Source organism: Bidens hawaiensis, unplaced genomic scaffold (genome assembly GCF_021521415.1).
Source record: "Bidens hawaiensis isolate Kalapana, Puna unplaced genomic scaffold, B.hawaiensis_p1.1 tig00010744_1, whole genome shotgun sequence".
NCBI classification, from domain to species: domain Eukaryota; kingdom Viridiplantae; phylum Streptophyta; class Magnoliopsida; order Asterales; family Asteraceae; genus Bidens; species Bidens hawaiensis.
In genome coordinates, this window is record NW_027491824.1 from 575,935 (window position 1) to 648,023 (window position 72,089).

The 72,089-nt window shown below is 36.5% G+C and overlaps 5 protein-coding genes, 1 long non-coding RNA gene and 1 pseudogene across 6 annotated transcripts; 3 read left to right on the plus strand and 4 right to left on the minus strand.

Annotated features, from left to right (window-relative positions):
- Positions 1–15,091: 15,091 nt before the first annotated feature.
- LOC143536194 (uncharacterized) lies at positions 15,092–18,801 on the plus strand. The gene is made up of 5 exons (XM_077030239.1): positions 15,092–15,896; positions 15,981–16,060; positions 16,143–16,254; positions 17,525–17,577; positions 18,527–18,801. The coding sequence occupies exons 1-5, from the start codon at positions 15,125–15,127 to the stop codon at positions 18,668–18,670; spliced, it is 1,161 nt and encodes a 386-aa protein (XP_076886354.1). The 5' UTR covers positions 15,092–15,124; the 3' UTR covers positions 18,671–18,801.
- Positions 18,802–23,360: 4,559 nt separating this feature from the next.
- LOC143536195 (F-box protein SKIP2-like) lies at positions 23,361–25,382 on the minus strand. The gene has a single exon (XM_077030241.1). It carries the CDS (start codon positions 25,295–25,297, stop codon positions 23,540–23,542), a length of 1,758 nt encoding a protein of 585 aa, XP_076886356.1. The 5' UTR covers positions 25,298–25,382; the 3' UTR covers positions 23,361–23,539.
- A 939-nt stretch (positions 25,383–26,321) lies between these two features.
- LOC143536177 (uncharacterized) lies at positions 26,322–27,740 on the minus strand. The gene has a single exon (XM_077030226.1). It carries the CDS (start codon positions 27,485–27,487, stop codon positions 26,672–26,674), a length of 816 nt encoding a protein of 271 aa, XP_076886341.1. The 5' UTR covers positions 27,488–27,740; the 3' UTR covers positions 26,322–26,671.
- Positions 27,741–29,337: 1,597 nt separating this feature from the next.
- LOC143536196 (uncharacterized) lies at positions 29,338–35,717 on the plus strand. Its single transcript, XM_077030242.1, has 3 exons — positions 29,338–29,631; positions 32,794–32,905; positions 33,388–35,717. The coding sequence occupies exons 1-3, from the start codon at positions 29,391–29,393 to the stop codon at positions 33,569–33,571; spliced, it is 537 nt and encodes a 178-aa protein (XP_076886357.1). The 5' UTR covers positions 29,338–29,390; the 3' UTR covers positions 33,572–35,717.
- LOC143536197 (ATPase 9, plasma membrane-type-like) lies at positions 34,107–39,312 on the minus strand (annotated as a pseudogene).
- LOC143536198 (uncharacterized) lies at positions 35,760–37,756 on the plus strand. The gene is made up of 2 exons (XR_013135850.1): positions 35,760–37,128; positions 37,160–37,756. It is a non-coding gene; the product is annotated as an uncharacterized LOC143536198 (long non-coding RNA).
- A 9,331-nt stretch (positions 39,313–48,643) lies between the features above and the next one.
- On the minus strand, positions 48,644–49,742 carry LOC143536178 (ethylene-responsive transcription factor ERF003-like). The gene is made up of 2 exons (XM_077030227.1): positions 49,618–49,742; positions 48,644–49,010 (listed from the first exon to the last, which is right to left on the minus strand). The coding sequence occupies exons 1-2, from the start codon at positions 49,698–49,700 to the stop codon at positions 48,644–48,646; spliced, it is 450 nt and encodes a 149-aa protein (XP_076886342.1). The 5' UTR covers positions 49,701–49,742.
- Between the last annotated feature and the right edge of the window lie 22,347 nt (positions 49,743–72,089).

Below are 72,089 nucleotides of genomic sequence, written 5' to 3' on the forward strand. Positions count from 1 at the left end.
GCCGCATTCTCTTCGTACGATCCGCGAGAGTTTAAAGAGTATTACTTCCAATCTATCAAAATCACAATCTAATGTTAATCGTAGCTCGCGGCTTAGTAATGGTGGATTTAATTTGAATTTGTAGTTGAGACCAAAGGGTTAGAATGAAACAGATTTGGATGTGAAGAGTAGTAAGGCGGACAACTCGAAAACCGAGTTTGTTAGGACTTTTACCGCGAATGAATTGGGGGAGATATTGAGAAAACTAATGTTTTGATAATGACGATCGGGGTACATCTAAGAAAATAGAAATATATCAAGTGCGAAAAGTCAAGAGTTTTAAAGAATCTCCAAAGTATTACATTAACACCAAAATATCAAAGAAATTTATTTAAAATCAAGGCGGGACTTTCCAATTCAATTTCAATCGAACATAGAGTTAAGAAGCTTCTTCTATTCTTTTCAATATCACAACTGACCAACGGAGACCACTAGTCGCCGAAGCTAGTGATTAAACTCTCAGTGGAAAGAGACCATACACTGGCTAGTTCAAAACATCTCAAAGAAACACAATGGTTGAATAATTTAGATTATGGGTTTCAAAAGGAATGTTTACATGCTTCAATAAAAGCATGCAAAAAAATACGTGTTGGGGTGTAGATCATGGTTTAGTAATAGTGGATTCAATTTGAATTTGAAGTTGAGACTCAAGGGTTTGAATGAAACGGATTTCGATGTGAAGAGTAGTAAGGCGAACAAGTCGAAAACCGAGTTTGCTAGGACATTTACCGGGAATGAATTGGGGGAGATGTTGAGGAAACTAATGTATTGATAATGAGGATTGGAAACATATAAGAAATATATCAAGTGCGAAAATGAAGTCGGGAGCTTAAAAGACTCTCCAAAGTTTTACATTAACACCAAAATATCAAAGAAATTTATTTAAAATCAGAGCGAGACTTTCCAATTCAATTTCAATCGAAAATTGAGTTAAGACGCTTATTCTATTCTTTTTTATATCACAACTGACCAACAGAAACCATTAGTTGATGAAAGCTAGTGACTAAACTCTCAGTGGAAAGAGACCATACGCTGGCTAGTTCAAAACGTCTCAAAGAAGCACAATGGTTGAATAATTTAGATTATGGGTTTCAAAATGAATGTTTACATGCAGTGACGGAACCAGAACTTTTCAACCGGGGGGTCGCAATGTAATTTTTCCCCACCCGAACCGGAACCATGGTTGTGGAAAGAAAATATAAAGAATGTAAAAGATCTCAAATCAAATAATATATAAAAGTTTATAGCATATAAGTATATAACAAACTTTTCATTCAGTATATATTCTTTTACATTGAAATAAAAGGCAAACGACGAAAAAGTTGCGCCACTAGCGTTTCTAGATTTCAAAACCAAGTCTTTTATAAACTACGTTATTGATCTTTAAGTCAAAACTTTACTATGCATAATATGTTGAACTCGGTTAAGTATATATGTTCCTAATTTAAAAAAAAATAACCTAATAAAAAGTAGACAAAAAGATCTAGATCTTATATTACAGTAACAATATGATTAACAATGTGAAATTAAACATTTGAACATAGTTTCGTTCTAATTGTTAACTAAAAATAAATATAACTAATAAACCAAACCTAAAAATGAAGATGACAATAAAACAATGGTAATTTTGGGCAATGGACTTTTGAGCAGAGTCCACATAACACTTTTCTTGAAGAATTAAATACAATAAATAGAAAACATAGATTTTCAATTGGGCCAAGCTCGTTTTTCCTAAAAGGCCACACTAACAATTTCATTATTTAACTCAAAAATAATAATAGATGTACTTCTCTTCTCCTTTATTCTCTTATTATACACAGTTCCCGAAACATTGTTGTCGCCGGCCGGAAAAAAATTGAGCAACCTTTATTCTTATTTGTTTCAACTTTAGTGCTTTACAAGACCCAATCTAGAGTGTCAACTATAAAAAAGACGCTCTTAGAACTTTTAGCCGAGTACTCCGGTATACTAAAACTTTGGCCGGCTGGAGGGTCAGCGGACCCTCCTGACCCTCCCGTAAATCCGTCCCTGTTTACATGCTTATAATGGAGATGTGAGTCAATGAATTCCAAAGGATTTTAAAGTTTGGGTTGGGTATTTGACTTAGATAAAAGCATGCAAAAAATACGTGTTTGGGTGTATCATGATGTATTTTATGGTACCATATAACAGGAATGAAAATGTCGTAAAAATATTGGATGGGCTAGAAAATTTAACCGTCAATAGGAAATACACAAATCGGGTTTTTTAGAAACCGGTTTCGGACGTTTTTGGGTATTTGACCTGGTTTGCCAGGATTTTATCGGGTTTCGTGCTGGTAGAGGTTGAATCAGTTCCCTCGCATCCGGATCCGGGTATGATTTATCTGAGGAACCGAAACCCGGTTCGCATACATGGTTTCGAATCAGATACCCCGGATCGGGTTGGGTCGGGACCCGGGTTTTTTCCCCACCTCTACACAACTACACCTAATCTAAAAACCCCAATTAACTAATCAGGCTTCCAAAAAGACTTCTTTAAATTTCGTGACAAGCCCATTTACTTTGATAGTAGAAAGCACAAAAAAAAGTCTCACTCTGAAAACACCCAATACACACTGCAAGTCACCACCGGCGATACAAGGTTCAGCTAGGGCTTCAAACAACCATGGCCACACCAATCTACCTACATTTCCGGCCACACTGACACCGCCAATTCATCCTCCACAACGCCACGTTATCTCTCTGATCCTACTCATCCTTCAATTCCGATAACAACAACAACAATAACAATAACAAACCACAATCCCATTTCAGTGACGTTAAATCCAGCTTCAAAAACCCAAGCCGGCCGTCAGATCCGACTAAAAACGTAGCTTCAATTGAAGGCATCCGTAACAACTTCTCCAAATTCAGCCGTGAACCGTCCGTAAAACCGTCGTCATCCTCCGCCAAGGAGAATTCGTTCTAGGAGCTCTATCAACGAAACCTCATCCTGAAATCCGAACCCGGATCAGATTTGAAAACCGGGCCGCATTCGCTTCGTACGATCCGCGAGAGGTTAAAGAGTATTGTTTCCAATCTATCACATTCGCAATCTAATGTTAATATTAATCGTAGCTCGCGGCTTAGTAATAGTGGATTTAATTTGAATGAAGTTGAGACTCAAGGGTTTGAATGAAACGGATTTGGATGTGAAGAGTAGTAAGGCGAACAAGTCGAAAACCGAGTTTGCTAGGACTTTTACCGATAATGAATTTGGGGAAATGTTGAGGAAACTAATGTTTTGATAATGAGGATTGGGTACATCTAAGAAATATATCAAGTGTGAAAATGAAGTCAAGAGTTTAAAAGAATCTCCAAAGTTTTACATTAAGACCAAAATATCATAGAAATTTATTTAAAATCAAGGCGTAACTTTCGAATTCAATTTCAATCGAAAATAGAGTTAAGACGCTTCTTGTATTCTTTTCAATATCACAACTGACCAACAGAGACCATTAGTCGCTGAAAGCTAGTGATTAAACTCTCAGTGGAAAGAGACCATACACTAGCTATTTCCAAACGTCTCAAAGAAACACAATGGTTATATAATTTAGATTATGGGTTTCAAAAGGAATGTTTACATGCTTATAGTGGAAATGTGAGTCAATGAATTCCAAAGGATTTTAAAGTTTGGGTTGGGTAATTGACTTAGATAAAAGCATGCAAAAAATACGTGTTTGGGTGTATCATGAAGTATTTTATGGTACCATATAACGGGAATGAAAATGTTGTAAAAATACGGGATGGGCCAGAAAATTTAATCGTCAATAAAAAATACACATATCAGGTTTTATTAGAAACCGGTTTCAGGCGTGTTTGGGTATTTGACCTGGTTTGCTAGGATTTTATCGGGTTTCGTGCAGGTCAGGGATGGAACTGGTTCCCTCGCGTCCGAATCTAAGTATGATTATCTAAGGAACCGAAACCCTGTTTGCACACATGGGTTTCGAATCAGATACCCCGGGTCCGGTCGGGACCGGGATTATTTCCCCTCCTCTACACGACTACACCTAATATAAAAGCCCAATTAACTTATCAAGTTTCCAAAAAGACTTCTATAAATTTCATGACAAGCCCATTAACTTTGAAAGTAAAAGCCCAATTAAAGTCTCACTCTCAAAACACCCAATACACACTGCAAGTCACTACTGGCGATAGAGGGTTTAGCTAGGGTTTCAAACCACATTGGCCACCGCAATCTACCTCCATTTCCTGGCCACACAGACACCTCTCATTCATCCTCCATAACGCCACGTCATCTCTATAATCCTACTCATCCTCCAATTCCGATAACAACAACAATAATAAACCACAATCCCATTTCAATGACGCTAAATGTAGCCTCAAAAACCCTAGCCGGCCGTCAGACCCAACTAAAAAGGTAGCTTCAATTGAAGACATCCGTAACAACCTCTTCAAATTCAGCCATGAACCGTCCGTAAAACCACCGTTATCCGGCACTAAGGCGATTTCATTTCAGGAGCTCTATCACCAAAACCTCACCCAGAAAGGATCCGATTTGAAAACAGGGCCGCATTCGCTTCGTACGATCCGCGAGAGTTTAAAGAGTATTACTTCCAATCTATCACAATCGCAATCTAATGTTAATGTTAATCGTAGCTCGTGGCTTAGTAATAGTGGATTTAATTAGAATTTGAAGTTGAGATCCAAAGTTTGAATGAAACGGATTTGGATGTGAAGTGTAGTAAGGCGAACAAGTCGAAAACCGAGATTGGTAGGAGCTTTAACGAGAATGAATTGGGGGAGATGTTGAGGAAACTAATGTCACACCCCCATCTTAGGCCTAGGGGCGTGACCCAACAGTTGGTACCACATTTGTAAATAAATCAGAGTTACGGATTATCAGCGGAAGTCTTTATGAAATATGTGGATTTAAAGTTAAAATATTTACATTACAAAAGACGAGACGAAAGTCTCGTTTAGATTTACTTGTTTATAAGTTTAACAAAATCATCATATTTTAATATTTAAACAAAAATTATCCGAGCCATCGGATTCTTGAGCCCTTCGTCCTTCAAGCTCTATTCTTGGTTACCTGCAAAATGTTATAAAAATACGTCAGCAATGATTTCTGGTGAATATGCTGACGCTAAAATAATTTCTTTTACTTTGTCACCTCTCGAGGGTTACGCAAGCCTCGGCCCATCTTGGCTTAGGAATAACAAAGTTAAAACAATATCATTATAAATTCGAGTCTCTACACTAGGTCACCTCAGCAAAACACCGCAGCGTTTCGACGTACTTAGGTACCATAAATATACACAAGGTCAGTCTCACTAGAACGTACTTAGGTTCGGCCCATCGTGGCTGGAGGTCGTGACCAGGCGTGGTGCGATGTGCCCACCGCATTTAACCACATATGTAAGGATCCAGACAAACGTATACTACAGCCTGAGGGCTAGGCTTATACTCTTATTTACAATGTTTTTAGAGATACTTGATCTCATGTAAAGTTTTACACATAATACATTTATTTGTTTGAAAACAAGTTTGTAAAAGTGGGACGTATTCACCTTTTCGCTTTGGGATCAGCTTCAACACCGTCCGAGGGTCTTTCCCTTGCTATCTCGTACCTATAGTACGAGTATAACCATTCCTTAGTCGGATATACAATCCGGCTTAAGACCTTTAGTCTTATTTATCTCGATGAACCTTTAGTTCAATTCTCGTTTACTTAAAAACCTTTAATTTAAAAGTATTGTTTATAAACCTTTAGTTTATTATAAAAACCCTACTTTTCTTCTTCTTTAAGAAACGTATTATTTTCTTTATTATTTAAGAATACTCATTATTACTTAAATAATAATTTCATAACAAAGAATATGTATTACACACATTTATAGCATTCATATTCTATCTTTATTCTTTTCTTTGTTATGTTTTCTTTTCTTTTCTTTTATCGAGGTATCGAGTATAACCTCGACTTAAGGTTTAAGCCTTTAATATAATATTATATTATATTCACTTGACATTACGCCTAACCTTATTGGCGTTTTTGAAACCCTAAGAACTTGAGCAGCACTTCGACGCCGCTTGAATACTTCACTTTGTCACGCACAACGAGACACTCCAATATTCCTCCACGTCGGCACGCTTTACGAGGTAACTTGTCGGGACGTCACTCCACGAACATCATCATGCTTATCATCGTTGGGAAGTGGCACGATTTTTGAGGTATGGCACGGAAAACGAGGAATCGAGCACGGTTATCGAGGTGGATCGAGGGCACGAACTTCGAGGTGTAGAGAGATGTTAGAGAGAGATTAGAACACTAAATTTTGGTGTGAAAATGTGAAAGCCCGGACCTGCTATTTATAGACATAATTTTGGATCCTATCGCAATACGCGATGGGTCCCTAGGGTAGCCTATCGCGTAGCGCGAAATAGGCCTGATGATTCACCAACTAGACCAGCCACGTGGTGACACATGGCAGGCGTTGTGCCGCGTGGCGACACGTAGCGGACGTGTTGCCACGTGGCGGCTGACGGTGCCACCGTGTGCCACGTGGCACACGTGTCACAACCTGTCAGACCACGTCATCGTGATACGCGATGACGTAGGTACTACATTTATAGCGTATCGCCATTGACTTCTTCTAGAAGCTTTGACCAAGTCCCATCGCGATACGCGATGGGCTTGTCTTTTTTCCCGTCGCGTATCGCGAGAGGACAAGAAATCAGAATTTCCGTTTTTAACCTTGGAGTTTGGAATTTTGGCAGAATTAATCCCTAGACTTTGAAAAGTTGACATTTTTGGCTCGAAATTTCCGTGATGTTACATGTATTGATAATGAGGATTGGGAACATCTAAGAAATATATCAAGTGCGAAAATGAAGTCAGGAGTTTAAAAGAATTTCCAAAGTTTTACATTAACACCAAAATATCATAGAAATTTATTTAGAATCAAGGCGTGACTTTCCAATTCAATTTCAATCGAAATTAGAGTTAAGACGCTTCTTGTATTCTTTTCAATATCACAACTGACCAACAGAGACCATTAGTCGCTGATAGCTAGTGATTAAACTCTCAGTGGAAAGAGACCATACACTGGCTAGTTCAAACGTCTCAATGAAACACAATGGTTGAATAATTTAGATTATGGGTTTCAAAAGGAATGTTTACATGCTTATAGTGGAGATTTGATTCAATGAATTCCAAAGGATTTTAAAGTTTGGGTTGGGTATTTGACTTAGATAAAAGCATGCAAAAAATACGTGTTTGGGTGTCTCATGATGTATTTTATGTTACCATATAACAGGAATGAAAATGTAAAAATATTGGATGGGCTAGAAAATTTAACCATCAATAGGAAATACACAAATCGGGTTTTTTAGAAACCGGTTTCGGACGTGTTTGGGTATTTGACCTAGTTCGCCAGGATTTTATCGGGTTTCGTGCTGGTAGAGGTGGAATCGGTTCCCTCGCGTCCGGATCCGTGTATGATTTATCTGAGGAACCGAAACCCGGTTCGCACACATGGTTTCGAATCAGATACCCCGGATTGGGTCGGATCGGGACCCGGGTTTTTTACCCACCTCTACACGACTACACCTAATCTAAAAGCCCAATTAACTAATCAGGCTTCTAAAAAGACTTCTTTAAATTTCGTAACAAGCCCATTTACTTTGATAGTAGAAAGCCCAAAAAATGTCTCACTCTGAAAACACCCAATACACACTGCAAGTCACCACCGGCGTTACAAGGTTCAGCAAGGGCTTCAAACCACCATGGCCACCGCAATCTACCTCCATTTCTGGCCACACAGACACCGCCAATTCATCCTCCACAACGCCACATTATCACTCCGATCCTACTCATCCTCCAATTCCGATAACAACAACAACAAGAATAACAATAATAAACCACAATCCCATTTCAATGACGTTAAATCCAGCTTCAAAAACCCAAGCCGACCGTGAGATCCGACTAAAAACGTAGCTTCAATTGAAGATATTCGTAATAACTTCTCCAAATTCAGCCGTGAACCGTCCGTACAACCGTCGTCATCCACCGCCAAGGCGATTTCGTTCCAGGAGCTCTATCAACGAAACCTCACCCCGAAATCCGAACCCGGATCCGATTTGAAAACCGGGCCGCATTCGCTTCGTACAATCCGCGAGAGTTTAAAGAATATTGTTTCCAATCTATCACAATCGCAATCTAATGTTAATGTTAATCGTAGCTCGCGGCTTAGTAATATTGGATTTAATTTGAATTTGAAGTTGAGATCCAAGGGTTTGAATTAGGGATGGCAAAAGAGCCCAAACCCGACGGGTATACCCGAAACCCGATGGGTATGGGTCGGGAATAGGATTAGGTTTTAATAATTTCGCGGGTACGGGCCAGGTTTGGGATTAGATGATACCCGGCCCGATTACCCGGAAACACATACCCGTTTACGCGTATTATGTACCCGAATTGTATACCCGAAAAATTCTTTATATTTCATAGGTTGTGAAGCGCGCTCGCACACACACACACACACATATATATATAAAAGTTATAATGATATTAATTATTTATTGCCACACTTTTATATATGGAATGCATTATATTTAAATTTGTAATAATTTTTGTATGAATAAAAGGTATGAAATAATTATAACGATTAAAAAAAAGTACTTGAAAGTCTCAACGGGTATACCCGATACCCGCGGGTATGCCCAAAACCCGACGGGTAATTACCCGACAAATACCCGACGGGTAATGGGCCGGGTATGGGACACGGTTTTACAAACGGGTATGGGCATGAGATTACCAATACCCGGCCCGTTGCCATCCCTAGTTTGAATGAAACGGATTTGGATGTGAAGAGTAGTAAGGCGGACAAGTCAAACCGAGTTTGTTAGGACTTTTACCGAGAATGAATTGGGGGAGACGTTGAGGAAACTAAGGCCGGGTAGTAAGAAGCAGGGACAGATTTACAGGGGTTAGGAGGGTCTGTTGACCCTCCAACCGGCTAACTTAGCCACATACCTGATACTCAAACGGAAAAGAAAAGTTATAGTTTGACCCTCTCCGGTTATGCAATTTAGGCGAGTAGTTAAAGTTAAACGACCCGGATATAAAGTTAGTATATTTGAAAGTTTTCATGCCGGTGGTGGTTTGACAATCCGATACATCGGACTATCGGAGAAGGAAGAAAGGTGTTTTGAGACTCATACACTATTTGGTCTTGTCTAAATAATTAAATGGTTCAACCACCATCGTAAAAAAACTTCTACTTTTATTATTACTTTATTTTTCCTTTTTAATCAAGGCTACGTATACTTACGTTGTTGGCTATCAATATTACTCAAAACTTATTAGTTTAAATTTTTATTTTCTTTATTATTTACTATATATTTTCTTATTTAGACTTACTATTTATTTGTCAAAAACATTTTATTTTTAATATTGTTCTTAACTTCTTATATGTATACACATGTTTTCAAAATGAATTTAGTAAAATAAACCGAACATCTAAACTTCATCAAATTCATTAAATACTAAAGAAATATTAGATTGTTGGTAACCTGACCTTACATAAACAAGTTATACCTTACATAAACAAGTTATTAATTATTCAGTTAGTATGCAAGAGGAAGGAGACGATACGAAAGACCCCTGCCAGCCGAATTGTCGATGCTTTCCTAAAACATAAATATGTTATTGTTTCTGCAAGTGTAGAAATAAAAACATTTATACAATGTTTTCAAGATACGAGACCTTGAAGGTTTTGGTAACAAATTCTGGTAACAAAAAAGGTAACTGATGTACACTCATGGATTACGAATCCAAAACATCACTATTACGACCCAGGCTAAAAGTTTCTGGTTCCGTCACTAGACTAAGAAGGTTAAGTTCTCGTTATCCGAGCTGAACGAGCGCTTGCAGAAGGTCAGAAAATTAAGGAAAAGGAGGTCTCGAATAACACGTCCGGGTTCAGGCTGATAAGGGCGAGCCTCATGAAGTTGAACGACAACGGGCTGATAAGGGAGAGCCTCATATATCCACGTTATTGTTTAAAAAGAAACTCGAACTCGTTCAACCAAGGTAAGACCATTTGTTGGCTTGCTCGTTAGCCGGCTAGTTTGGTCTGTAAACGAACCAAGCCAAAGCCATCAATGAATAAGTTTTTGTCAGCTCAATAAAATTTGTTTAATTATTTCATATTAAAATTTGTTTTCCTTGGTTTCTTCATATGGTGTTATACCCACAAGACATCTGATGTAGTCTAAAATAAATGTATGGAATCAGTACATTCATAATACCGTTTTAGAATATAATCTTAATGCGGATAGGTTTTAACCCAAAATTTCGCTTTTAGTATAAGTCATTTTATAACGGACATTATTTATTGACATAAAATGCATAAAAACGGAGAAGTCTGGGAACAAATTAATTCGGGTTATGGTTCAGGTTTTTGTTCAGCTGAGAGCGTTTTTTTTTTTTTTGGTTTTTCATACAATGTTTATTTGGCGTAAGTCTAAACAGAATATTCTTTTAAGTTCTGTTAGATAAATTCTAAGTTAAGGTTGGCTATGTTTTGGTGTCGCTCCAGAAGTCATCATAATGTATAAGACAAAGACCATAATTATGAATTATTATATGAAAAGTAAAAGAATGGACCAGGTTTTAATAATTTTTGGTTAAAAAATCCATTACTTTTGTATAATTGATGAGACTGGAATTCTAAAAGCGGGCATGCTTGGGATATTTTTGGTCAACATCTAGAATTTGGCGTTTACGTTATATATTAACGCAAAAATATATGGTGTTCATTGGAGCCGACACCATATATGTAAATCCGTCAATGGTCTCTGTCTTTTGGTCTAGGACATGGGTTGTATCAAACGTTATTGAAACTCAAATTCTAAATACGGGCCTGGTTGGGATGTTTTTGCTCATATTGACACAGGAAGGTCAAACAGGCTCGATTGTTTGTCAAAATCATTTATGAGCAAAAGTGAGGCATAATTGTATTGTATATTACATAATGTTGACTCAGGAAGGTCAGACGAGCCTGTTCTTTAGTCAACGTCTACAATTTGGCCCTTTACGTTCCGTTAATGGTCGGTCTATGGACTTTTGGTATAGTATACGGGCTGTATCAGACGTTAATCTTACCAAAATATATGTGTAACTTAGAGTTCTTCAGAAAACTGGAAACCAAATTGACTCAACTATGTTAAGTACATGTTAGGAAATCTTTATTGTCGGTGCGGGTATCCAGCAGCTTGTGTGGTAGGAAGTTAAAGTGATATACAGGTATGTTGTCGTTCTGTATTGGGACTGCTTGTGTGTAGATTGCTAGCCTGATGGAAGCTTTGTGATTGGCAATTCATGTGATATATCGCTTCGAGGTCCAAATATATTTTTGGATTGTAGCACCTGTTAATGTGAAGTGAGTTGATTAAGTGCTGCATGTTTTTCGCAGTGGCCACAGCCTTAATTGCATCTCACTGAGATCATTTTCATAGTTATTGGTCTAAAGATAAGGTAAATGTGTATGTTCGTTAATTAATTATAATCTGAAATGTAATAGACATTGTGGCTGAGATGCTAAAGCACACTTACGTGATGTTGACCAACATGAAGCACGTTTCAGGTAATTTAAAGGGTCGCCATTTCCTAACTTCAAGCGGTGCATCTTAGTTCTGTTTCTCATTGCAGCGATTGTTTGGAGGCTCATTGTTACCTGCTTGCACAAAGTAAATGTAAATTTAAAATAAGAAAAGTTGTGACACATAGCACATGTCACCCCCCCCCCTAAACGTTAAACAATCTCAATGCACACAGGAACAACATACAAGATACAGCGTAAATTGTTAGTTGCAGAAAAAGCATACCTTCGATTCCGGCTGATAAAGTTGCTGAAATGAATACGTGAAACCCAGAAGCTGAAACATCAAAAGGATAGAAAACATAAAACGTCTAGATGAAGAAAGGTACATTCTCATTACAACACTAACGTTAATGGATTTCAATCAAGCGTAAGTGCTATCCAATTTGTTGTTGTGATCCCTATATACACCACATTACACCAGCCAAATATACAACAAATGAACTACACCATAAAAATGCGATTCCTATTCAGTAATAGTCACGGGAGCAAATAACAAACAGATATAGTCATTTAAATCTTGGACTTGTGATACGGGCCAGACATTCACCACAGGGAGCCAAGTCCAAATTGGTCAAGACCTAGGCCCAAGATCAAACCGAATTAAACGTGTTCCAAAGAAATTGTTGGATTAAAAATAAAATATGAAGACTTCAACTGCAAGCAACCGTTTGGAGAAGACTTTTCTTGCAAGCCAAGATATTATCTAAATCTGTTTTTAATTCCTTTCCTTATTGTTTTCGTATTGTGTTTTGTTTTCTATATATTGTAGGTTTAGTTGAGAAACAAAATTCAGAAAATCGTTTCAAAGTTCTTGTTTCCTCTCTCTCTCTAGTTCTCGGAGCCTAACTCACTTTACAGGTCTCTATCAAGTCGGCTAATTTCAATTATTGGTAGTGTACCCAAAATCAACTGCCAATACTGAAAAAACAAACCAACCAACCTACTACAAAAGCAACATAAATGAATCCTGAATCTTACATAAATCACATCACAGACTGGCAACGATATAAATACTAACCAAATTACTTTCATCAGACTTAAGACAAAAAAACAATATCCGATATCAATCACCAAAATGCCCATTACTGTAATAACTAATAACAAAAAAAATTTGGATACCTAACAAACTATCACTTCCAATACGAATTACCAGACACGTACATGACATCTTAACAACATCTGCTAACAAACGTCACAAAACAAAATACGCAATACGGATACGAAGAAACACAAATCACAACAAAGAACAAATACTCTCACCCCACCCCCCCAAAAAAATGATACGATAATCGAGTTGAAGATTAGTTAATCAATCTCCAATCTACCATTTTCGATCGAAGAGTCTTTGTAAAAAACTGGTTTGTAATCTATCGAATAACAATTTTTGGGTTCAAAGAACTGTCTGTTTAAGAATTCTTACAACTTGTCGCTTTCTCAAATTCTATAGGGTACTGTACAGATAATCATTTCAGGTCATACATACCACAGAGGCGACAAAACTAATTAACCGAAGTTTAAGCCAAAACTAATCACCCAAGACACCATGGAACGCTCAAAAATCAGGAAGCATGCAACATAACAAAAAGAAAAACGACAATTATAAACATAGAAAAACACACGTCATACAGGTGTCAAAATAAATTAAAGTGCTACCATTACAAAACAAAATGCTATAACCCCTTGCCCAAAAAGGCAAACTCGAACCCGGGTATAATCCGACGTATTCCACATTATAACTTCACAACTTACCATCCAGCCATAAAGAAACTTTTTGCTTTTGGATTTAAAGTATCCCAATATATCAATATATATAGAATATAGTTTGTGACGTCAAACTTCCTAATTGTTCTAGTTAGATAATTCTATATTTTTTTTGGTCGTAATTATTTTATATATAATAACTACAAACTTTGGTGTTGCTAAGTGCCGATATGGTCACTTGGTGGCACCGTATTGGTTCTTGAATTTTGTATGTTTTAGTTACGGTACCGTGACAGACATAACAAAAATCGAACGAATTTGCATAGACTCACTTATTTTGTTTTAATTTCGATACCGTAACCAATGTGACGGAAATCGGCAGAATTTGTGTTGACTCACCGCCTCAACTTTCGGGATCGCCAAAGCTCAAATCTTCCCTATGCCCGAGTGTTACCGATTGAAGCCACTCAATTGGTCCACCTCAAATTTTATATGTTATTGTATTATTTTTGGTTTTTAGTTCCGATATCACAGCGCACTTAACCGAAACCGACCAAATTTATGTTGACTTGCCACCTCAACGCTCAGGACCGACAACGTTTGGGTTTATCACCGGCCGAGTTTTACCAACTTGCAACACTAGTTATAAATACAATGAGTACTTCAAAAAATAGGTTGTCGTTATATTATAATAATGGTTTTTGGATGTCTACTATAAAAGGTAACTTGTTTAAATATGTAACATGTGTCACTATAAGGCTATGAGGTATACTCTAATCTTTACATAGGTTAAATGACATGTCACTTTAAAATTTGATTAAACCACTCCCACTTGTGTTAAGTGTGTTAAAAAGGCTCATGGGTTATGTTTTTAACGGGTTAAAAAAAATAATATGTATTAATTATGTATTAATTGCTAATTGATTTGTTATATTAATTATGTGTTAAATGAGTTAAACCATTTTCTTTGGATGACATAGAGTAAAAGAAAAAAAAAATGATGATGTGGAACTTATGTGGAATTAAGATGAGTTAGAGTATACATCATGGCCTAAATTATAAAAAAAATAGTATTGAATACGTTAAACTTCAATTTGAATATGTTTCATGATTAACATGACAACTTACCAACTCAATCGGTTATTTTCTAGATTTCTGAGAGTTTGCAGGTTCAAAGTCTTAACTTACCACAAAATCATTTTTCAATACACACATGTTAGGATAGAGAAACAACGCATCTTAAAGGAGTTGTCGCATATTTAAATGATAGAGTAGTTAAAATTTAATTGTTAATGTAAAGCTAAGTAAGAGTAATATCTGTCGTTATAATAAAACATATCCCCTTAAAAATGAAACTGATAGTGGCGGAGAGATGGCTAATAAACATTGGTTACGTCCGTTGGTCCTTGCTTGATAGAAACGGTTTAACGGAATATAATAGGGACATCTGGAATCACATAGGTTGAGAATAAATATTATTTCTCTCTCTGACGGGTCCACAACGGATTGTTGTATTAGATGCTATTCGGACCGGGTTTTCTTTTATGGAGCCAGGTTGACCGATGTAGTCGTGTGGTGAATCGGGTTTAGGCCTTTTTGATATTTCTAAAAGCCCATTAATATCAAAATAGAAGCCCAAATGCAGTCTCAAATCACCAATAATTATACACACTGTAAGCGCCTGCACTTCTTCACCGGCGACACAGGTTCTGCTAGGGTTTCAAACCAACCATGGCCACCGCAATCTACCTCCATTTCCGGCCACACAGACACCGCCAACTCATCCTCCACAACGCCACTTCATATCTCCGACCATATTCATCCTCCAATTCCGATAACATTAATAATAATAATAATAAACCACAATCCCATTTCAGTGACGTTAAATCCAGCCTCAAAAACCCTACCCGGCCGTCAGACCCGACTAAAAAGGTAGCTTCAATCGAAGACATCCGTAACAACCTCTCCAAATTCAGCCGTGAACCGTCCGTACAACCGCCGTCATCTGCCGCCAAGGCGATTTCATTCCAGGAGCTTTATCAACGAAACCTCACCCCGAAACCCGAACCCGGACTCGATTTGAAAACCGAGCAGCATTCGCTTCGTGATATCCGCGAGAGTTTAAAGAGTATTACTTCCAATCTATCGCAATCGCAATCTAATGCTAATGTTAATCGTAGCCAGCGGCTTAGTAGTAGTGGATTTAATTTGAATTTGAAGTTGAGACCCAAGGGATTGAATGAAACGGATTTGGATGTGAAGAGTAGTAAGTCGAATGAGTCGAAAGCCGAGTTTGTTAGGACTTTTACCGAGAATGAATTGGGGGAGAGGTTGAGGAAATTAAGGCCGGGTAGTAAGAAGGTTAAGTTCTCGTTATCCGAGCTGAACGAGCGCTTGCAGAAGGTTCGGGAAATGGAGGAGAAGCAGGTTTCGAATAGCCCGTTCGGGATGATAAGGGAGAGCCTCAATAAGTTGAACAATAACGAGGAGAAGAAGAAAGCAGGTATTCAAATGTAATCAAATTTTCGTTAACGGTTTATTTTTGCATAATGTTGTGTGTTATTTACTTTGTTGTGTGTATTCGCAGTTCCGAAAACCAAGGTGATGATGTTTGAGGATACTTCTCGGTATTTGTCGTTGCCACCGAAGGAGGTCTTAGTTGAAAAGGCAAGTTGCAATGGTTGTTTTGTTTTGATGATGTGGTTAGTGAAAATGAATTGAACGTTAGAGTTTATATGGTTGTGGACAGTATTTCCATCCGGATCATATGTCGTCTGCGGAGAAACAGAAGCTTGAACTTAAAAGTGTCAGGGACAAGTTTAAGATTTCTGAATCTGACTGTGGGTCGGCTCGTGTTCAAGGTATGGAATAGAAATCTATAACCTTTTTCTGTGATTTTTTTAGTGTTATGTTTGTGATTTTGGTAATGTTGTGATCGTTAGTTTATCCTTTTAAGTGCTGATTACGCGACTAATGGTATTAGGATGGATGTTATCTTTAAGTGTACAATTTTGTTAGGGTTTAAAGCATCAAGTGCAACTTTTATTTTTTAACATAGGTTGTATCTAGGGGCGTTCATGGTTTTGTTTAAAACTGTGAAACCGCCCAAATCAGTCTTCAGTTTGGTTTCACGGTCGGTTTTATATTGTAGTCTAGGTCGGTCGGTTTTGAAATTTTCAAACCGTAACGAACGATTTGGTTTGTGGTTTATACCAAAAACCGGCCTTACAAAACAAAACCGGACCGTAGCGTTAAATTATAGTATTTATTTATTTTAATTATTACATGTTTTCGCGCTGTAGGCTTATTTTAAAGTGAGCCAAGCTACATAGCTTCCATTCTCCATGTTATTATAGGTTTAATATAAATTGGTTAATGACAATTAGCTGCTCATCCTGTTATTCATTCTCATTTTGAAAAACTAATCAACTCTTATTAGTAATTTGTAGAGGCATAGAGTGGTTCGTACATGTCCTCTTCAAATTTACAAACAAAAGGATGATTTTTATTTAGTGATTTTAAAATATTTAAACTGTGTAGTATAAAATTCTCATGTATTTGCACTCCATGGTTATTATGGTTAAGCTGTGTTGAAGACCATATAGAAGCTATGATGTAAATTTAACAGCCGGTATGGGTCAGAAAACTAAGACTAACAATATTTATTTAGACGTTGACATCTTGTATAAAGGTTAAAAGTTAAAACGTCCAAACCGATAGTAATGGCTCGGTTTCAATTTTCAATGATTAAAAACCGTTACGGTTTGGTTCACGGTTTGATCCAAAAATCGTCAAAACCAAATCGTGAACACCCCCTAATTGTATCTGCGTAGGCTGTAGACTGTTGAGCAAACTTCAAAAGTTCACTTTTACCATTAACAAACCAGTTAGAAATTGCCATTTGATGATTTGAAACTTTTCAGGTGATGATGTGGCACCGGTAAATGTATCCAACTTGCACCAGATGCATCTAGATTCTCGTTTTTTTTATGACACGGCACCAGTTAAAAACATTTTATTTCTACTAGAATAGTTATACTTTTAGGGGTTGTTTTTAAAGGCAATTTTGTTATGTTACTGATAATATCTATATAGAATTTCAGTTGGTTTATTGTTTTTTTTGTTTTTCAGTGGCACAACTCACCACAAAGATCAAGCACCTCGCCACGGTTCTACACAAAAAGGTAATATACATAACGTATTTTGCGAATCGTGTTAATTTTTTCTAACTATAGACTCACTTTACAAATGCGTCTCTGATTTTACTTCTAAAGGGTTGCAAACGAACTGAACCGAACCGAACGAAGTCTTGTTCATGTTCGTTCGTTTAGCATTAAACTTGTTTACGAACGGTTCACGAACGCTAACCAAACGTAAAATCTTGTTCGTGCACATTTTTTTAAGGAATTGAAGTTGTCCACGAACGCAAACGAAAACATCAGATGTAATTACCCTAATTAAATGTAAAGTTAAGCATTTGAGATAATAATAATGATGAACATAATTATTGCCAATCGTCAAGTTTATTATGATAATGCCAACGAAACACAAGTTAGATTTGTTATATAAATCAAGGCTTTGTAAAACAAACCATCATCGAAACGAACTGAATTTAAACAATAAAATATAAATGTAAAAGTTAGTTGATTATTACAAATATAATATTATAAAAATATAAAACAAACGTTCAACTAATAAATACAAACAAACGAGCATAAGCGGACATTAATGAACACATTACCAAACGTTCACGAACACAAATGAACGAACGCAACCTCTGTTCATGTTCATTGATTAACTAAACGAACAAAATTTTCTTGTTCGTGTTTGCTCATTTATTAAACGAGCGAACAAACGTAAACAAACTTCCACCGAACGGTTCACGAACTATTTGTTGAACGTTCCGTTCGTTTACAATCCTACTTCTAAATGATTAAATCCCTTAACTTATAGAAGTTCAACAAAAAGATCATCGTATTATATTTTGAACAAATATTTTCTTATTTTTTTATAGTATATAAGTCGCTAAAGTAGTATTAAGTTCTTTATTTTTACATTATTAAATCTATAAAAGAGTTTTTTGTGAATTTTTATTAAAAAAATTTAAACTGAAATGGATGGAAAATGGTGCAGGACAAGCACTCCAGAAAGGGTCTACAAGCAATGGTACAGAAAAGGAAGAAACTATTGAAGTACCTTAGAAGAACCGATTGGGATTCTTATTGCTTTTGTCTCTCAGAACTTGGTCTTCGGGACAGCCCAGATTACAAAGCTTAAACTTCACATTTTGTTCTATTAGTGTTTTGTTTAAACCGGGTCGAATAAGAAAGGGTTGGAAAGTGATATCATGTCAATGAGGAATGTTTTGACCAGCACTGAGTTCAATCCAAAAGCATATGTTTGATGTGTTTTAGACGTGCACAAAAAAACCGGTTCCGGAACCTAACTGGTGGAACCGAACCGGAACCGGTTCCAGTTCCAACCCGGTTGGTACAATACCCGGTTTGGGTATTTTTGTACCCGAAAATTGTACCCGGTTCTCATATTTGTATGTTAGTATCAGTTCCAACCCGGTTCCTACCCGGTTCTTAATTGTAACCGGTTCGGTTCGTACCCGGAAAAACCGGTTCCGGCGGGTTTTTTTTGAAGAGTCAAACAAAAGTCAAAGTAGCCGTTGGAACCGGTTCCAACGGTAATATAGCCGTTGGAACCGGTTTTCGAGAGACAATAGATCCGTTGGAACCGGTTCCAACGGTAATATAGCCGTTGGAACCGGTTTTTGATGCCCAAACCTATATATAACTTGTTTTCCACCACTAATTTCACCACCAAACTCAAAAACAAACTAAAATACTACTCCTTTAGCAAACCCGTTCCATTACCCGACCATCCAACTAAATATTATTATGGCACCCATTAAAAAAACTAACAAGAAGGCTAAGAAGAGTGTTTTTGTTGCCCCCGTTCCTGTTACGGAGGACCCAAGGGTTGTTACGGTAGTCAACCATAACCGCAACCAAGACATATGGAAGAATTGGGATTTGATTGTGGATGACGAAGGTTATCAAAAGGCTCGTTGCAAACTATGTGGTTCAATATTAAAGCACGATTCCAACTCTACTTTGAGAAAGCACATCGAGAAGCCATATTGCAAGGCGTTGAAACGGATTGGCGCGACCGATCAAATTGACTTGGGTAAAGATGGTACACTATTTCGTTACAACACGACTCAAGTTCAACATAGAATGGCAAAGTTCGTTATTCAACGAGGTTTGCCGTTTAACCACTTTGATGACCCGGAGTTGACGTCGTTGATTCGTGAAACTCTACAACCGAGATACACACATGTAAGTCGTACTACCTTAAGACGTCATTGTATCAGGTTGTGGGAGTGTGCTAAAAAAGAGTTAATCGAGTCTTTTCATTCTTTAGAAGCCATGGTTAGTTTAACTACCGATGTTTGGTCGGCACCACACGGGTTGCCCGAATCATACATATGTGTCACCGCTCATTGGGTTGATCCGGTGACATGACAATTGATGAAACGCACCATCGCTTTTGAAAACTTCCCGTTCCCACATACCGCCGAAAAATTGTTTGAATTACTTGATGAAGTTATAACGACTTACAACTTGAGAAATAAAATATTTTCGATTTCGTTTGGCAACGCTTCAAACAATACTAAGGCGGCTGAAAAATTTATCATTAAATATTCACCACCTTGTTTCGGGGATTTTTTTCATGTCCGATGTGTTGCACATATCATCAACTTGGTTGTTCAAATAGGTCTTGACAATGAAAACATTTGTGATGATTTAAAATACTTTAGACTTATGTTACAAGATGTCTTCAAAAGTGGTAAAAGAAGACATCTTGAATATAAGAACTATTGCAAGTCGGTTGAAATAAAGTATTTGGGGCCGAATTGGGACGTTCCAACCCGTTGGAACTCAACTTGTCATATGTTAAAGTGTGCTTTTGCCCAACGCCAAACTTTACAAGCTTTTCATAACAATCTTGTTGAAGAACGCGAGGCCGATATGTTTCCGGAAAGTGTTTGGGTCCAAGTCGGTTATTTGTTGGAGTATCTTGACGTGTTCAAAAAGTCAACAACAAAATTATCGGGAGTCTATTACCCTACTAGTTGTTGGGTTTTGCAAGAATTGTACTATATATCTTGTGTTTTTAAAAGCTTTGCGGAGAAGAACAAACTCTTCGAAAATATTGTTGCAGTGATGAAAGAAAAATTCATAAAATATTTTGAAAACATACCGCCGGTCTTTACTTGTGCCGCCGCATTAAACCCCTATTGGAATGTTAATGGGGTTGAAACAACGATTGAGGAAATATTCGACAACTTAGGTATGCACGAGATTGACCCGAAGTTGTCGATGGAAGCGAAGGACAAGTTCAACAAAAACCTTCAAGACCTTTATGACCATTATTTTCAAATGTATGGTCCAAGCACGAGATCGTCTTTTGTGAAAAAAACAACAACTAGTAGGCCGTGCAATGACCCACTTATAAACTTGATGAATGGGATTCGTGAATCGGTATCTAAGAGGCAAAGAGGAAACACACCAAGTAGCGAACTTGGTCGATATAGTGGAGCAAACTATGTTGAGGGCGCAACGGTCGACGAAATTCGCAATATTGATTTGTTGGCTTGGTGGAAAGGTAAACAAAACGAATTTCCCATTCTATCCGCCATGGCTCGTGATTTGCTTGCCGTACAAGCCTCAACGGTTGCTTCCGAATCGGTTTTTTCTCTTAGTGGGAGGGTGTTATCTATGCGAAGAACAAAACTAACTCCCGAGTCTCTAGAGGTTTGCATTTGCCTAAAGGACCATTTGGATGCGGTGGATCGTGTACAACACAAGGCGAACTTTGAAGACGAAATACCAATAGACCGTCATATTCATGATGAGGAGGCGGAGGACGGGGTTTCTTCCGATAACGAAGACGAGGGTGAAGACGAGAATGAAGACGAAGAAGAGTTGTAATTATTTGTTTTGGTAAAATTATTTGTAACTTGTTCAACTAATATTTAGTTTTGATTTGTTTTATTATAATTACTTTTGTTACTCATGATTAATTTTTGTTAATTTTTTAATAACGACGAACATTTTATTTATTTAAAAAATAACTATTACAAACATTATTAAAATATAAACGATACTAAACATAACAACTAAAACATAAAAAACAAAGTCCGTCGTTTTAATCCGGGAATACTTATTTTTGGGTTGTAGAGTCGGACGACTCTCCCACTTCCGTTTTTTTAGCTTCCAAACTTCTTTTCTCTCGACAATACTTATTCGTATGTCTTCGTAATGTTGAGTTGGACTCTGCTTTAAGAAACTTCGAGCAATATTTGCAACGTGCCAACTCATGTGAGTCGGTCATGAGACACAAATCATAATGAACCCAAACATCGGGGCATCTTGTTGTTTCGATCACCATAACAACGTCATCATTAGTTGCCATTTGTTGTCGGTTTAAGGTTAATTGTGGTTTAGAGTGTGTTTTATAGTTTTGGAAGTGGTTTAACAAGTACACAAACAAACCTTGCTATTTAGAGTAAAAAAATAACCTATTTATAGTTAAAAAAACCGGTTCCAACGGTCAAAAACGGCTATATAGCCGTTGGAACCGGTTCCTAACGGCTATGATATTTAAATTTCAAAAAAAACCGGTGGAACCGGTTTTTACGTAAAAACCGGTTCCGGTTCATACCCTACCCGGTTCTTAAAAGTTAGCATATCTGGGCTTCGGTTCGGGTCGGGAACCGAACCGGTTCTTGATTGGAACCGGTGCCATTTTACAACCCGGTGTGAAAAAACCGGTTTCGAACCGGTTCGGGTTTTCCAGTTGAACCCGATTTGTGCACCTCTAATGTGTTTTATCCCATATATTGGCACCTCTTCAACATCTTATTAGCTGTGATTCTAGTACAAACAAAAGGAGTCCAGGACAGGACAGTCTTCTAGGATTCACCACTTAATTGGCTGTTTCAAGAGTTTTTTATGTTTTATTTGGAGGTGAGCCTGATTCGTTTGGTTCTGTTATGGATCAAAAACTCAATATGTAGCTGACTTTTTGTTTAAAATTTTATAACCAATCAAGTTTCTTACAAATGGTTGATTCTTTTATACTCAACAGCAATTTTGATTTTTTGTAAGTGGTAAATTTAACTAGCTTAAATAGAACAAATGTTATTTTTTAGTTTAAGTTGAAGTAAAAAGTAAATGGTGGATCCTGATTACGACTGAATTTTTCTAGAGCATTAAAAATCTGTCGTGCCTTCGGGCGGGGTGAGCAAACTAGGTTTTACTGGGAACGCCAAGCCAAACTTGGACGTCCGCGTAAATCCCGATCATGTCAACACAGCTGGCCTGAGTGGGGCGGTGAGGCGCGACTTGGTTGCGTAGTGCTAGCTTAACTGTAAGAGTCACCGTTCGGAAAAAAAAAAGTAATTGGTGGAAAGTATATAATCAAGTTTCACAATTATCTAATTAATACCACAAGATCTTAAAAGTTTATGAAAAACTCGCTACAATAAATTGGATTTTATAGCTTAATATTGTTGAACTTTTATTCCGGGGATGTTTGGAATTTCTTATTTAATCAACCTATACTTTTTTTAAAAAGTTAATAATGTGTATAAGTTGTTTGTCAAACCATAAGACCTTATCGATTTTAAATTATAGAGAATGCAAAATAAAGAGGTTTTGAAAAGCTATAAATTTGTAACTTATTAACTTAATGATGTTTGATTTATCTATTACACCATTCTAACCCTAAAAACCGATTACCCTCATTTTTAAAGAAGAGTGTCATTTTTAATCATTTTGGTTTTCCCCAACACATAAGCTAATCCAAACATTTTTTTAAAATCTTATTTTAAAAAAATCATAAGTTAACAAGTCATTTAAATAATAAAGTTGTTTTTCTCCTAAATAGCAATCCCAAACACACCCAAATTTATGATTTTATAACATGCTTTTACATGCACTCAAAGGGTTATTGAAGTTGGTCTTTACAAGATGGCAGGCACCATGTACAATTTTTTCAAAAGGAAATAAATGTCATATACTATTAATATAGCAATAAGCATCATACACACCAACTCGATTGCAAACACAACTACTTATCACAAATTTGGCATCCATGCCTCAACATAAGCTGTCTTTGCCTTTCTGTAGTAACAGCATAGGAAGGCGGGACCAGTTTCCTCAACGACGGCCTCGTGTGCACCATCCAATCAACCATGAATACATGCAAATTAAGACACCCCATCAGATTAACCTCCCTCAACTTCTTACAGTTCTTAAACATGAACCTAACCGCACTCGTGGTCACATGCTGACCCCCTTCAAGATCTATCTTCACCAGCTCGTAACACCTAACCGCGATCCCAATTAACCCTTCATCATTTACACCTGATCTAGCCATATGAAGCTTCTTTAACCCCAAAGGTTCAGCCTTTAACCCTATATTCTTGACCCCACCACAATCTTGAATACTCAAATGCTCAATCTTATCGCAACTTTTCAAAATCTCACCTATGGACCATGTAATATATGAACACGAGCTCACATCGAGCTGTTGTAAGTTAGGGCAAACCAAACCGATCTTTAAGAGACATTCATTGGTTAGTTTTGAATTCCATCCCAATTTCAAGGAATTTATGCTTGATGATTTCGTGTGCACATCATTCAAATCTTTTTCCTCACCTAGACCCGTATGCTCCATTTCAACTTGTTCAAGAAACGAACAGTTGCTGATGAGAGCAAACAACGACGCGCTTGTTAGCCTATGACAGTAATTAAGCTTGATTGAAACAAGATCATGAAGATACTGAGATAAGCCCACAATGTCACTATCACATATCATCCTGTTTTTAGTAAGATCTAAAAACTCAAGCGAGTGATACGCGTGCAGGAACCTTGTAAGTCCATTAACGGAGTAACTTCTGCTATCAGAAAGCGACACACTCTTCAACGGGATACGTGCATTCACAATCGAGTTCAAAAACTCATCCGATACTTCAGATTCATCAAAATGAAGACTCGATAACCGCCTGCCAGACGTAACAGTGCTGACGAAAAGTGAATCGGTTCCATGAATAGTCGTAATGAGACACATAGATATCGATCTCAAATTACGACTATTGTTTATCATAAGCCTAACACCTTTCATCGTAATCATAATGCATTTCAAGAACAAAATCTCTTGCAGACGCAAACAATTCGTAGACAGATCAACCAACGACTTATCCGTAAGAAGCGGATTCATCGAGATATTAATCTTAACCAAATTCCTCAAACCTAACGACAACGCTTCAACACCAGCATCCGTGATCATAGTCTCACTAATGCTATAATTCCTCAACGCGTCGACTTCAAACTTATTACGCGAATAACTAACATCCAACTCCTCCAGATCGGGATAAAACCTAGCTATATTAACCAAATCAACATCACAAAGCTTATCCACATTCGCACACTTCAACACCTTAATCCTCCTACCACTCAACGCTAACTCCTTCAATCCGTTAACAGGAAGCGAATTCCGATTCGAAACATCAACAGATTCTAGTTCCAAAGCAACAGATGACCTAGCGATCTCACATAGAGCAGTTTCTACACTAGCGTTGTTACGTAATTGACTAAGATCTAGGGTTTTGAGGTTTTTAAAACGATATACGAATCGAGAAACCGTACCGTGGATGAAATACGTCTGATCGGTGACGGTGAAACGTTGACGAAGGCGATCGGTTAACGACAGCATCCGTTTGTTAACGGCGGAAAGTGATTCGAATTCCGGTTGATGATCGGTGCCGAATTGGTGTAGAATCAGCTCCCAAATTTCCTCTGGTAATTCGTCGTAGTTGCGTTCCATTGTCTGATCTGATTAACGAATGGAATGGAATTGAATTGAGAGGTTTACACGTGCAGAGAGACGCAGTGAGAGTGTTGAGCTTGATTATGTGGAGATTGTGATGTGGAGCGGTGATGATGTCATGGTTCCGTTACGTTAGCCATGGAGTTGTTGGCTTATTGTTTCTACTTTAAAAAGAAAACTCTGGTTGTATGCATACTAACATTATCCATATAAAGGAAGTTGACTTAATCATTGACAAAGGTAAGTTTGCACTTGCATTTACAAAATGACTAGCATTTAGCAAACGAATATTTATACTCATGTGTTGCAGAGGAGTAGGTTAAATACATTGCTTACTCGAGAGCAAAATGTAAATATACGAAACAAATGTTGAGGGGCTGAAAACTCATATACATGAAATTTGTGAAACTTGTGAAACCACAGATGTGTGTGTGTGGGTGGGGGGACCATAAACGTATATGTGACTATGTGAGAAACGTAAAGTTGAACTAAAGGTGTATATGTACCAAAGTTATGTGGAAAAACTTTATTGACTTAAAAGTTTTCATGTTATATAATTCTATCGACTATTACATATTCTTATTCTTTCATTTCAACTCAGCTTGTCAAACTTAACTTTGGTTAGATTCATAATCTCGAACAGCCAGCTAGCGTGTCCTTTAAATTTGGCGATATTTATTAATATCAACATACTACACAGTCCACACAACACATTTTAATGTTTAAGAAATCCTAGTCATATACATAACCATAAGCATACTTTTATACGATTCTCATGAAACCAAGTTATATTTATAGCAAATCAAGCATATATACTTGCATAATGATAACACACATTCATAATATATATGATATCATTTCTCACATGCTATAATTTTTTTGGGATGTTGAACACAATTTTAATATTTGGAAAAAGTAGTATAAACTCATCATGGTTTGGTTCGTTCTTCCTTGTTCTCCAATGCTCACACACCCCACAATAAATATTCAGGTTTTTCTTTGTGGGAATGAAACACGGCTTCAAGATAAACCATCCAACATGGCTTAGAGCATCTTCAACGCTGGCGTCGTTATGATAACACCTTTTAGCACTACAAGCCATTCTACCTTATGCGGTTTAATATTGTACTTGGTTGTATGGGATATAATAAGATATCGTGAATTCGTGACGTATTTTAATCTGTATGTTAAGGTATAAAATATCCTTAACATCACTTGGACCAAATTGACATTAGATGGTTGTGAATATATGGTATGGTTACACACAATATATAACACACACTACAAGTAATTAATACAATAATACACTCATATTCATTAGGCTGCTAGAGGAGACTTCGTCATCTGTGACAATGTTTATGGCATTGAAAACTAAGGTTGCACTTCTTGTATTGGATCCTCCTCCGCCGGTGGCGGTAATACTATCTCTGGCGACTCCCCAGTCCCAGGAAATGGCATTGTTGATTCCACTGGTGGTGTAAATATAGGCACAAGTGGTGGAAACATGGATGAGTCCGGTGGATTATCGTCGATAGGTGGCGGTAATGATATTGGAACCAGTGGCGAAGGATTAGTATCGAAAGCCGGGGGCGAAAATGATATTGGCGCCATTGGTGGGGCTAGAAAGGGGTTATCGGGTGGTAATTCCGGTACCATAGGAGGAAGGATGTAGTCGGGTGGTGGGGATAGCATAACCGGTGGCGGAGACGGGTTCGGTGGTGGAGGTGAAGGAACAAGCGGTGGTGGTGGTGACGGTGATGGTGGAGGAGGTGATGGAACCAAAGGAGGTGGTGGTGGTGAAGTTACTGGAGGCGGGGACGGGATGAGTGGTGGAGGTGAAGCAACAACTGGTGGTGGTCGACGAACGGGTGGCCTAGATGTAAAAGGGTTATTTGGAGAGCTGCGGGAGAAAGGCCATCTGCCACATCTCCCAAAAAGATACTGGTATAGTGGATCACAGTTTGATGATCCACTACCAGTTCTTAATCTGCCACCAGTACTTCGTCCACTGCCACGGCTAACGGCTCTACCATGGTTCCTAGACGAAGTCCGGGAGGCAGTTCTCTCGTCGACATCAAATTGGCGGTGGTCGAGCGAATGGGTGGAGGCCGGGTCCGAAATAGAGGGAGTGATAAAGAGGAGCAATGCAAGACATATTGACACTAGAATGTGGTGTTGCACTACCATTATTTTTCACTAGGTGTGTCCAATTGAGGTGTTTTGGAGCATGATCACAACAAAGGGTGTATATATTTTGTAGCTAGCAATTTAGTTTTCTTGAACGTAGCCAACAATTTAATGAAATGGTATAGTTATCTTATTGGAAAAGAAGCCCATATGGGCATAAATGCATGGTTAAATTAAAGAGTAGTTGGGCAGATTTGATTGAATTGAATGAGAGGGATTTCTCTAGTTTTACGTGCCCCAATTAGACCTATCTGTTGGGCTGAATCACTCGTTTACACTTTGTATAACTGTATGTGATCAATCCTCTGTTGCAATTAGCATTAATAACTTTAAATCTTGTCTGATTTCATACAAGAGAAAAGACCCAGCAATTAATTTTAAATCAGGTTCTCAAAGCACACAAGGGTTCACTTCACTAGATTGAAAAAAGAAAAGAAAAACAAAACAAATCTCTTTATATGTAACGTACACTATCCTTGGAGGGTCATTAAGAGCTTAACCATCTTCCAGTTAGCTAGGTTTCACCGGGCTTTCTTTTGTTTTAACATACTTGTAGTTGGCGAAACCAATCTTTTTTGGCGATTTAAGCATTTTGTAGGGACTACTAATACTTCCAACCTGATATTTTGGGTTCTTGTGATGCTTTGAGGATACTACAATAACCATGTCACATGGTTTTAACATACGACTACCTACTTTTGACACCGCTAAAGAATCAAAATCTATAGTGGGGATGAGAATGAAGAAGGGGGTTCATCTCATCCTCCTTATTATGTAACTTTGGCCGTAATCTAGTTCTTGAATTGATATGGTGAAAGCTTCATGTTATCATATGATTCTCATGTTTGTTGCCAAATGTAGTTGTACTTTGTGCATGAATCGTTTGATTGTGTGGCTAATACATAAAACTATTACATTAATGTTTAACATACTAATATTTATATATTTTTTAAAGTTCTTGTTAAAAATGAGATTAGACGCTACCTATACTTAAAGCTACTAGTTATAATCGAGCGCATGCTCACTTGTTATCCAACCCAAGTGTTTATCATCGAGTTAAATCAACAAAGATTCATCAAAGAGGTTGTTGCAACTAAGTTGGAGTAAAAAGCACACTTAAATAAGCCAACACACCTTCAGTTGAGTGGGGCTTCATCACCGATTTTGGCTTTATCGAGCCGGGGTCTCACCGGAAGCAGTCTCTCTATTCCCATGGGGTAGAGGTAAGACTGTTTACATCTTACCCTCATCAGACCCTACCATAGCTTTGCTGTTGGTGAAAGATACTGAGTACGATGATGATGATGATAATCTCCGATCAAATATATGCAACTGCGGCTTCAACGACGAAGAATTTATGATGTTTATGTGAAGAACCTTTGGTTTGTGTTTATGAGTCTTGATTAGGATGTTGGAGATAATGATGAATGATTGATCTTGATTTTACCTTTTGTTTTTAAGGTCTTGATCTATTCTTGTGATATAAGAAATGACATACTCGACTACGAAACACGTTTAACACGGAAATGATCGTGCCAAATACAAAGTGCTAATAAAATCATAATGTTTAGGTAACTTGTCTAACCTATTTAATAATTTGGACATAATTTTTTTAAAACAACAAATATCTTAATCTTTCTTCATCGAGTCATACATACCACTTCAAAATATTGTTTGAGGATTAGCTTCACCTAGACTTCCCTACCACTCCATGATTAAATTGGACGTATTTGGGTTAATATATTTATTTACAGAACTAAACAACATAAAAAAAAGGAAAACAAAAGTTATAAAAACTTGTTTTTAGTTTTTACACAGTGTGACGTGTGTATAAGCATAACCAACTATAATCTAACTACCGGATAAAAAAAGTGAGCCTGGTGACGCTGCCTCCGTCGTAACCATGAACCTGCAACCGGTTCCTCCGTCGCCTGCCGGTGAAGAGGACAATATCACTACTACCAGTAACAACTCTCCACCGGCTCCCGAAACCATAAGCCTGGTACCGGTTCCACCGCCACCTGCCAGTGAAGATGACTACAATAACTTGACCGGACCGACCGGTAATGACTCTACACCAGCTCCACCAGTGTCACTCAATTCTCAAGCAATTAGTTCATTCTCCTCCTCTTCAAATCCTCCAGGTATACAACTCTACCTAACTCACTTCATCTATTGAACGGTTTTTTTGGTTATTATTATTATTATTATTATTCATGTTTTAGGGTTTAAGCTTCACAACTCACTATCCTGAATAATAATAATAATAATTATTATTATTATTATTATAGGATTGTAATTCCTTGCTTGATTTTATTGATAATCAACCCTATATATACAATAACCGAATCCTGTAATTTATGGGAACAAATCCTATCTCTATACAATGAGATCATTATCAATATTTTCACAAATATGTTACATAAATATATGGATACTATTATACCCCCGCAGTCGAAGCTGGAGGTTCTCGGAGGCTGAGACTGGATCGAAAGTCTTCGAACAATGCCTTCGGTAGTCCTTTAGTAAAAATGTCCGACACTTGATATCTAGAGGGGACGTGTAATACACGAACCAGACCGCGGTGTACCTGCTCACGAACAAAGTGGATATCAAGCTCGATGTGCTTTGTTCGTTGGTGTTGAACTGGATTTCCCGAAAGATAAATCGAACTGATGTTATCACAATAAACCAAAGAAGCCTGTGTGAGCGGTCGATGAAGTTCAAGTAGCAGATTTCGTATCCAGCAAATATCCGCTACGACATTAGCTATGCCTCGGTATTCCGCCTCAGCACTAGATCGGGAAATTGTCGTTTGTCTCTTTGATGACCAGGAGATGAGATTATCACCAAGATACACACAGTATCCCGATGTAGAACGACGTGTGTCCGGACACCCGGCCCAGTCAGCATCGGTGTAGGCACGTAGTGTAGGAGACACTACTGGGCCTAGTGTGAGACCGATATCAGATGTGCCACGAAGGTACCTGATTATTCTCTTCAAACTGTCCCAGTGGGATAGACGAGGAGAGTGCATATACATACAGACTTGCTGGACCGCGTAAGAAATATCAGGTCTGGTAAAGGTTAGGTATTGGAGGGCACCGGCTAAGCTCCTATATAACGATGGGTCTTCAAATTCAGGTCCGGAAGAGCCGAGTTTTCCTTTGGTGTCTACGGGTGTGGCTACTGGTTTACAAGATAACATGCCCGCTCGATTTATAATGTCACGAGTGTATTTTTTCTGAGACAAAAACATTGTGTTACCCGTTCTTGTTACCGAGATACCTAGAAAATGGCTAACCGGACCCAGATCTTTCATAGCAAACTCTGAACCGAGTCGATCCATGAGGGTAGCTCGAAGCCTCTCAGAGGAGGTGGTCAATAAAATGTCATCGACGTATAATAACAAGTACGCCGTGTCCTGACCATGATGATAGATAAACTAAGAGTTGTCGCTCCGACATTGTGTGAAACCCATGGAAATCACGAAATCCGTAAACTGTTGGTACCATGCTCTTGGTGCCTGTTTTAGACCGTAAAGTGACTTCTTTAGTAAGCAAACATGATCCGGTTTCGATTTATCTTTAAAACCCATCGGCTGATACATATACACCGTCTCGTTTAAGTGACCGTGCAAGAATGCATTGGTCACATCAAGCTGATGAACGGCCCACGATTGTGACAGAGCCAATGAGAGGACGGTGCGAATAACCGACCGGACTAAATGTCTCCCCACAATCCACGCCAACCTGTTGAGTTCGGCCATCACAAACTAACCGCGCTTTGTAGCGCTCCAATGAACCATAAGATTTAAATTTATGCCTGAAAATCCACATGCTACGAATAACATTCATGTCTGGTTGGCGTGGGACTAACTCCCAAGTCTTATTACTAATAATAGCATCGTACTCGTTGGCCATGGCGTTTCGCCATTCAGGTGTGGACAAGGCGTCTTTTGGTGATTTCGGTAATGGTTCGATAGTGGTGGTGGAGGTGTTGAGGTTGAATGTTGGTTTGGGTTTGGAGATCCCGTCCATTGCGCAGGTGCGCATTGTTCGGGTCGGCTAAGGTGGGGGCAGTGGAGGTTGAGCTTGTGAGACGGGAGGGGAGGATGGTTGTACGGGTGGAGGAATACTCGTGGCCGGTGTGGTAGTTCTATGTCGGCGAGAGTATGTGAGGATTTCGGGTGGGGAGGATGGTGGTGTGGGAGCAGCCGGCTGTGAAGGGGTTCCCGCCGGCGTAGCTGCGGTGGTTGGTGTGGAAGGTGGTGTGGTGTGATCGGTGGTGTTGGGATGATGGTGAGGTGGTGTTGAGGTACCACCGTGGCTGGGTCTTATGGTGGTGATAGGGGACGCATTTGGCTGGAGATGGTGCCAGACGGTCGGGTGGGGGGTATCGGATAGGAAGTCGTAAGGGTTCGGTGTTGGTGATGGGGTGTTAGTATATGGGAAAGTAGTTTCATCAAAAATCACATGACGGGAAGTGATTAGTTGACGAGTTGTGAGGTCGAGACAACGGTATCCTCTATGGTTGGTGGGGTAATCGAGGAAAACACAAGCATTAGAACGGTATTCAAGTTTGTTAATGGTGGTCGGCGGTTTGATTGGATAGCAAAGGCATCCGAACACACGAAGATGTTCGTATGTTGGAGATCGATTGTAGAGGGTGGTGGTGGGGCTGTTGAGTTTGTTGGGTTTGTTGGGTATGATGTTTAGGAGATAAGTAGCGGTTTCGAGAGCGTAATGCCAGTACGTATTGGGTAGATTGGCTTGGGCAAGGAGAGTCCGAACCATGTTGTTTATGGTACGAATTTTACGTTCCGCTCTCCCATTTTGGGAGGACGTGTATGGGCACGAGAGGCGGAAGATCATACCGTGTTGTTCGAAAAACTGGTTGAAGGAACTGTTAACGTATTCCTTACCATTGTCACATTGAAGTTGTTGAATTCGTTTTTCAAATTGGGTGTGAATCAGGTTATAAAATTTACAGAATATGTTATAAACTTGTGATTTTCTAGCAATTGGAAAAGTCCATATGAAATCTGAAAAATCATCAATAAACAAAACATAATATCGGTGACCCCCGGAACTCAAAACTGGGGAGGTCCAAAGGTCACTGTGAACGATGTCAAAAGGTGCAAAGGTGCGATTACAAGAATCTTTAAACGGGAGCTTAACGAATTTATGGGGACAAGTCCTATCTCTATACAATGAGATCATTATCAATATTTTCACAAATATGTTACATAAATATATGGATACTATTAATAATGATAATAATAAATTTGGTTCTGATTTGGTTAGGTCCGGTGAAGTTAACAGCGAGGTCATGCTTGTACGAGATATGTGCGAAAAGCCATTGGAAGCCTCCTGTATTCGATTGCTGCAACGAAGAAGGTCCGAGTAATCACAGATCGTAAGTTCCTTGACTCTGATTTCGATATTGATTATTTGCATCACAAAAAGGCGCACAATCTAGAACAGAACCACATGTTTCCACATAAGCATAAGACTAGATTGTGATGCAGAGCGGAACCAATAAAACGTCAAATGGAAACTGCAGTTAATACATTAATTAATAACTTAAGCTACGAAGTACAGCTAGAAAATGTTCAAGGCTAATTATGGAAATGTTTTATTGTTGCGAAACTTGATGAGAAAGGTGGTGGAATCAAAGGCTTAAATGATAGATTTTAGGCCACATGCACGATCTGGCTTGTCAAGAGTCAAGACCTTTCTGTTGACTGCTCACGAGCCCTGTAATTCAAATCGTAGCCCAAGTTATGCATTTTTTTAAGCTTGGGCTCTTCCTGCCATGTTTTCTCCTATTAAGCTGATCCATATAAGAGTCTGCTAAATCTTGGATAAGTTTCTCATTAGATTGTATACTTGAAACAGGTTCACTTACAAGGCCAGTATAGAGATGAAAGAAGGCTCAAATTCACAGTTAGTGGTTGAATGCATCGGCAAGCCTCAATTCAGCAAGAAAAGTGCAGCAGATTCAGCTGCTGAGGGAATCTTGTGGTACCTTGTGCATTTAGGTTATCCCAAAAAGGCTAAGCGGTCCAAGAAATCAAGGTGATTAATTTAGCCTAAGCTGATTTCAAATTGTATTTATCTAGTGCTGTGCTGTAATGTGCATGTTATTGCATCTCTGTGAAAACCGTTAGAAGTTATCTTCAGTATAATTTAAGTAGTATCACTTCATCTTGCACACATTAGACATTCTACTTCTACCTATAATTAAGTAGTATAACTTCATCTTGCACACATTAGACATTTAGACTTCTGCCTAATTCAGTCATTTTTATGAAATTGTGGCAGCATGTAACAAACATAAGCACTTGAAGAATTTGCACATAGTTACAATATTAACAGTAAGGTACGTTTCTACAGGTAGAACTGAGATTACATACAATGATTGTAACATGAATATAAAATCAAAATACAAAACAATGGCTTTCTAAATCTTATTTCGCCAACTGTGGATCCTGTGTAATCGATCTCGTCTTCTTGACTTATTCCAACATCTCATCCATACATTATATTGGATGAAACTAAAGCTGCAAAGTGAACCTTCATGAATAACAATGTACCTAAATCTTATTCTCTTTGCCAAAATCTTTACTTAGGCGAACTAAACTAATTCCACCTTAGTATTTTAATAATCTTATACAGTATAGTGCTGTTGAATCGTATCAATATCAAGACCCTTAAGCTTCACTACTGATTCAACATGCCCCTTTATTGTATGTAGCTCCCTCAATCTATAACAAGTTTATAGAAGAAATATAATAAGAATACAAATTAATGATGAATTAATTCTTGTGAAATTGAGTTTATTAGTTATTACCTAGCCACTTCAGCCCGCTTCTTGGCTTGTTCTGCCAGCTCAGACAACTCCCTGTAGCTACTCTTATCATTAAAATGTTCAGCCTGCTCTGTTGTTTGGAGCCCGTGGACTGTTCGTTGTTCCATGGCCCATTGGGCCTTCCTTTCACCCCGCCCATAGTCACTTTTGTTAGTAAAAGCGGTCTAGTTTCTCATAAGATCAGAAGAAAGAAAAACCATTCAGTCAACTAAGAGTTTGCCATTCTTAGAAGTTAGAACCTAACCAAAAATATGTATTCTACCTTGTTTTGGAGCAGATTGTTCCAAGCCCGGCCCGCCAATGCATACCGTATGCAGAACTTGAAAATATCTAGAGGGATATAGAATATTATACTATAAATCCAAATCACACCGGCCCATCCCCAACCGATTCCACGAATTCTTGCAAAATCCCATTTTGCATAGACCGCGATTAATGTAGCAATCTTCATTAAACAGTAATATAACAAATTTAGAATACAAAACAACATTATAGCATAAAACTTTAGGATATGTAAGTAATCCTCACCAGCTGTGCTATCAAAAAGGCTGTCAGAAGCAGATAACCAGGTCGTTCAACGTATGACCAACTTCTTGACCTAGTGACAAAAATAAGTGCTTGACTCACAATGCTGACCTGGAGGTACAAAGCTGCTGTAAGCTCGTAGTCATTGTCTCTAATCGGTCTTACACCAAATTTATCCTGTAACCAAATCCCACAATACAATATAATTATCACTATAAAAGTATCATCTTAGTGAAGTAAATTGTTTTACAGTTATCTTACTGTAAAGAAGTCAGAGTCTTTTGCTAGCCAGAAGAAAATAACTGTCATGACTGCTAAGTAAGTCCCAAAAACAACCCCGGTAAGAAATATTTCCTTCAGTTTCCATGAATCGGGCATCGGTGAAGGTTTGACTTTATCCTTTGAAATGGTCATGATAGTTCCATCATTAAGAATAGCAATAATCAGAACCATGAAAGGCGAGAAGTCAAACTTCCAGATCAGCGCGAGGAGCATGAAACCTAGAACCACACGAATGGTGATGGAGACAGCATAGATGGTGTAGTTTTTCATCCTCTGAAAAATGGCTCGGCTAGTAAGTACTGCACTCACAATCACGCTTAGCCCAGGCTCGGTCAGAACTATGTCGGATGCACCTCGGGCTGCGTCGGTTGCGTCGGCAACCGCGATACCAATGTCTGCTCGTTTTAGTGCCGGTGCATCGTTTACACCGTCTCCCGTCATTCCACATATATGTTTTCGTTCTTGTAACTTCTTCACAATTTCATACTTGTGCTCTGCATTTCTCAACCCCTTCTACAATTTTAGTTCTAAATCATTTAAAGTGTTATTAATATTTTATTTGGAGTAAGTTTTGCTTCTAGTCTCTTGTGATTTGCCCCAAGTTGACAGTTACATCAAGTTTATATGCCTGAAGCACACTGTGCTTTGCATTTTATTGCCACTTGAGTCCAGCCGACTAAATACGTCCATTTTTTCAGTTAAGTTGAGCGGTATTTTAGTATTTTTTAACTGAGGTATAAGTTATTAATGAAGAAATATATTAAATACATATATAATATTGTAGCGGGGCGTACCTTTTTTTAAAGGAAAAAAATATTTAAATTTAATGTATGCATTGGAAGATTGTGCATGCGCTAATAACTTGTACCTCGATTAAAAAGACTAAAATACCCCTCAACTTAACATAAAAAAACGATGGAGTTGGATTCAAGTGGCAACAACATGGAACCCATAATGTGGCAATGTGCCTCAGCCGCCAGGCACAAATAATGTTCTAACTGGCAATTTGGAGCAAACCGCAGGGACTAAAAGCGAAACTTACTCTTAAATTCGTGTACTTACCAGGAAAAACACCAGCAAACCCATCAGCCTTTTCGATTAGCTCCTCAATAGGAATATTAGCAATAGATGCATCTTTGTGTTGGCCCAATAGGGATGAAGAGGGGTACATATTAGTCCCCATTCCGAGCCTCCGGCCCGTTTCTTTACCAATGGCTAGTTGATCACCCGTGATCATCTTCACATTAACACCAAGGTGTAGGGCCCGTCTAATTGTTTCAGCGCTGTCGTGCCTTGGAGGGTCAAACAGCGGTAGGAGACCAACAAACACCCAAGGCCCGCCAGGACTCTCTTTCGTTTTTTCAGGTACTGTCTGCATACAACCACCAAAAATCACTTTCTTAGATCGGTCACGGGTCAATGGGTTGGGTTGACTTTCAAGTTTCAACCCGTTTGAGATGAAAGAAACTTGCCTGTTGAGAAACAGCAAGAGAACGAAGACCGCGCTCAGCAAATTTATCAATGATGTTGAAAACCCTTTTGCTAACATCATCTCTTAGGTTACACAGCTCTACAATCTGATAGCTTTCAAGTAATTATATTAGTATCTAAACCAAACAAAAGAAAAAACAAACAAACAAACAAATAAATAATTATTAACCTGCTCAGGTGCACCTTTGCTCACTCGATGCCAATTTCCACTTTGATCTATATATGTTATCGCCGTTCGTTTATCCACAGGATTAAATGGTAGAAAGTGTACCTCATTGATCCCCGCTCTTGCCTAAATTATCAAAATGGTGAGAAAAAAAAAGACTAAAATGCCCCTCATGTGAGGGGCAGGTGATGATTCAACAGATATTTTAGACAACGTTAGCACTAGGGACTGAAATGGTTACAGTAAGTAATATCAGGCCATGATACGTCAAAAGATTCATTTTTGTAATGAAAGAGTTAAACATGTCAGACCTTATGACCAAGACCGTAAGTTAGTATAAATTTCTTGTATCATTGTTCATTACCTCCTTAGGATCAGCAAGCATTCCAACAATGCAAGCATCAATTGCATCCTGATTCTCCACTCTTGAAGCCCTTGCTCCCATCAAAATAACTGTATCTTTATCCATATCCTTTACAAAGACCTACACACCATAAAAAAGTCATCACTTGAGTCTTTCTTGTATTGAATTTGACTTTGACTTTTGACTTTTGACTTTTACCTCAATAAGACTTTTATCAACTGTGAGCTTATTAAGTGTGAGAGTGCCAGTCTTGTCACTACACAAAACATCCATCCCAGCCATTTCTTCAATGGCTGTCATCCTTTTAGTGATTGCTCCTTGCTGTGATAACTTGTGGGACCCAATAGCCATTGTAACTGACAACACGGTTGGCATTGCAATCGGGATGCCGCCTATGAGCAAAACCAATAAGTTATCGATTCCGTTTCTGTAGCTTCGTTTCTGAATCGGGTACATCACCACTATTTCTATTATCAGCCCAACCGCAATCGAGCATATACAAAAATTACCAATCGCTGTTAACACCTAACAAACAAAACCCCGATATCATCACAAGCGTAAACTTGGCCCGTTTACTTATCAACATCAAATATTATTGCAAAACATTTTATAACATTAACACCATCTAAATCATGGAATCGCCTAACTTTTTTTTTTGGTCAAAAGTTCAATTTTATTGAATTAATAAGTTCTGTAATCATATTTGATGCATAAAAAGCATATATATATTTTTTACAAAAAAATGTGGAGAAAACACATTTTCAAATCATATTTTATGTACTAATGATCTAGATTATTCTAAAAGAATTATTATTTTCTTTTCTTTTTGTGAAAAACTGTTTCAGGTTAAACCTACCCCACCCGGCCCATTTTGACCATTTACAAAACTTATTGGGCTCGTACATGTTAGCGTCATATAACAAGTACCTTTTGGAAGTGGCCGACTTGACTTGTGCTATCGACTAAGTGAGCCGCCTTACCAAAGAACGTATGGACCCCAGTAGCGATCACAACAGCTTCAATCTCACCTTGTTTACATGTTGAACCCGAAAAAACACTATTACCAGGTTTCTTAGTTACCGGTAATGACTCACCGGTCAACGCAGCCTGGTCAATCTTGAGCGGGTCCCCTTCTAGAAGACGTGCATCAGCGGGTACAATATCACCGAGCTTAATGCTAATGATATCTCCTGGTACAAGAAACTCAGCTTCTGCTTCAACCCATTTTCCATCCCTTAAAAGCTTTGTTTTTGGAGCTAAACCTGCCATTAATGCTGCTGCAGCATTTCCTGCATTGTTTTCTTCTATGAAACTTATGGTTGAGTTGATTAATAACAATGTTGTTATTCCAACAAAATCTTGCCAATCTGGTGGCTTCCCCTGCAGTATTTATTTCACCATCAACTCATCATAATATATAAAAAAAAATTAGAAATTAAGGTAGAGGTCACTTTATATACTAAGTGGTTTTAGTATGAAGTATCCTGACGTGGCACCGTGTATTTTGGGCGAGGTATATGTGTATGTATAACTGCAAGGGTCATTGTAACCGCACAAGTCGTTTATGCGTCAAGCATGAGCATTTTGAGCACGTTGTGGTAATTGGTTTACACGTGTTTAACTAGTATAAACGCATTGTTGTAACAGGACAATTTATGCACGCCGTTCAATATAGCTCGGGCGTGCCGTTGTAATTAATAGTACATTAACGGTTTTTTCATGTCGTTTTTTATTTAAAAGAAAATCCTTATACTCATTGTTCTAAAATAGTTTGGGCATGCCGTTGCAATCAATAATACATTAACTTTTTTTAATTATAAGAAGAATCGATTTTAAGGTAAAAGTTTTTTGAAAAATAATGTAGTGTACAAAAACTATTTGATTTTAAATTTAACAAAACAAAAGGTCGACAATGGAGGCTGTTTCGCTTCTGCTCCTTTTTACTCCAATGTTAATTTTCTTAATTACGATCTTGTCAAAGTCTCAATCTTAACCATTGAAATAGTGACCAACGGTCTAAAATCGCTTAACACGCCATAAAAGAAAGAGAGAGACCCCTCCGTTCGCCAAGACAATGGCCATAATAGCAGCGACTTCCATGACCCATGAAAGAGGATTCCACATAAACCCTAAAAACTTCAGAAATTTGCTTTCCTGCATGAGATTGACATCATGACATTAAAGTAAAATTATAAAAAAAATATAAATTAAAATAACTAAAAGTGAAATGACCTTTTTTTCCTCTAATTTATTTGGACCAAATATTCCTAGCCTTCTCTTGCCTTCTTCACTTGTCAATCCCTCTTTTGTGCATTTCAATTGATCAAATAACTCATCCATTGGCATATGTTCCTGTAATTAAATTACACAAAATGTCAAAATGTCTTATTTTTTTAAACAATATTTTCTTTATTTATTAATTTTGAATAATAAATTTATAAAAAAAAATTATATAAAAATCATACAAGATCTACAGTCTCCTTCATGATATCATCCCATGTGATGCCCTCACTCTCCGCCATTGTTGAGTTTGTGAAAGCTTTCGTGCAGGAAGGAAGAGATAGTAAATAATAAAAACTATAATATGGTACAGAGGTGGAATTATTAACTAACAGGAGATGAACTTAAGTAATATTATTTTACCATCACAATTTACATGAATGAATGTATATATTATTTATACATACTTGTTTAGTTACTTTTTTAAACTTGTGGATGTTAATCAAGAGAAGACCCAACACTTTAGGACACTATATTTACGCATGTGCCAATACTTTTACCATGCATACATACTATCGCACCTTCACTACTTTCTATATTCGTGACCGTATTTTTCTCTACTAGTTAATCGTACTTCGGCTCTTTTCGGTCAAACCACGTGTATGATTAATCAAAGGTGGGTCGTGTTATTCTCAACTTTTAAGTCTTTTCTAGTTTACGTGCATGGTTTTAAACTTATGTTTATATGATGACACTATTACTATATATATAACAAAAGTTTAATTCATCAACATGTTATATTTGTAAGTTTGTTTTATCTTTATTTTTAGCATCACAATATGTATCCATTCCTCGCATATCCTTAATCAACTTACAAAGTAATCATATACAAGATAAAATTATTAATTCGAGTGACTGCGAAGTTTAAACCAGGCAAATAGAATATTAAAATCACTACTACAACAACAACCATATCCAGTATAATTCAAAGTGTAGAAAAACTATAGGTAGGGTCTGGGGACGGAGGGTGGGATGTATGCAGACCATGCATCTATCCCATAGAGATCTTGCTTTTGGGGAGACCCCCGACTCCATACATGGTATGTGAAGATGAAAAGTATATCAGTAACATAGAGTGCATATATCTAGCATGCATACAAGTATATAACCAACCAAATGATGCCCGTATGAAAAGTACTAACAATATTACCGTAGTAAACTACCAATAATAGAGAACGTAAGAAAGAATAAAAGTAATAGATAATCCATATATAGAAAGACAACGACAATATGAAGCATGCAAAGAAACGCTTATACACGACAAATCACTTAAAATTTAGTCTTTTAGCCTCTCCAAGAAACACTTATATGATTCCAAAGCTTTAAGCAAATAGCAACGTGAAAAGTTTGTCAAATGTCACGATTCTTTTAGTTTAGAGCTTCGAAGTCGCATGATTTAGGTGTTTTATTGAAAGCTAAAAGTCTAGAAGATCATTTTTCTAGCCAAATGGTCATGTAGGTAGTTTAATTGTTTAATGCGTTATTTAAGCAATTTTCCCTTTCAAGCCGATTCTAATAAAAAATAACAATTTCAAGCCGATTCTAATAAAAAATAACAATTTACTTAATGTTAACCCTAGTAAGTTGAGTCGTCCTGGCAACTTTCAATTTGCCGGCCTCGTTTCTTTTATATCTAACAATTTTTCTATTTTACGTTTTAACATTTTGTGAACAAAGACATGCCCAAATATTCAATTTGTAAAAATAAATATATTTTATATATTTATTTATATGGCCATCATTATCATTTATATAATAATAGATCAAAATAATTAATTATACCTTTTTATATATTAGCTTGGTAATTGTTGATGAGCCATATTACTCTTAATAGCTAATAAAGGGTTTCCCCTTTGGTGTATATACAAAGAGAATAAATTAACATCATAACATAATCTCACACACATAAGTAAATCATGTGTCTCCTCTCTCTTCTAAACCAGGTTCCTCTCAAGAACCCTAACCATCCTTAACTATACATCCTAAAGGGGAACTCGATCAAGATGACAAGCATGTCGACTACATCATACCCTGCTGTAATTACTACTCTTCATGCTGTAACAGGTTCATAGGTTTAATATTTATTATGTTTTCTATTACTTACATGAAGAACTGATCAACATGTGGCATCAGAGTGATGTTGATTAATCAGTTCTTCATGTTTTCCCTAAATCTAGAATTGAATCAGAAGACATAGACTAAAACTTGATAAACCCTAATTTTTTCGGTTTCTTTTTCATGTTCTATTACGAAAACAATATATGAAACTGTTTAAAATCGCTAAAATTCATATTTAGTAAACTCTAATATTTTCGAAATCCGTTAATTTCATGTTTAAAAATTTCGATTCCAAGTTTTTTTTATGTTTAATTGCTAAAATTTTCGATAATGTTCTTTGTGTTCATCATTATTATCGAAAATTATACATATGTTTGTTCAAAATCTGGATTAAAATTTGTTAATGATTATTTAGGGAAATATTTTTTCAAATCTTGGATAACTTAGAAGTTTTAATATTTTCTTAAAAGATTTGAATCCCCTTAAAATAGGAAACAAATATAATTGTTAATCATTAAAAAGATTTGAACAAAATCTTATTATTATTAATTTAGTTAATAAAGATAATGGGTTAAGGGCTTAAACCAGTTTACGGGTTCATGGACTATTTAAAAATCATGTATTATGGGCTTAAAATAGCTTATGTGTTCTAAGAGTTTATGAGTTTCTAAAATAGTTTGGGGTCATAACCCATAAACCCGAAAACTCACTAATACCGGAATCAACATTTTCCATAAAACTTCATAAAATCATGTAAACACCCAAATACTGAAAAACCCACTAAAAGCCGGAAACTGGCAATTCTCGGGAACCCAAAATTTCCGAGAACTAATTCCGCAAAATAAGGTCCTACCGGAAACTTAGAAATCCTTACTCTAAACATTTTCCACTATTAACTAATTAAATGTTTTGTAAACCTTAAATATTATAAAATTTTACAAAACATAAAGGCTTAACTTGAATGAACTTTCGTCTCATAAAGAGTTTTAATAACATTTAGCTCTTCTCAATTTTAATTATTCATTAAGACATGATATGGCTATCCTACTGCTCTTTCTAATAACAATCATTATATTAAAAACTAGAGCATAACAAATGGGATGCGTCAATCATAATGTCTCTTATAATAATGATAATTAATAATTTATTTAAATAAATGCTATCATTAGAGTTATTCTTGATTTAGTTTTTCCTAAGACCAATCGAAATAACTCATAAGATGCATGCATTCTTTCTTGAAAATTCTAACTATAAGGTTAAATGGCATAACCGATTACATCATAATGTAAAATACCATGACCCATAAAATTAAGGGCTTACACATGGAAATAAATACATTTTTTAGTACATTACATACTAAAATTTTCAGTTGTACAATTTGGTGCCTTACGAATCAACTATAACACTCAGAAGTAACAAAGGAAGATGAGTGTGTTGATCAGCAACATATGTACATGAAAAGAAATGTCTGGTGCTAGAAATAAGATGTTATTCAACTCACTACCACCAAAACCTAAAACAAGATAATTCTAAGGTTCATAAACAAAATACAAGTATTACTTCCAGCTTTAGGCTTCTTAAGGAGAAGTCTCATTGCAAAAATATGTCATTAGATTAGGCATAGACATTACAAGACTATCCATAATTCAAAAGAACAACTGGCTAAAATTGATAGTTGTATAATAATGATATATAAGTCTGCTAATCCTAATATTCCCATTAACACATGATTTGTTGAGTCTAGTTCTATATGTTTACCCGAAATCAACAAATAACTAACATGAGTGTTAGTGACAAATTTAAATGTTAAGGTTATTAAAACCATGATAAACTGTCTTTTAATTACACTTTATGATACCTTAAATATTCTGAAGATTAATCAGAATTTAGTATCAATACTTAAGTTACATTATGACAGTTATAAGGTTTGCATAGCCAACATAAAGTCACTCTTACCTTAAACTCTTATATTATTTGTTATCAATATCTGGATTGAAACATTTATAAAATAGAACTAGATGACAATGTATACTTTCACAACTTTTGTTATAATGCAAATAAAAATTTAACGAAAGACAAATGAGACCTATAATATTCATCTATTAAAACCAAATTTCATGAGAAGTCATGACATGGTTGATGAGGGTGATTTTTCATATAATCTCATTCTTAGTGATTTTAAATCATGTGTTAAATGCCCTAAACAGTACTTGGCTTAAGGAATAAGTATGGGTCCACCATAAGTTATATTTCACTGACATTTGTGAAACTTATTCAAACGGAATATTCAGACATAATTCTTTTATCATTTAAAATGCTATTTACTTGTATCTAATCAGTATTCTATGGTCCGCGGTCTTAAAGAGATCCGTTCATATATACTTAATACGATTTCTTCTAAATATGTCCTTTAAGTTTATTATGACATCTGGACGTTAATGGAATCAAATCAAGTCTAACATATATATGACAGATTCCCACGTCATGTACATCATTGAAACTTCTCTTGTATTTTTTCTAGAGATATTAAAGATCAGTGGGAGCCTTAAGTGTCTCAATCATAACTTACAAGATTTGCAAGAGGTGGGGGAGTGAAAACTTGATATTATCTCAAATACACCTCTTGTACAAGACACTGCTCCATCATAACATTATTCCTGCAAAACTTATCTCTTTAGAATTTACTACTACTCATTCAAAAGTTTCATTGTTGCTTAAACGTGGATAAATTCAGATTTCTTACTAAATTAATCCTCACCAAGAGAATCTATTGGTCTTTATATACTGACCCTAAGTATGCTAATTTCCTAAAGGTTTCTAAGGTCAGTGGGAGCAGTAAAAGTCTTTATAATGACTTGTTAGAAGTACAAGAGGCGGGGGGAAGAGAGATATTAAATTTTACTCCAATTACACCTCGTGTACACCATACTACGCCAAATCTTACACACTTAGAATCCTGAAAATGATAGCAACCTAACTAAGAGATAATCCATAAAACTGAGACTTTTAAAATTACCCAATAATCAACTTAGGAGGTCATCTAGGTTTTAAAACCTACCAAATTTGATGCTTATGTAACATCCCTAACTAAAGTTGAATTGGATGTTGGAAAGTTTAATGATCATACCCCTTATAATTAAACCATTATCATCAATCATAATTGACTCCATAAGTCGTTAACGTTTTGAGATTTGGTTGAATCACCTAAAGGTGTTCATAACTAAACTAAATCCTAACACAAACGTTAAGACACTAAGAAGCATAATTGATTATTAAATGTTAGATTCAAAAGGGAATAAATCATCAAAGAATCTTATAACCTATATTATAAAACATTTCTTTGAGGATCATCACTGTTCAAGTAGCTTATAATAGTTAAAGAGCTACGTTAGAAGAGCATTAAAACAACTTTCCCTAATAACTGACTTACATATCTACTGCTCATAAAACAACCTAAATGTTATAAACTGAAGGTTAATGAACATTTAGTCTATAAGTCAATAAAATCCATATATGGGTTAATGCAAACATCAAAATTTGATGAAATATTTATACAATTATTTTCATCAAAAACCAAGTGGATTAATGTACCTACCTCAAGATGAGTGGGAGCAACTAAAAACAAACTTGTCCTTATATAGATGACATTCTTCTGACAAGTATATGTTACATAAGTCAAAGCATTGTTCACACACTTTGATATGAAACATCTCAAAGATATCCCTTACGTAATAGATATCATAACATTTTGAGATAGACCCAAAGGGACATTAGTTTTGTTCTATAAGTTTTATCTTAAATGGGTCCTTACACACGTAACAAACAATATTGTTCTATTTAGAGGATAATAGGATCATTGAGATTATTACCTTATGCTTCATTAAGTAAAAGCCTTATGTAGGTTCAACTCTATACTCGTTCAGATATTACTCAAAATTGTAACACACTAGATATGCCTAGATTAATGTGAAACATCTAAAAGAGTATTAAAATATTTTTAAAAGAAACGAAAGACTATAATTTAAAAGAAGAAGTGAGAATTCAGACCGGTATATTACTCTAAAATTTGTCATATTCAGAGATAAGAAAATGTATTTTTCGGGATATATTCTTATGTCAGTAGATAAATCTATCTCATGGAGGAGTCATAATGAACTGATAACAACAACCTAAGTCATAACAACATAATATGTTGATTAATTACAACGTTGTTGTCAATAAATGTTGTTGAATATTTATTAGTGGACTCATAAGTTTTATTAAACTCCAAATAACTTATATATTGAAGACTAATTGTGATAATGTCACCTACCATGTTTTCTCAAACAGTAACAGTTTGATAGGTGTTGCATTAAATTCTGATATGAAATTAATTATTCGTTTATGAACGAATTGAGGAATCTAAATTTTCATATCGAATACATTCAAGATATGCTTAAGGATCCTATAACTAAAGGTCTATTACCCATAAGTATTATGAAAGCTCTTATAATCATGAGGGGTTTATTAATGCGTACAACTGCATATCGTACTACGAATGATTAACTATTAAATTTCCTCATCAGTTTTGATTTTGTACGTCTCTTAATATGTTCTGGATACATATAGACGAATTAAATATACAAATCAAACGTTCTGAAGGGCTTACTTGAAAATTTTGATCATAACTACTTAGGTTTTAAATAAGGACTGCAGTATGATTAATGGAGGTCTTGAGCTGATGTTCAATTCAATGACTGTATTTCTCTGCTCCGGTTTGAAATTAAAACTAAAATGAGTGTTAACTCCTGATCAGACTTATCTAATACTCATAATAAATGATTACTCGGCCAAGTGGGAAAATGTAAGAATAAATATATTTTATATATTTATTTATATGGCCATCATTATCATTTATATAATAAGGACTACTTAGGTTTTAAATAAGGACTGCAATATGATTAATGGAGGTCTTGAGCTGATGTTCAATTCAATGACTGTATTTCTCTGCTCCAGTTTGAATTTAAAACTAAAATGAGTGTTAACTCCTGATCAGGCTTATCTAATACTCATAATAAATGATTACTCGGCCAAGTGGGAGAATGTAAGAATAAATATATTTTATATATTTATTTATATGGCAATCATTATCATTTATATAATAATAGATCAAAATAATTAATTATACCTTATTATATATTAGCTTGGTAATTGTTGATGGGTCATATTACTCTTAATAGCTAATAAAGGATTTCCCATTGGGTGTATATATATAGAGAATAAATTAACATCATAACATAATCTCACACACATAAGTAAATCATGTGTCTCCTCTCTCTTCTAAACTGGGTTCCTCTCAAGAACCCTAACCATCCTTAACTATACATCCTAAAGGGGAACTCGATCAAGATGACAAGCATGTCGACTACATCATACCCTGCTGCGGTTACTACTTTTCATGTTGTAACAGGTTCATAGGTTTAATATTTATCATGTTTTATATTAGTTACATGAAAAACTGATAAACACAATTAACTTATCAAAACAAACATGCGATCCTTAAACATGCACGTGCAAGTGATGGGCAGTATTCGGCTCACATGTATTGGCGTTGACTGAATATGAAAATACGACAAACGTAACATAGCATGTGCACCAAGTTGAAAGTACATTATGGAAAGTTCCTCGCACTTCTTAATATATATTTGTACGTGTAACACGACTCATGGGCTACAACATAAGTTAGGTATGAAACAATATAAAGGTTTTTATATAATTAATATCATTTTTATTTTATTAAACATGTTAAATTGAATAAATAAATCGGTAGATGATAATTAAATATGTAGAACACGACCTAGTCAAGGACGATTGTCACGAATCTAGTGATCAGAAGTCATAACGACTTGCCAAACAACAACGACGAATCTAGAAAAAAACAATCGGAAGTATCATATTTATAGACACCGAACGCTAAAAACATAGGTAATTTTGTATTTTAGTTTAGACTATACTTCTTTTGTCGGTTCACTCTCACTCAAACACGGGCCTTAATCAAATATTAGGCTTTGGACCTTCAGGTATTTTTTTTAGATTTTTTGTTTTATTTTTTAAATACTAATATATAACTTGGTTTTAAATTTAATTTACGTGTTAATCGTGCGAATCAAGTAGTGTAATTATATATACAAATAGTGTAATTATAGTGTAATGTAATTACATCATAGTATAATTATGCTATAATATAATTACATAATTATACCACTTGTATATATAACTACATTACTTGATTCGCACAGTTACACGTTAATTTAATTTACACGTTAACTTTCTCCTTAAAATATAAATTCAAAAAAGGTATTAGCACGTGTACTATGAAATAAATTAACATAAAGTTATTAAAAAAAGTTTATTAGTTATTTTAAATAGTAGCGGGGACGTTATGAATGATAAAGATTAACATCATATATATAACTATTCTACATGAGTGACCTAATTAGAATACTTTAAAATCTTCGTTACAATCATATGACAATAGTACTTTCAGCTTGTATAGTAATTAAGTTTAGCTTGTACAGTAGACGTTCAGCTTTCCAACTTAAACTTTGTAATACATTTTATGTGTTATTGACTACATCAGTGTGTTTAACTCTTGTTTTGGCGTGTCCTCACTTTCTAGATTCATAATAATGTATTCAAGTTACTACATTGAGTGTATATGTTGTGTATGACCGGCTACTCCACTATTGGCATGATGTTTGGGCTCATGTTGAACACCGCACGAGTTACTAAGGGAAGCTGTAACGGGGGGGGGATACTTGTTGCCTTTTTTGTGTTTATTAATATTACATGTGTGTGTGCGATATATATATGGCTACAACACCATTACACCCCAAAAACAAAACCCATCCTTTGCTGACTGGACGCCACATGACGTAAATCGCCCCATTTTGTAGCCTCTCCGCTACACATAGCCTAATATGCCAAATGAGGTTAAATATCTTTGTTTTTCCTCGAAACCTTTATTTGATAAGGTTTCATTTTACACTAGTATATGTATTAATCAACTTACATAACTACAAAATGTGAGATAAACAATTTGTATAAAATATATAATTTAACAATCTCATTAACGGTTTCAAACAGAACAGAACTCAAATGTCCCATAATCAAGCAGCTCCTCAATCATTTCTTCTACATATTCATCTTCAGGAGACTTGCAATGCTCTATTTTGTCGGAACAAGGAGACTGCTGTCGGCTTTGCTTATCTTCTTTGTTACTCGTCACTGTTTTCTTTGATAGCTCAAGAGATGCTATGTGACATTTATGTAATTTAGCTCTCAAAGTTGCGGACAGTAGCTTTGAAGAAACCAACCGCGACACTTCTGCGTCGTAAGCAAAATTTGTCCGTGCCCTTGTCCCGCACATGAGTCGAGCAGCTTCGTCGTATGCCCGTGCTGCATCCTCAGCCGTCTCAAATGTGCCTAACCATATTCTTGTCTTCCTGCTCAGAGTTTCATTGTTATAAGATAAAATTAATAACAGAAATGCTAAACAGCCAGAAAAGTTGGTGTCAAAATTTTAGTCAAAGCCAGTAATTTATCATGGAGCAAGTGTGCACGAAACCAAAAAATAAAAACTATCCAAAACGTCCGAAAAAACCAGTCAAAATAATCTAACCGAAACAGAAATAGATGGTTTGGTTTTATGTTTTCATTAAACTGAACTTTTAGTTCGGTTTCCAATATTACTATATATACTAGAGAAACCGAACCGAACTTGTAGTGTTTTATTTATTTATTTTTTAATTTTAATTTTTGAATAATGTATAATAGTTTAATATTTAGCTCAAATGTATAACAATCAGTTAATTAATAACTAACAAACAAATTTAGGTCAAAATTCATTTTCTTTTGGCCAACTTTTGATTTTCGGCCCAAAATTTTCAAGTATAAATGGCAAAATGATACCGAACCTAAACCAAAAGCTGAGAAAACCAAAATCGAATAGTTTTCAAACACTCAAAACTGACATTTTAGCCCAAATCCAAACTGAACCGACCCATGCACACCCTTGTCGAACTATAATGACGCCAAAGATAAGAAATTTACAAGAGAGGGTGGCGAATTTCGGAGACCCAAGATCCCCAATGCCTCTGACGAACTCCTCTGTATCGTTGTTGAGATCTAGCCATGGTGGTTTGTGTTAACTGACCGATTGCAACAACACTTGATGGGTTGTCGTGTGATAGTGTCTCAGTGAGAATACTAAAACAGGACTTGTGTCGGTGTGCGGGCAGTGCGGCTTGAGAGCTTGTAGTGGCACGTTATATATATATATACATGTCATCTTTATAGGGATTGTGGTCATGTTGATTATTAACGTGGATGGGTCCCATACTTATATTAATAACTTTTTTAAATCCTGATGGAAAATGACAAGATGTTAATAAGTATGAAGAATCAACATACCACCAACTAAATTGTTTGGTTTGATTAAATTAAGAATTGAATTATGTATTTGGAATAAAATCAGGTGAATGTAGTACAAACCAACCATCGACATGTGTGATTTTATACTAGATATTAAGGGCATGCCTCACGTTAAGCTTCCTAATTGTAGGAAACAACCCATGTGCATGTGCCTAATTGATAAGGTCAGGACATAAAATGATACCACATTCGATGCATATACTTTGATTTATTTTTAATATTTTAGCAAATAAAATTTATAATACAAGTATTAGAATTTCTTTAGCGGGTGTGTTAGTCTCGTGTGGAGGAGAGAGTAAGGGTGCATCTATGTGGACGTATACTATCCGTCAGGAACTGTGAGGGGAGAAGAAATTTGTGTGGGTAAGAGCGGACAATGTCAATGTGAAGGAGATACTGGATATTTGTGCGCGTCATTCGTGATGCTCTTGTAATCTTCATAGTTACTTGTTTTTTTTTAAAACTAGATCATTATGTACATGTATAAAAGCAACTGGTAACACTTATAATAAGCTAGTTCTACTTGTGTGTTGAGGCGGAGCGCGTTAAAAGCATTACATATTCAAAAGATACCGCACGTAGCAACATGTACGGGCATGACGTTGGTTAGTATCAATTCGATTCGTGACGCTAAGTTTTAAGCTAAAGTAAAAAAGTTTTATTGTAAAAAATTAAAACTTTTGTGGCCATAGTTAGAAGTTTAAAAGTTTGTGAAAGTTTAAACATGTAAGATTTTTTGGGCAAACTTGAAATTTTGTAAGTCCCTAAAAGTTTAAAAGTGTAATTTTTTTTTTGGACAAAGTTTAAAGGATTAAAGTTTTGTAGCAAAAGTTTTAAGGTAAAAGTACTTTGACAAAAGTAATATAATTTCATTATCAAAAAGTGTTTTAGTTATGGGGCTAAAAAGTTAAGAGGTGAAACTTTAGTGCGAATAAGCAAACTTTGAAAGTTGATTTTAATACATATAAATATAATTTGATGAAGTAGTAGATGTTAAAGATGAAGTCGGTAGAATGAGGACAAAACGACCAAGTGCACGACATATATTTCCTGCATTGTCAAAAAATAAATGCATGATATGTCATGTGATGTGGTAAACGTAACACCTCAAGTTAAGCTATATTATATTTGAACATTTCATTGTCTAATAGATAATAGATAATTAGCACGTTTACAATCTCTTAAACGATTTTCAACAAGTTTTTTTATGCCATTATTAGTTTCTCATTTAATTTTGATCCTATGATCAAATTAACTAAAATGCATGTTTGTGTTAAGTGTTAACAACTCAAAATGCATGTTTGGACACTTCTTCTTTATCTAAGACCAAGAAATCAATGTTTGAAATGAGTATTATGACGGCTTGATGGTTTATTTGGCATTACTTGGTAAAACACTTTTGACAATATTGCCAATTTAATTTTTTTTTGTTAATAGAAAATGTAAAGGGAACAATAAATTGTTGTCATGGTTACAAAGCCTGTATATTTTTTTGTAATGTTTTTTTTCCTCCTGTCTAGCCTTTTGCTAGTCAGTGTATTATAAAATTTCAGTAATTCAAAAACACCAATGGTAGATAGGAACCGAACTATCTCACGACGTTCTAAACCCAACTCACGTACCACTTGAATTGGCGAACAACCGAACCCTTGGGACCTTCTTCAACCCCAGGATGTGATGAGTCGACATCGAGGTGCCAAACGACTCCATCGATATGAGCTATTGGGATGATAAATAAAAAAGAAAAGTTAGAAACTATAAAGCGCTATTGAGATAAGATGTGACTGAAATTACGTATAAGTTGTTATTTTTCATTAATTATGTTTTATTATTATAAACTAGTTTTTATCCCCCGTATTACGGGGGTTGTTTTATATTATTTGTTTTTTATATTTATTTATTTTTTGAACTTTTATTTTTTTTATTGTATGAAAGTTAATAATATACTTATGGTTTGATGATAAATTGTTTCACAAATAAATGAGATGTTATAATCCAGTTTAAAAGCTATATGGGCTTGATTAGACCCATGACCCGTTTATTTTTTTTACTATAAAATTGGTTTTTTTATTATAAATAATATATATTTTTAAATAAATCAGATATCCCTACTTTATAGGATTTTTATATCAAATAAGGGGAAAGGTCCAACAGTATTAATAAAGCATCAAAGAGGTACACAAACAAGATAAAAACAAAAATGAAGGTATATGTAAAGGCCACTAAGGCAATGTGAAATGGGCGTGGGTTAGGGCGAAAAGGGGGCGAGAAGGGGCGCGAATGTAACATCCTAAAATTTTTATAATGTTAAATAAAAGAAAGTTATGTTTAGTGATTTCACGTTTTAGTTATTTAATGTCGAGTAAGGAACGGGTCATGGGCTTAGATTACGTAAGATGGGTTAAATGAGAATGGGCCTTGGGTCCGTGGGCTTGAGAGATATAAATACCCATCCCAAGCCCAAGATATCATTTTATTTCCATCTTTCTCTTTTACACACTCAAAAACACACACATAACCGACCGAGATCCGAAGTCGAGACCCGAGATTTTGCTGGTAGATCTGAGTTGGAAAGGTAAGAACTAATCCCGCAAAGCTAATATTACTGAAAATGGTTAGGATGTGACGGGTTAATCGGACCCGAAACACAACTGCCCAAATCGGACCCCTAAAACGTCGATTTTAGGCCGATTTGATGGTTGGGATTTGTAGGCGCCGATCATACGATTCCGTGGGTACCAAAATCGAGTTTTTTGGCTAAGAAACGAAGGAGTTATGGGCAAACAGATCTGCAGCGCGACAACTTCGCCTTCATCTGGGCAACTTCGCCTTCAAGCAATGAACTTCGCCTGCAAGCTAAGTTCGCCTGATGAACTTCGCCTGCAAGCCAAGTTCGCCTGATGATAAGTTCGCCTGAAGCCAAGTTCGCCTGATGGCAACTTCGCTGAAATGGTAACTTCGCCTAAGGTTTAACTTCGCCTAAAAGCCAAGTTCGCCTAAGGTTTAACTTCGCCTGAAGCCAAGTTCGCCTAAGGTTTAACTTCGCCTGAAGCCAAGTTCGCCTAAGGTTTAACTTCGCCTGAAGCCAAGTTCGCCTAAGGTTTAACTTCGCCTGAAGCCAAGTTCGCCTAAGGTTTAACTTCGCCTGAAGCCAAGTTTGCCTAAGGTTTAACTTCGCCTGAAGCCAAGTTCGCCTAAGGATAACTTCACCTGAAGCCAAGTTCGCCCGAGGTTTAACTTCGCCTGAAGTGAAGTTCGTTTATAAAATAAATTAAAAACCTAATGGAAAATGTGTTAAGGCAGTTATCGAAAATAAAATTTTTCCAAGCTGACCTGGCAGCTTAACCCCAGCCAGGGGCTCTGCCCCTTGGACCCCGCTAGGGGCTGCCGCCCCTAGAACCCCGCTGCCAGGGTCGCTGCCCCCGGACCCCCGTTCGTTGTGGGTCATATATAGATAGAAATACAAAACGAGAAGTAGTAGTTAATTGATATGTGTAAATATTATACAGTTAGCCGAGCCCAGTTAAAGAAAGGAATTACGATCAACGGCGAGCGTAACAGGATCCAGGTGAGTTTCTAGCCCCATTCCTTGTTATGTTTTCGGGGCTGTGTGCATACTTGATGTGTTGTTAATACATTTATCCTAAGTGATAAGTGTATGCCATATGTGATATATGTGATATGTATGAATGATTGCTTGATGGTACGTGAACGATATTCGGATATTGCACGTACTGTCAAGTTGTAACGTTATAAATATGGTAAGTATGATATGTATGAATGATTGCTTGATGGTACGTGAACGATCTTCGGATATTGCACGTACTGTCAGGTTGTAACGTTATAAATATGGTAAGTATGATATGTATGAATGATTGCCTGATGGTACGTGAACGATCTTCGGATATTGCACGTACTGTCAGGTTGTAACGTTATAAATATGGCAAGTATGATATGTATGTTTATGTGTATGAACGTAATAAAGTTAATAAAAGAAGGAAATGACGGTTGTATGGTTACGAAAAGGGTACCGAGCCCTAATAATACTCGAGGTATGATGTATGGTTGTATGGTAACGAAGAGGGAATCGAACCCTACTAATATTCGAAAACAAGGGACCAGACCCTAATAATATCTGTGATGTTAGGGACCAGACCCTAATAATATCTGTGATGTTAGGGACCAGACCCTAATAATATCTGTGATGTTAGGGACCAGACCCTCATAATATCTGTGATGTTAGGGACCAGACCCTTATAATATCTGTGATGTTAGGGACCAGACCCTTATAATATCTGTGAGGTTATAGGGCGAAAGGCTCTTTAAAACGTATGATTATGAATGTAAAGAAAGTATGTAAGTAAGAAAGAAAGTATGTAAGTAAGAATGAAGGTATGAGTACTTATGTGTGTATAAAAGAAAGTTATGAGGTTAAGTACGTATGTATGTAAGAAGGTGTTGTATAGTATTGTATGATTAACTAGAACTCACTCAGCGTAGCTGACTTTTAGTATGCACGCAGGTGAGTAGGATGAGACAGCTGGCTTGAGTGGAGGACACATGGCAGAAGACTAAAGCCTGGCATCTGAAGATCTGATATGTTTTATAAGTTATGTTTTGATTTTGAAAGACAAGAGGAATGTTTTAAGACATGATTATGAATTGATATGTAATGTTTTATGAAAGTTTTATATTCCGCGTAAAGTTTTAATTAACTCTGATATTTAGAACTGTGTTTATGAGTAAATCCAACACGAAAGTAGGGTTACCGGTGACGGGGCCTTACAAGTTGGTACCAGAGCAAAGTTCGAGAGATTTAAGCATCCTACATGCTTAGACTCGAACAGAGAATGGGATTTAAGTAAGAAAAGAAAGAAGATGCCAGTTCAAGAATGCAATGTGTCGCTCAAGCAAGATCAGTAAAGGTGAAAGGTATGATTAAATGATATACGTTAATGAGAAAGAAAAGATATGAGAATGGTACGGATAGGAATAATTGATTGTTTGAATTGACTAACTACTTAAGTAGAACCAGCACAAATAGACTCATAAAAGGAGGTGTATAGGACACGGAAAGTAACGTGATCAGCTAATCACAACTGGCCACTGTTATTACCTGTTAGCCTTACTATCCTTGTACTAGATAGTTCCTTGAGTGATGATGTTTGTGTTTTCCCCTTTAGAATACTAATGGCTGGAGCTGGAGAATTTGTTGAAACTGGGGGTCGCACTGGGCGTCGTGGCAGGCCTCGTCTTGTCCGGCAACCCTCGGTGGAAGAAGCTTCCCACACCGAAGATGAAGGGAGCGCAGCTGGAGGAGACCAGAACAACAACGAGGAAGTTCAACTTAGCCCTGCAGTTCAAGCAGCCATCGTTCAGGCTGTAGTTGCTGCTGTGAAGAACCTGAATCCCGAAGGATCTGCTGGAAGCCGTGAGCGAACTGCTGAAGGGGCGGGTGGTGATGGTAGAAAGGATGGGGAAGGTGAAAGAGGGGCCTCGAGTGGGGATAAGTCTGTGAAAGTCGATGATAGGAGAGGAGGACAAGGTGGGTGCAGCTATAAGTCCTTCAAAGGTTGTGACCCGCCTAAGCTGACTGGTTTAGGAGACGCAATCGCCACTCTCCAGTGGATAACCGCTATGGACAAGGTTATCCGCATTAGCGAATGCCGTCCCGACCAAGCTGTGGGTTATGCTACTCAGTCATTCGTAGATGAGGCTATGTATTGGTGGGAAAGTGTGGAGCAGAGAAAGACTAAGGATGAGATCAGAGCGATGAAGTGGGAAGATTTGAAAGAGTTGGTAATGAAGAAGTTCTGTGCAGATGCCGAGGTTGAAAGAACGGAGATGAAGTTCCAGAATTTAAAAGCCGGTATGATGACGCATCGTGAGTATACCACGGAGTTCAACCGACTATCTAGGTTGGTGCCTGACATGGTTGACACCGAGGTCAAGAGAATCAAATGTTATGTGAGGGGGTTGCCACAAAAGGTCCGCATGTTAGTCAGGGCGATTCAACCTGCTACTTTTGATTCGGCTGTTGGACTCGCGGAAATGGTCTATGCTGACGTGGCCGCGGATGATAGGGTGGAAAGGGACGAAGAGAAAGAGAAGAAAGGGGTCACTCCTGCTAAACGACCCGGTACTCAGTTATGGAACTCCAAGGATAAGAAACAGAAAGTGTGGGAGAAGAGATCGTGTAAGACCTGCGGGAAGAGGCATGGTGGTGAGTGCAAGTGGGGTAAAAGTTCTAATGTTTGTCTCAAATGTGGAAAGGCTCATGGTGGAGAATGCAGAATGGGGTCGAATGCCTGTTATAAGTGCGGGAAGGTAGGGCATTATGCCAATGAGTGCAGTGCGAAGCCAGCATGTTACAAATGTGGCAAGACGGGCCATATGTCAAGGGAGTGCACTGAAGGTGTAGCTGGAGGTAGTGGAAAGAAAGATGCCGATCAAGCTAGGCCCAGAACTAGAGCCTACATGCTGACCCAGGAACAAGCCAGGCAGATTCCGGATGTCGTCACAGGTACGTTTCTAGTGAACGATGTTTCCGCTTCTGTATTATTTGATTCTGGTGCGAATAGAAGTTTTGTAGCTACGACGTTTAGTAAACTAGCTAAAATGAAAGGCTGCCGAGTGTCTGAAACTTTTGTAGTAGAAACCGCAAGTGACACTTCGGTGAAAATAACAAAAATGGTTAAGAATTGTAAGATAGAGTTAGAGGGACATGAGTTCCCTGTTACTTTGTATGTTATGGCCTTAGGAGGGTTCGATGTAGTCTTGGGTATGGATTGGTTGTCTGAGTTTGAGGCTCAGATAGTATGTAAAAGTAAGATGATAAGGTTAAAGTCATTGGATGGTAGTGCGGTGACGATTTATGGTGATAAGGAGAGTTATGGGCTTAATGTCATTTCGATGATAAAAGCCGAGGGTTTGTTAAGGCGAGGGTGCGGTGCCTACCTGGCGTATGTTGTCAACGCTACGGCCGAGACGAAAGAAATGAAGAATGTTCCTATTGTGCGCGACTACCCAGAAGTATTCCCTGAGGATCTTCCGGGGTTGCCACCTGAGCGAGAGATAGAATTTCAGATAGATCTAGTACCAGGAGCCCAGCCCGTCGCGAAAGCGCCTTACCGTCTAGCACCGTCCGAGATGAAGGAATTGATGTCCCAACTGCAAGAACTCCTCGACAAGGGTTTTATCAGACCGAGTGTTTCTCCGTGGGGCGCACCGGTTTTGTTTGTGAAAAAGAAGGATGGAAGTATGAGAATGTGCATAGACTATCGTGAGTTGAATAAGCTTACGGTAAAGAATATATATCCTTTGCCAAGGATTGATGATCTGTTTGACCAACTGCAAGGTGCAAGTTGGTTCTCACGAATAGATCTCAGATCAGGCTACCATCAGCTGAAGGTGAAAGAGGTAGACATCCCTAAGACAGCGTTCCGAACGCGGTATGGACACTACGAGTTCCTCGTAATGTCATTCGGTCTAACAAATGCTCCTGCAGCATTTATGGACATGATGAATAGGGTGTGTCGGCCGATGTTGGATAAGTCGGTTATCGTCTTCATTGACGATATATTGATTTATTCAAAGAACGAATCTGAACATACTGAGCATCTGAGAGAGGTACTGGAGACTCTGAAGAAAGAGAAGTTGTATGCCAAGTTTTCGAAGTGCGCGTTCTGGTTAAGAGAGGTGCAATTTTTAGGTCACGTGATTAATCCGGAGGGGATAACCGTGGACCCAGCTAAGATTGAAGCGATAACGAATTGGAAGACTCCGCAGAATCCGACTGATATACGAAGCTTCCTAGGGTTAGCTGGCTACTATAGGAGATTCATCGAAGGTTTCTCCAAGATAGCCGCACCGCTGACCGGTATGACCCGAAAGACGATAGTATTCAATTGGGGAAAGTTTCAGGAGGAAGCCTTTGAAGAATTGAAGAAGAGACTCACGCAAGCTCCAATCCTTACTTTACCCGATGGTGATGAGGATTTCGTTGTTTGTGCTGATGCCTCGCATCAAGGGTTAGGTTGCGTGTTGATGCAACGAGGGAAGGTGATAGCTTACGCGTCTAGACAGTTGAAAGTCCATGAGAGTACTTATCCGACGCACGATTTGGAGTTAGCAGCTGTAGTGCATGCTCTTAAGATATGGAGGCATTACCTGTACGGTACTAAGTGCACTATCTATACAGATCATAAGAGTTTAAAGTACTTCTTCGAGCAGAAAGAATTGAACATGAGGCAGAGAAGATGGTTAGAATTGATAAAGGATTACGACTGTGAGATTAAGTATTACCCCGGTAAAGCTAACGTGGTCGCTGATGCGCTAAGTCGTAAGAATGAGGAAGTCCTTGCAACCGTGAAGTCATACAAGTTGATCATGAACTCAAGTCTTTTTGAAGAAATCATCAAAGTGCAGTCAGAAGTGTTAGTAGACGAAGGGTTAATAAAGAAAGAAAGGATTTATGGCCAGCAAGATGAGTTGATGGAAAACACTCATGGAGTTAAAACTAGATTTGACCGTATGTGGATTCCACGCCATGGTGATCTTAGAAGTCGAATCTTAGATGAAGCTCATAAGTCAAGGTACTCAATCCATCCTGGAGCTACAAAGATGTACCAAGACTTGAAAAGAGATTACTGGTGGCCAGGAATGAAGAATGATGTAGTGGATTATGTTAGTAAGTGCTTAACTTGCTTACAAGTCAAGGCCGAGCACCAAAAGCCTTATGGGAAGATGCAACCGCTAGAGATACCTGAGTGGAAATGGGAACACATCACCATGGATTTCATAACTAAGCTACCTCGTACAGCTAAGCATCATGATACCATCTGGGTGATTGTGGACCGTTTGACCAAGAGTGCTCACTTTCTGCCCATACGAGAGGCCATCTCGTCAGAAACGTTAGCAAGCTTGTTCATCAAGGAAGTGGTAACCAAGCATGGAGTGCCGTTATCGATCGTGTCTGATAGGGATACACGGTTTACTTCGAGGTTCTGGAAGAAATTTCATGAAGCTATGGGGACGAGGTTGAACATCAGTACGGCGTATCATCCTCAAACCGATGGACAGTCTGAAAGGACGATCCAAACCCTTGAGGATATGCTACGTGCTTGCGTTTTAGATTTTGGTGGAAGTTGGGATGATCATCTGCATCTGGCAGAGTTCTCCTATAACAACAGTTACCATTCGAGTATTGGTATGCCACCGTTTGAGATGCTTTACGGTAGACGATGTAGAACCCCGGTGTGTTGGGGTGAGATTGGTCAGAAAGAAATGGGAAGCCTAGAAGTGGTTCAAGAAACGTCTTCAAAGTTCGATCAGATCAAAGCAAGAATGAAAGCCGCTCAAGACAGACAAAAGTCTTATGCGGATAAGCGGCGACGACCAATTGAGTTTAACGTTGGCGACTATGTGATGCTTAAGGTCTCGCCTTGGAAAGGAATTATCCGTTTTAGAAAGAGAGGGAAGCTAAGTCCGAGGTACATTGGACCATTTAAAATTTTGTATCGTGTGGGGGAAGTAGCTTATAAGCTGGTTTTACCCGATGAGTTAGAGGGAATTCATTCAACCTTCCATGTTTCTCATCTGAGGAAGTGTCTAGCTGATGACACGTCTCACGTGCCATTAATGGACATTGAGGTTGATGAACAATTGAACTACATCGAGCAACCGATAAAGATCGTTGATCGCAAGGAGAAGCAGCTTCGTCACAAAACTATACCTTTGGTAAAAGTAATATGGAAACACCGCAAGGGATCAGATGCTACCTGGGAAGCCGAGGATGAGATGCGCAAGTTTTACCCTAGTTTGTTTATGTAATAGTTAGGTTTCGGGGACGAAACCTCTTTAAGGGGGGAAGACTTGTAACATCCTAAAATTTTTATAATGTTAAATAAAAGAAAGTTATGTTTAGTGATTTCACGTTTTAGTTATTTAATGTCGAGTAAGGAACGGGTCATGGGCTTAGATTACGTAAGATGGGTTAAATGAGAATGGGCCTTGGGTCCGTGGGCTTGAGAGATATAAATACCCATCCCAAGCCCAAGATATCATTTTATTTCCATCTTTCTCTTTTACACACTAAAAAACACACACATAACCGACCGAGATCCGAAGTCGAGACCCGAGATTTTGCTGGTAGATCTGAGTTGGAAAGGTAAGAACTAATCCCGCAAAGCTAATATTACTGAAAATGGTTAGGATGTGACGGGTTAATCGGACCCGAAACACAACTGCCCAAATCGGACCCCTAAAACGTCGATTTTAGGCCGATTTGATGGTTGGGATTTGTAGGCGCCGATCATACGATTCCGTGGGTACCAAAATCGAGTTTTTTGGCTAAGAAACGAAGGAGTTATGGGCAAACAGATCTGCAGCGCGACAACTTCGCCTTCATCTGGGCAACTTCGCCTTCAGGCAATGAACTTCGCCTGCAAGCTAAGTTCGCCTGATGAACTTCGCCTGCAAGCCAAGTTCGCCTGATGATAAGTTCGCCTGAAGCCAAGTTCGCCTGATGGCAACTTCGCTGAAATGGTAACTTCGCCTAAGGTTTAACTTCGCCTAAAAGCCAAGTTCGCCTAAGGTTTAACTTCGCCTGAAGCCAAGTTCGCCTAAGGTTTAACTTCGCCTGAAGCCAAGTTCGCCTAAGGTTTAACTTCGCCTGAAGCCAAGTTCGCCTAAGGTTTAACTTCGCCTGAAGCCAAGTTCGCCTAAGGTTTAACTTCGCCTGAAGCCAAGTTCGCCTAAGGATAACTTCGCCTGAAGCCAAGTTCGCCCGAGGTTTAACTTCGCCTGAAGTGAAGTTCGTTTATAAAATAAATTAAAAACCTAATGGAAAATGTGTTAAGGCAGTTATCGAAAATAAAATTTTTCCAAGCTGACCTGGCAGCTTAACCCCAGCCAGGGGCTCTGCCCCTTGGACCCCGCTAGGGGCTGCCGCCCCTAGAACCCCGCTGCTAGGGGCGCTGCCCCCGGACCCCCGTTCGTTGTGGGTCATATATAGATAGAAATACAAAACGAGAAGTAGTAGTTAATTGATATGTGTAAATATTATACAGTTAGCCGAGCCCAGTTAAAGAAAGGAATTACGATCAACGGCGAGCGTAACAGGATCCAGGTGAGTTTCTAGCCCCATTCCTTGTTATGTTTTCGGGGCTGTGTGCATACTTGATGTGTTGTTAATACATTTATCCTAAGTGATAAGTGTATGCCATATGTGATATATGTGATATGTATGAATGATTGCTTGATGGTACGTGAACGATCTTCGGATATTGCACGTACTGTCAGGTTGTAACGTTATAAATATGGTAAGTATGATATGTATGAATGATTGCTTGATGGTACGTGAACGATCTTCGGATATTGCACGTACTGTCAGGTTGTAACGTTATAAATATGGTAAGTATGATATGTATGAATGATTGCCTGATGGTACGTGAACGATCTTCGGATATTGCACGTACTGTCAGGTTGTAACGTTATAAATATGGCAAGTATGATATGTATGTTTATGTGTATGAACGTAATAAAGTTAATAAAAGAAGGAAATGACGGTTGTATGGTTACGAAAAGGGTACCGAGCCCTAATAATACTCGAGGTATGATGTATGGTTGTATGGTAACGAAGAGGGAATCGAACCCTACTAATATTCGAAAACAAGGGACCAGACCCTAATAATATCTGTGATGTTAGGGACCAGACCCTAATAATATCTGTGATGTTAGGGACCAGACCCTAATAATATCTGTGATGTTAGGGACCAGACCCTCATAATATCTGTGATGTTAGGGACCAGACCCTTATAATATCTGTGATGTTAGGGACCAGACCCTTATAATATCTGTGAGGTTATAGGGCGAAAGGCTCTTTAAAACGTATGATTATGAATGTAAAGAAAGTATGTAAGTAAGAAAGAAAGTATGTAAGTAAGAATGAAGGTATGAGTACTTATGTGTGTATAAAAGAAAGTTATGAGGTTAAGTACGTATGTATGTAAGAAGGTGTTGTATAGTATTGTATGATTAACTAGAACTCACTCAGCGTAGCTGACTTTTAGTATGCACGCAGGTGAGTAGGATGAGACAGCTGGCTTGAGTGGAGGACACATGGCAGAAGACTAAAGCCTGGCATCTGAAGATCTGATATGTTTTATAAGTTATGTTTTGATTTTGAAAGACAAGAGGAATGTTTTAAGACATGATTATGAATTGATATGTAATGTTTTATGAAAGTTTTATATTCCGCGTAAAGTTTTAATTAACTCTGATATTTAGAACTGTGTTTATGAGTAAATCCAACACGAAAGTAGGGTTACCGGTGACGGGGCCTTACAGCGAACACCCCCCCACCCCCCGCGATATGTGGGCGAAAAGGGGCGGGGGGGTTCTTTTGTCGCCCAAATGTGTTTAAAAATAATAATATTTTATTAAATTGACCGTTGTCAAACGGTAAACAATAAAAAAAATAATTGAAACAATATATTTATATATCTATATAAACATAAACCTTCTTCTTCATTTCATATCCATTTTATATCTTTCTTCTCCATAAACCGCAACTCTGATATATTTACAAAATAGATACCAACTATTGGTCATACGTCTAGGCCTTAAGCCGGAGTGTAACATGTAACATATTTGTCTTTTGTGAATAACATGTAAACAGTTGGGTTGAAAAAGTGGTTAATATGGGTATAATCTTTATAGTGATTGCATTCACTAGGATGGGTGTTGATGAGGTGTACAACCACCAAACCAAAGGTCAAATGGAATATTTTAGTGCGGCATCATTTATATCTTTTGTGATTGTCAAAAATAAGCCAAGTAGACTTACTGACTCCATCTTTTCTGTGATCGGTTTCTTTGCTACCATTGTGGTAGTGACCATAACTATGATTCCAAAACACTACACAACCTCCTACCTAGAGATTGAGATTGTTTTTGTGTCAGCCCTCTTTGTTGCTCCCTTGATTTGGACTACTTTCTTGGGCCAACAAAAGTTAATAACCGGGCAATGAATAAAGGCTAGAAGCAATCCTGAATGTGCATCACTATAACCCTCTTTACTATCATTGGGGGTCGTAGAGTTGAATCAGAGACATGTGTTGCCCTCCTCACCGTATGTGGAGGTATTGGCTATGTTCTACTTGTAGAGGTCTTATTCTTTGATAGCGTAACCCGCATAGACAACGGTGTGGCATCGTTAGCGTGGTTTATGCAATTTCATGTTGCTTTAGCCGCCTTGCTCGGTGACAGGTTTCCAGAAAAAGGCATCACCAGTTTGATCATATATATTGTGGTAGTGACCATAACTATGATTCCAAAACACTACACAACCTCCTACCTAGAGATTGAGATTGTTTTTGTGTCAGCCCTCTTTGTTGCTCCCTTGATTTGGACTACTTTCTTGGGCCAACAAAAGTTAATAACCGGGCAATGAATAAAGGCTAGAAGCAATCCTGAATGTGCATCACTATAACCCTCTTTATTATCATTGGGGGTCGTAGAGTTGAATCAGAGACATGTGTTGCCCTCCTCACCGTATGTGGAGGTATTGGCTATGTTCTACTTGTAGAGGTCTTATTCTTTGATAGCGTAACCCGCATAGACAACGGTGTGGCATCGTTAGCGTGGTTTATGCAATTTCATGTTGCTTTAGCCGCCTTGCTCGGTGACAGGTTTCCAGAAAAAGGCATCACCAGTTTGATCATATATATTTAATTGATGAAAAGGTAAGAATAAGACGTTATTCAAAAAGTTGCACATTCAATTGAATTTTGGTGGGAGAAAAGAGAAACAACATGAACAATAGGTTCACGTTCTTCTCCTTGCTGCTGCTACTGAGATACCGCAGATTCAGGTAATTCAACATCATTTAATAGTTGAATTATCTCTTCATGTTATAATTTACTTCGAATCGATTCAGTTTGAGTTGTATACTGAGATCGATGATATACTAAGTTATGTTTTGTTGATAATTCATGTTCGTTAACTATTTGATTCAATGCATGATGTAAACGAATTTTCATATCTTTGTTCAACTGCAACTATCGATTCATCTTGAATTAAAAGCCGAGATTGATGATGATGATGATAGATGATGATTGAATTCATATCTCCTTTGTACGTGTTTGGTTTGTAATCTTCATTTAGATAGCTTTACTGATTCAATTTCTATCGACGTGCTTCAATTTCGTAGCCTTAAAATTTAGGTCATAACATGTATTATGTTGATTTTGTTCCTGATGACAAAACAAAATCTCGTTGTTAGTTCAATTTAGTTGCATCTCCTTCCATTGTATTTAGTTCATATTGTTGGTTTAGATAGCTCTTAGTTTCTATTGATTCAAAATTAAATTATTGTTATGCACATTTTAGGTAGGTCATGTTCCTTTGTGTTTAGTTGATAATGATAATGTTGGTATTTAGGTTGTTGTTAAGTGTCTTATTCAAAGTTCAATTCATGTTAGTGTTTCAATTTCTATTCATTAAAAGTTCAATTGATGCTAGGGGTGCAAACAAGTTGAGCCACTCGTGAGCTACACAAGATCGGCTCGTGAAAACGCTCGATCAAGCCGAGTTTAATTGAGCCCGAACTCAAGCTTGAAAGTGAGCTCGTTTAGTAACTGAGCACGAGCTTCACTCATCAAGCTTAAGCCGGCTTGTTCGAGGGTCAACTGACAGGTGTGAGGAATTGGTTTGAGTTTTATGTGATATGTATCTACTGAATCGATGGAACACTTATATGTTTTGATCCATTCTAATATCAATATATAGAATATATAGGAAGGTAATTGGGTCAAGTTCATGTGATAAATAGCTTGCTATGCGTGCTTGTGTAATTGAGCATTTACCTTGAGAGTTTCCAACATATGCCCAATAATTAACAAGCCGAGCCCACACTCTCTTCCTTGTGTTTAAACAAACAAATTTTGAATATGTCAAATAGAACATTTTCCCATAGAATTCATAGTGTATGCTCGATAAGTGACATATCGTGCCCCGACTTCTTTCCCTTGTAGACACGGGTATAAACCGAATACAAGGCTATTTCACCATGTTTTGTTCAAGGTCTTTCAAACTCGCCTTCCTCTTCGTTGAGCTGTTAATCGATGTGACTATTATGGGAGAACAATTATGATTCACATGGGCTATTTCAATCATCAGTTCTTTAAAGGTTGCCTCAAAAGTCATGGTTGGTAGAAATATGAGATGAAGAGAGTGAATGTGTGTATTGGAATTTGTTTTTCCGGTGGGCTTGAGTTGTAGCGGTGGTATAAAGAAAAACATGATTCTTATTAGGGGTAATAAAATAGTGTTTTATTATTGAGTTAGTGTTGTTGGTACTTGTCTTTGGTGAGTTTGACAACACTCTACAAAAATAATTTTGTGGTAGAGTTTTTGTCTTTTGTGTTTTTTACTTTTTTTACATTAAAGTGTTCACTTTATTTTATTTATCATTCAAAGAGATTATAAAAATAATGTCTAGTTCTTTAATTTCATTTTATTATTTATGTGTTTGGTACGGTACGGGTATCGGTTAGGTATTTCGGTACGGTACCTGTTTTTGTACAACTTTACTTTTTTTTCAAATCTCTAATGATTTTGAAACCAGTACGAGTAACAAACAATCTGCATTAGTTTGGGTACCTAAACTATTTTCAAATACATTTAATATAAATATAATTTCCAAAGATAATTGTTTACTAAGAGTAAGTTGCTTACCAAAAATTGAAAAACCTTTAATCTTCCTTAGTGATAATATTTTATAAAATGGAATTAAGATAGATAGATCTCATCTCATTTAATATTTATTCGTATGCGTTACAAAAACTTATAATATATTGACTGTTACGTGGGTTACTTTTAGTTTTTTTTAATAATATTTTTTAATTATTGTTTATGTATATTTTTCATGTAAGATGTGTTTAGGTATTAAACTTAAAGGTTATATGAACTTATAAAATATGTTATATTTATTAGTTGTAGTTGAAGTATAGTTTGTTTTATTTTTTGTTTATATTTCAGACTCATTGGTCTAGTTTTTAATGTGACCCAGCATTTTGTTATTTAAGATGCGAATTTTCATCTTAATATACATGAATGGATAAATAAATTTATATGGTTTGTGTTATTTTCGTTTGTATTGAGTTGTTACGGTTCGTTGGTGATGTAGAACATATATGTTGTTTAATGGATCACCAAAATGAGCTCTAATGTGTTTGTTAATACATGTAGCCCAACATTTGTATTTGTTGTATTTATAGATTTTGTAGTTTAGTTATTGTTGTGTATTAAAAGAATATTTATTTTGTTAATTTGTTTTTATTTTTATCAATATAATAGAAATTATATTAGTTTATGAATTATATTAACGAACATTTTATGATCGTATATAAAAACTAAGTTTTTAAAAATTTATTTTTTATTAATAATGTATATTTTTTTATTATTTTACAAATAAATATTTGTATTATGAAGTTTTATAGATTTATTTCTTATTTTATTTTAAAATGGGTAATAATTGGAAGCCGTCATTTGAAAGTGCGCTATAACAATAATAAACCGTCTCGAGAAACTCTTTTCTCGCCTTCTTTATCAAATCCTTCGTTTCATTTAACTAATAGAAACCCTAAGTTAATATTCCCCTTAATTATGACGAATTTTGCTGTGAAGAGAAGCTTTGTAGGTTGTTGAAGAGATTTGTGTTTGTTCTTAGTTTATTTAATCAAACATTACGCCAATAACAATTTTCAACTACTTTTAAAATAATATATTGGTGTTAAATAATCTCAACTATCACCTTTTGGCCACTGTCGATCATAACTAACGAAATGACTAATGACAATCCCACATTTTATCATTTTTTTTCTACCAATGAACCCTGACTAATGAAATCCTAACGTCGTTAGTTTTCATGATATGACATTATTATTTGGCATTTATGTGACATGCTTATGTGACATATTGCACTGCACCACAACCACCACCATGGCAGTCACCACCACCACGACCGCCACCACCACAAGTTTCTAAAAAATATAAAAGTATTATATATATATTTTATTGGGTGAATTTTGACTTTTAAAGTCAAGCCAACATGTTTAAAAAAGAAGATAAATTATTAATATGAATCTTGTCACTTAACTTTTAGAGTTCACATGGTACTTCAATGAAGCAAAAGATAATACAAGCTTTAACCTTGATGGCTCCTGCTGTCAAATATGAAGTTCATATTATGACTCATTTATAAACAGTCCATTACAAAGCATGATCACAAAAAAATTGTGTATACATGTTGTATCTTCTTTATCAGAAGAATTATATTTTGAGGATACAATGGAGCTAAAATAACATTCATCTTCTGTCAATGTATTCATAAAATTCTGTTAAGGTTATGTCGGATTGCGCGAACCCGTTAGAATGATTACAAAAACACAATGCAATAAATTTCAGACGACTTTTAACCCATGTGACCCATATGACCCTTTTAGGATCATGTTTTATTCTTTCTTCTAGTAGTGTTTATTAGAGCTTGTAAATGTAGAAAGTTTTCTAAAAGTGTTTATATAAATATATATGTAGTTACTACTCTAAAAATGTACGCTATTTATTATAAATTCTAGATGTACTTCCAATCAGCTTACATGCTAATTTAAGCCTATAAAAGAACCGAACATAATGTATTGTTCGACTGGAAGTTCATCTTCGTTTATTTAAAAAACGAACAAACATGAACATGCAGTTTGTTTTTTCATTTATGTTCGTTTATTTACGTTGATGTATTTTCATTCTTTTATGTTTTATAAACATCTAAGTAGTTGTATATATATATATATATATGAAAATAAAAAATGGCTCGTTAAAATGAATGAGGTAAATTTAAGCCATTGATTTAAATGTGTTATCTGGATAAATTATGATGTATTAAACTTGTTTATTTTTATTGCAAACTGTTCATTTAGATTTTAAATAAAGAACATGAATACACACGGACATGCCCTTATTTTTATGAACGAACATGAACAAAGTAATGATAATGTACATTGGTATACCAAGAATTATATTATGTCAACGGCCTAGTGTTTCCAATTTTCTGAAAGACAAAGCTAAATATTTTGGTCTAAGTCTAAATGTAAACAAAATATGTAACCTCCATTATGATCGAATCTCAATCAAATACGCTTCTTGTTAACACTGGACCGTTTATGATTCATGACCCGCATCAATTGAGAAAGAAACCAACACCTTAAACTTAAACTTTCTGAACTTGTTGTATTGATGCATAAAGATATTTATTCCAGAATTGACCTTGTTTTAAACATGTTTGATATATGATGATAAAATATCAGTAAGTTGCTACTCGCTACCCAAAACAACATCAGCAATATTATTGAAATAAGATTTTTAATCATGTCAAATGCGTCAACATTTGGGATTCTTTTGCAATAGAAAGTTGATATTACCTATAAGTGATTATTTTCTTTTTAATTTTTTAATAGAGAGATTATGGTAATGATCATACTATTGTTGTAACAAAAATAATTATCAAAGGTAAAACAAATTTGCATACCTTTTCTTTTTACTAAATTATAGAGACTTCATTCTTGTCTCATAACACGTGTCTTGTCTCACAAAAATGTATTATTTGCTAATTTTTGACGAGCTTCGTCGGAGATAAAACACACGTTTGACACTACAATTATTAAAATATTAATGTTAAAAAAAATTTAAACTACATATTACCAACATACAAAGGCACACGCATACCCAAGAGCACATTATAAAAACATATTACATATAGAGTACAAATAATTGACCTTGAGTGTAGTATCAAGACACTCTTATAAGATTGCTACTTCAAAGAAATAGCATGCAACTCAAGTTGCAAAGAACAATTCTCCGTTTGTTGTATGCGAAATTATATTATTTCTTTATTTGTGTGCAAAACTGTAGATAACACATTCGTTCAGTTTAGATATTTAAACTTACAAATAAGTAAAACATGTAGTAATACCGAGTTAAAAGTGAAGTTTCAAACACCAACAATATCATTATCTAAAAATATATTATTAAACAAAACCATATAAATCCAAAAGTCAAACAAACATATGTGAAAAAAAAAACGTTGCAAATTAAATAAGAATTTAAATTAAAGTGAGTTCTGATCTGTAAATAAATCAGGAGATAAAACAATTTACAAATATTTAAAATAAGTTAATCCAATATGAATAAAATAAATTATTTGACCATGAAACCCAAAGTTTACTGGAATACCTCACTGAAGTACTTAAGTAACTTAAAACCAATCAACATGAAATTAAATTTTAAAACTAAATGTTTGATCATTAAAGTCAAACTCCACCAGAATACCCTACTATGGTGTTTAGCCCAAAACATTAAAGCTACCATATTCAATAATCTGATACTTTAACTTTGAAAGTAAACAAAACCTAATTCACTTCAGCTTGAAACCTCTGATTAAAATTAAGCATAAATTTATAGATCATAATTTTGGAGTTTATAAGTAAAGAATCTAACATAAAATTAAGACGAATTTGGATGTGGTCAAACCTATAGAAACAAAGATTAATAGTTGAAAAACATAGTACTTGTAGCAATCAGATCTTTTAACATCGATGAATAGCAGCGATGACTTTCTTCTAGATCAATTAGAGTTCCATTGTAACAAACCGCTCCAATCATATACAAAATAATAATAATAATAATAATAATAATAATAAATGTACATATATTAGAATGGTGTAAAGTTCCAGCAACTTATCCTGTCATGATAACCTAATTAGAACACTAACGGAATAACCTTTTGAAATTGAATACAATAATAAAAATATATATCATCAAACCTTTAAAAAATTAACGAAAAAACCTAATTAATAAAAAACTATGAATCTTTAATAGTTAACAAAGGCCGCTCTTAAAAAAAGCCAATAAATTTTAGGTATACTTATAGATTAGGGGCGATGATATAACTTACTTATTGTATTTTATTTGAAATTAACATAATAAGAATAAGACGTTTGCAAAAAAAAAAGGGAATCAAAATTAGTGCGCAATTTGTGTGTTGCTGAAGCGATGAAATCGCACAATGGAATTGTTGATTGAAAGGTAAGGTTTTGCAATTGTGAAAATAGAGAAATACTTTCAATCCACCATGACTTTCTCTCAGTCTTATCCATGTTTCAATCCACACCAGCGACAAGGTGGGTGTGAACAAGGTCTCGCAGGCAGAGGAAAGAGGAAAATGTTAATATGAGTTGTTATGACCCATGGGCTGTCCGAGTTTCATTAGAAGCCTCATACCCGTCAAAGCGGTTCAAACGCATAAAAATACTCTATTTACAAATGAAGCAATCTGGTGGTTTGAGAGGGTACGGGGAGTGACCAGAGCGGGACACGTAGGATATTAAAGGTTTCATTCGTGTTACAGGGTTATTTTATATTACTTGTTTCTAATATATATATATATATATATATATATATATATATTTGATTTTAATTTTATGTATTGTAAGGAAGTTGATAATTATATACTTAGGATTTGATGATTAAAAGTTGTTTCACAAATAAATTAGATGTTATAATCCGATTTAAAAGTTATATAAGTTTGGTAAAACCCATGACCCGCTTCTTATTTTTTAATATAAAATTGTTTCGTAATTATAAGTCATATATTTTATTTTAAAAAAATGAATATTAATTTTTAGATATCCCTACTTTATAGGATTTTCATATCAAATATTTTGTTAGATTATTTTTTACATTAATGAGATGTTATAACTAGGGCTGTTCAAAACCAGATATCCGAACTTTCGGATATCCGAACCTTTCGGATAGTGAAAATCACTATCCGAATCCGAAACTTCAGATATCCGAAGCTCGGATATCCGAAATTTCGGATATCCGTTCTGATAGTGAAACGGATATCCAAAAATCTAGAAAAATAAATAAAAAAACTGGTTTATAAATAATTTTAAGAATCTAAGTTTTTCCAATAAACTAAACACAAGTTGTTGAAGATACAAACAAGCAAACAATTACCAGGCAACAATAATCTATTTTAAACAAATAATTAATGAGAGAATCACTATTTTTAAAAAATAATTAATAATCTAACATACTAGCAGGCAACAATAAATCTTGAAAGCTTTATTGGAAAGATGATGCGAGATACAATGGAGAGAAAAAGCACAAAGATGGAGGTCCCATTTGGTCAACTTTAGATGAGGGCTAGAGGGGAATGGTCTGATTGATAAAAGAGAAAGCAGATAGATGGAAACAGAGCGGCTTATATTATGTTTTAGATCTAGGGTTTCATATATTGACATATAAAATAAATTAAAAAAAATATTAAATTTAATATTTCGGAGAGTTCAGATATCCGCATTATCCGAAAAATCCCAAAATTACTATCCGAATCCGAATCCGAATTTTCGGATATCCGAAATTTCGGATAGTTCGGATACGGATAGTCGGATAATTCAGATACGGATTCGGATTCTTTTGAACACCTCTAGTTATAACCCGTTTAAGGACTGTCTGGGTTTGGTAAGACCCATACTAGTGAATTCGGGTCAAATGCATGAGAAACCTCCATTTAAAAATCAAGCAATCTGGTGGCATCCATAAAAGAGGGGAGCGGACATATCCCGTATTACGTTGGTTGTTTTTAATATTTATCTATTTTTTGAATATTTATTTTTTATTTTATAAAAGTTAATAATATACTTATGGTTTGATATTAAATTGTTTCACAAATAAATGTGATGTTATAACCCGGTTTAAAAGCTATATGAGTTTGATGAGATCCAGTACCAGTTTATTTTTTTACTATAAAATTGGTTTTTTAATTATAAATAATATATATTTTTTTAAATAAGTTATATATTAATTTTTGGTATATTTCTACTTTATAGGATTTTTGTATCAAATATTTGGTGAGATTAGTTTTTAATTTAATGAGATGTTATAACCCATTTAAGAAATATCTGGGTTTTATAAGACCCATGCCCGTGAATTCGGGTTAAATGAATGAGAAGTCTCCATTTAAAAAACAA

What these genes read in the sequence shown, in the direction of transcription:
- LOC143536194 (XM_077030239.1), top strand. Translation starts at nt 15,125, where the DNA reads ATGGCCACCGCAATCTACCTCCATTTCCGGCCACACAGACACCGCCAA. An exon ending in TGGGTCGGCTCGTGTTCAAG is followed by an intron (nt 16,255 to 17,524) that starts GTATGGAATAGA and finishes TTTGTTTTTCAG; the next exon opens with TGGCACAACTCACCACAAAG. An exon ending in CCACGGTTCTACACAAAAAG is followed by an intron (nt 17,578 to 18,526) that starts GTAATATACATA and finishes AAAATGGTGCAG; the next exon opens with GACAAGCACTCCAGAAAGGG.
- LOC143536178 (XM_077030227.1), bottom strand. Translation starts at nt 49,700, where the DNA reads ATGGCTAGATCTCAACAACGATACAGAGGAGTTCGTCAGAGGCATTGG. An exon ending in GAAATTCGCCACCCTCTCTT is followed by an intron (nt 49,011 to 49,617) that starts GTAAATTTCTTA and finishes AACTCTGAGCAG; the next exon opens with GAAGACAAGAATATGGTTAG.
- LOC143536195 (XM_077030241.1), bottom strand. Translation starts at nt 25,297, where the DNA reads ATGGAACGCAACTACGACGAATTACCAGAGGAAATTTGGGAGCTGATT.
- LOC143536196 (XM_077030242.1), top strand. Translation starts at nt 29,391, where the DNA reads ATGAACCTGCAACCGGTTCCTCCGTCGCCTGCCGGTGAAGAGGACAAT. An exon ending in CTCCTCTTCAAATCCTCCAG is followed by an intron (nt 29,632 to 32,793) that starts GTATACAACTCT and finishes TGATTTGGTTAG; the next exon opens with GTCCGGTGAAGTTAACAGCG. An exon ending in GGTCCGAGTAATCACAGATC is followed by an intron (nt 32,906 to 33,387) that starts GTAAGTTCCTTG and finishes TACTTGAAACAG; the next exon opens with GTTCACTTACAAGGCCAGTA.
- LOC143536177 (XM_077030226.1), bottom strand. Translation starts at nt 27,487, where the DNA reads ATGGTAGTGCAACACCACATTCTAGTGTCAATATGTCTTGCATTGCTC.